This window comes from Somniosus microcephalus, chromosome 10 (genome assembly GCF_052327205.1).
Source record: "Somniosus microcephalus isolate GS21.2 chromosome 10, FLI_Smic_1.0, whole genome shotgun sequence".
Classification (NCBI taxonomy): Eukaryota; Metazoa; Chordata; class Chondrichthyes; order Squaliformes; family Somniosidae; genus Somniosus; species Somniosus microcephalus.
The window spans coordinates 183,832,205-183,904,293 of record NC_140996.1 but is presented as its reverse complement, the minus strand read 5'-3'; the positions used below and the strand labels follow the sequence as shown (position 1 = coordinate 183,904,293).

The window sequence follows — 72,089 nt, the reverse complement described above, 5'->3', positions numbered from 1 at the left end:
ATCATATCAACAACATCAATTTGCATTTGTGTCTTCAATGTAGAAAAATGTCCCAAGGCAGAGGCATAAGGGAAAAATTGGATGCAGAGCCAAAGAAGGAGGGTTTTAGGGTTTTAAGAAGGATCTTAAATGATGACAGGGAGGTCAAGAGTTTAGGGAGGGAATTCCAGAGTGTCCAGCTTAGGCACTTGAAGACCCAGCTACCTTATTATAGGGTGAAGGGATAGGGAGATGCACAAGAGGCTAAAATCAGAGAAACGGAGAGTTCAGGAGTGAACATAAGAAATAAGAGCAGGAGTAGGCCATACGGCCCTTCGAGCCTGCTCCGCCATTCAATAAGCTCATGGCTGATCTTCGACCTCAACTCCACTTTCCTGCCTGATCCCTATATCCCTTGATTCCCCTAGAGTTCAAAAACCTATCTATCTCAGCCTTGAATATACTTAATGACTCAGCATCCACAGCCCTTTGGGTTAGAGAATTCCAAAGATTCACAACTCTCTGAGTGAAGAAATTCCTCCTCATCTCAGTCTTAAATGGCCGACCCCTTATCCTGAGACTATGCCCCCTAGTTCTAGACTCTCCAACCAGGGGAAACAACCTCTCAGCATCTACCCTGTCAATCCTCCTCAGAGACTTATAGGTTTCAATGAGATCACTTCTCATCTAAACTCCAGAGAGTATAGGCCCAATCTACTCACTCTCTCCTCATAGGACAACCCTTTCATCCCAGGGATCAATCTAGTGAACCTTCGCTGCACCGCCTCTAAGGCATGTATGTCCTTTCTCAGATAAGGAGACCAAAACTGTGCACAGTACTCCAGGTGTGGTTTCACTAAAGCCCTGTACAATTGTAGTAAGACCTCCTTACTCTTGTATTCCAACCCCCTTGCAATAAAGGCCAACATGCCATTTGCCTTCCTAATTGCTTGTTGTACCTGCATGCTAACTTTCTGTGTTTCCTGTACGGGGACACCTAAATCCCACTGAACACCAACATTTAATAGTTTCTCAACATTTAAAAATTATTCTACTTTTCTATTCTTCCTACCAAAGTGAATAACCTCACATTTCTTCACATTATATCCATCTGCCAGCTTATTGCCACTCACTTAACCTGTCTATATCCCTTTGCAGGCTCTTTGCGTCCTCCTCACAGCTTACTTTCCCACCTAGTTTTGTATCATCAGCAAACTTGGATACATTCCACTCGGTTCCTTCATCTAAGATGTTAATGTAGTGTATGTGCCTTTAAGAGCCCCCTGTGTACTGTAATGCCGGCAATGGCCACTCGGGCTATATAAGCCTGTATATTGTGTTGTATCAGTTAGTTCACCTCCAGACGTTGTCCAGTGAACACCTGTGAAACCAACTCCTGCCTTCAGTGTCTCTATTAACACACGGATACAACAGTGGCGACGAATTGGAAACTGACTTACCTGCAATTCAGCAGCACCTCAAGGACATCGATTCCTCAGACGTCCAAAGTCGAAGAAAAGCAAGAAAAAAAAACAAACTGTGGTTTCACCAGCTAGCCGAGCTGGTGGCAGGTACTGCAATAATCCTTCCTGGGCGGGCTGGGGCTCCATCAGCTGGCTCTGCGGCGAGGCCAAGCAGCGAAGGCGGAGGCAAGCAGAAACAGATGGTGGGGAGCACTCGGCAGACGGCTGGCGCTGCAAAGCAGGTCGGCGTTCGGACCTAGCAGAGGGGGGGAAAAGTCCCAGAGAGTCCGGCGGGAATGAGTCTCCACCTGTAAATAAAAAAAAAAAATTAAAAAAAAAAAAACTGCGGAAAACAGCGTTGTCAGCAGCAGCAGCGGCGGGAAAGTACGGGAAGCGCCATATCTTTTCTGCAGGAAAGAAAGAAAAGCGCGGGAAGCGCCATTTTTTTTCCAGGATGCCTAAGGCTGGCAATATTGATGCTTTTGATAGTGATATAGAGGATTGGACCACATATGTGGAAAGAGTGGAGGTATATTGCACAGCAAATGGAATAGAAAATGATAAAAAGGCGTCAGTACTTCTAAATCTAATGGGCGCAAAGACATACGGGCTGTTATGAAACTTAATCACTCCAGCCAAACCAAAGGACAAGAATTTTAAGGAAATTGTTGATACCCTACAGGAGCACTTAAACCCAACACCACTGCTGATAGTGGAACGATTCAAATTCTTCAAGAGGAATCAGCACAAGAATGAAAGTAACGCTGATTACCTCACCGAATTAAGAAAGCTATCAAAGCACTGCCAATTCGGGGCAGGACTGGCAGATTCTCTTCGAGACAAATTCGTCTGCGGTCTCCTAAGTGAAGGAACACAGAAAAGGCTGCTTTCTGAGAAAGATTTGACACTGGACAAGGCTTTCAGTATGGCTGTATCATACGAAGCAGATGCAAGAGGAGCTGCAGAGATACAGCAAAAGACACAGGACTTCGGCACCCATGAAATGACACAGGGTTTCGAGAGATGTTATCGCTGCGGCAGATCCACCCATGACCAGAGGGACTGCTGGTTCAAGGACAAAGCATGCAGGCAATGCGGAAAGATTGGACACATTGCACGTGTATGCCGATCTGGACAAAAAAATCCACAGACAGGAAAAAAAAAATCAATAAAGAAAAGTACAGAAAGGTACAAATGATGACGGACAGTAGCTCCGAAGACCGGAAGAGCGATAGCGACTCCGGAAACAAGAGACCAAGCTGTCTCAAATTACATAATGTAATTGCCAAAGAAGATTACCAGACCATTTGGGTTACCCTCACAATAGCAGGGTCCCCAGTTAAAATGGAGCTAGATACAGGATCAGCTCTGACCGTCATAAATCGACGGGATTACAAGCGGCTATTTCCGCATATACATTTAAAAGACACATCCATTATCTTGAAAACATATACGGGGCAGAAAGTATACCCCAAAGGAAAAATAAGGGTGCCTGTTGTATACAACGGCAAGGAAATACAGAAGTTGTATTTATACGTTCTACAAGATGGTGGTCCACCGCTGTTGGGACGTGAATGGATCAGGAAGATACGTTTAGACTGGCACTCCATTCAGGCACTGACGGTGACCAGTAAGAAAAAAAATGATGATGACGTCATACCTGAACGATTAAAAGACATCTTGGCCAACGCCAAGGAAGTGTTTCAAGAGAAACTAGGAACCTTGAAAGGCATCACCGCCTCAATAAAAGTGGAAGATGCGGCAATTCCCAAGTTTTTTAAGGCAAGGCCGGTGCCATACGCAATTTGTCCAGCAGTCGAGGCAGAGCTGGAGAATTTGGAAAAGGCAGGCATATTATCCAAGATAGATTGGAGCGAGTGGGCAACACCCATCGTCCCGGTCATGAAGAAAACGTTGAATAATGATAAATCTGAAGAACAGAGAAAAATTTGCATCTGTGGAGACTTCAAGGTGACTGTAAACCCGGTCCTTCACACGGTACAGTATCCTCTTCCGAGGATAGAAGATATTTTCGCCTCACTATCCGGAGGGAAACGTTTCACCAAAATTGACTTGGCACAGGCATATCTACAAATGGAGGTTGAAGAGGCCTCTAGAAAGTATCTCACGATAAATACACACAAAGGCCTGTACCAGTACAATCGACTGGTTTTCGGAGTAGCATCAGCTCCAGCTATCTGGCAAAGATCCATGGAGCAAGTCCTCCAAGGGATTCCGGGGACTCAATGCTACCTAGACGACATCCTTGTAACAGGAGAAAACGACAACGAGCACCTTGCCAATTTGGAGCAGGTGCTCACTAGGCTGAGAGAACAGGGCCTACGAGCAAATCGCCCCAAGTGCGAATTTTTCCAGAAACAAATATCATATTGTGGCCACATAATTAATAAGGAAGGGTTGCATAAGTCACCTGAAAAAATTGAAGCGGTCATAAAAGCCCCAGCACCTGAAAATGTTTCACAATTAAGGTCGTTCCTGGGATTGATAAATTACTATCATAAATTTTTACTGAACTTATCAACTCTTCTGCACCCTCTTAATGAACTGCTACAAACAGGAGTAATTTGGAAATGGAGCGAAGACTGTAAACGTGCATTCCATAAATGCAAAGACTTAATCACATCCAAGGAAGCTTTGGCTCATTACAACCCATCACTGCCAATCAGACTGGTGTGTGATGCATCCCCTTACGGCGTAGGAGCGGTATTATCGCATAGATTCCCTGATGGCTCGGAACGGCCGATAGCTTTTGCGTCACGCTCATTGAACTCAGCTGAGCGTAACTATGCCCAAATCGACAGGGAAGCACTCAGCCTGGTATGGGGAGTGAAGAAATTCAACCATTACCTACACGGACAAAAATTTACCTTGTTGACTGACCATCAACCCCTCATCTCCATATTCAACCCTAAAAAGGGTGTTCCCATTATGACAGCGCAAAGGCTACAGAGGTGGTCCCTTTTTCTAGGGGCACACCAATATGACATAGAATACAAAGGGTCAAAACAGCATGGGAATGCTGACGGTTTATCGCGCCTACCATTGCCAATGGTAGAAGAGGCACCTACAGTAGACCCAGTGGAGATGTTCCACTCTACCATAGTTGAATGTCTACCAGTAACAAATTCTGCCATTGAAAGGGAAACGAGAAATGACCCGACTCTCTCACGAGTCTACGATTTAACAGTGAAGGGATGGCCAGCACATGGCGAACCACTGTTGCCAGCATTCTCGCAAAGAAGAGAACAGCTGTCAGTGTGCCGAGGAACCTTGATGTGTGGATCCAGAGTGGTGATTCCACCTAAACTCCAGGATAAAGTGCTAAAGGAGCTTCACGAGGGGCATCTGGGTGGAGTGAAAATGAAGAACCTAGCCAGGGCGTTTGTATGGTGGCCAGGTATCGATGGAGACATCGAAGAAATGACCAAGAGCTGCCTAGGATGCCAGAAGGTCCAAAACGCTCCACCACAAGCCCCTCTACATCCATGGGAGTGGCCCTCATCTCCATGGCAGAGGGTACACATCGACTTTGCTGGTCCATTTATGGACTCAATGTTCTTAATCGCGGTTGATGCACACTCCAAGTGGCCGGAGGTAATAAAGATGTCCTCCACCACCACGGAAAAAACCATCACAGTATTAAGGACCATATTTGTCAGGAATGGGCTGCCTGAACAGATCTGTTCTGATAATGGACCGCAATTTGTGTCCGAAGAATTCAGGAAGTTCTTAAAAAACAATGGGGTTAAGCACTACACGTCCGCCCCATACCATCCCGCCACCAATGGATTGGCTGAAAGGTTTGTCCAGACCTTCAAGAAGGCCATAAAGGCCATGGGTAATGAAGACATAAAACTTCAGCATAAGGTAGATAACTTCTTGTTCGCATACAGGAATGCAACACATATGGTTACAAACCAAACTCCCGCCATGATGTTCTTCAATAGAAGCCTAAGATGCCGGCTGGATTTGATCAAGCCAAACATCAGAAGGGACGTGGAGAACCGACAATTTCAAGGCATGAATGAAAGGCCAACTAGAACCTTCCAGATAGGTCAACAAGTTTTGGCCCGGGACTACCGTACCGAGAAATGGCAGCCTGGAACTATTTGCACACGACTAGGACCGCTGATGTATACCGTGGACATTAGAGAGAGCATAATAAGGCGCCATGCTGACTAGATCATAGAGTCATCCGAAAAGGGACAACCTACACCACAACTCTATACGCCTAATGATGAAGTAGAGATACCCATAGTATCTACCTCCGATCCAGTGATACTGGAACCAGATGAACCCGACACTGGCATTCAAGCCGAATCAGCCTTGCCAAAAGAACCTACTACACCACCAGAAACTACTACACCACTGAGGCGTTATCCGGACTGAGTCAGGAAGCCTCCAGAGAGACTGACTTATAATTGATTAACTGCAGCAATGTGTAGATTATTGTTCTTGTAACATGTAATTAATGATTACTTAAAATATTATGTACTGGTTGGCTAAAAGGGGAGGAATTGTAGTGTATGTGCCATTAAGAGCCCCCTGTGTACTGTAATGCCGGTAATGGCCACTCGGGCTATATAAGCCTGTATATTGTGTTGTATCAGTTAGTTCACCTCCAGACTTTGTTCAGTAAACACCTGTGAAACTAACTCCTGCCTTCAGTGTCTCTATTAACACACGGATACAACAGTTAATATAGATTGTAAATAGCTGAGGCCCAAGCACTGATCCTTGCGGCACCCCACTAATTATAGCCTGCCAACCGGAAAATGACCCGTTTATCCCTACTCTGTTTTCTGTCCGTTAACCAATCCTCTAGTCATGCTTAATATATTACCCCAACCCCATCAGCCCTTATCTTGTGTAGCAACCTTTTATGTGGCACCTAATCGAATGCCTTTTGGAAATCCAAATATACTACATCCACTAGTTCCCCTTTATCTAGCCTGCTAGCTACATCCTCAAAAAAACTCTAATAAATTTGTTAAACATGATTCCCCTTTCATAAAACATGTTGGCCTAGAAATTCAGTTCGGACGCTCTTGCGGCGCTAAAGTCGGGCGCTCGGCAAATTTAGCGGCCGCCGGAAAGTGCAGGCGACCTCGCCGAAATTCAGTAGATTTGGCCAACTTTTTGGCCGAGCGCTGCAATAGGCGTTGGAACCCTGTGTTCAGGCGCTAATCCGGCGATGCGGCCTGATAACGCCGATTCCGGGCGCAGCGCAGGTGCGATCATGTGCTGAGTGTCAGCAGACACCCTGACGCCGGCCAGCTCTTAAAGGGGGAAGGGTCAACTTTGACTGCAGCCACGCCCTGCATGCTGTAGCCCTGCAACTAGGCCTCAGCACTGGTTGTGTCCCAAATCAACGCCTGGAGGTAATGGAGAGGGCCCGTGAAAGAGCCCAGCGGTTCTCTGACCATGCGCTGGGTGTGCTCCTTCATGGGGTACGCAAGAGAAGACGGGTCGTGTGCCCGGCTAGTGGCAGGAAGGCTTCCAGGAGCAAGTTCAGGGAGGCCTGGACCAAAATTGCCCGGAGGGTCTCCTCCAACTCCGATGTTCCCAGGAGTGCGGACCAGTGCCGCAAGAAATACAATGACCTATGTCGGCTGGTCAAGGTGAGTACCCTTTCCAGTGTCCCCCTCATCCTTGCATGTGCACCTCCCATTAGGGCCAAAGGGACATCAAAGGTCTAATGCCCAGCCCTCCTCCCGCTGCAATGGCACTTGCATGTTAATCAATAGCTCTTTCTGCACTTATCACACTGTCCAAGCTATTCCACCATGGGAGGCCTCACACACAGCAACAGGGCACCACACTGTCCAAGCTATTCCACCATGGGAGGCCTCACACACAGCAACAGGGCACCACACTGTCCAAGCTATTCCACCATGGGAGGACTCACACACACCAACGGGGCACCACACTGCACTTAGACGCCCTCCTTTCTCTTGCAGGCCAAGCTGGCGAGGAATGCCAGGAGCCTGCGTGTCACTGGTGGAGGCCCTCGCGATTACCAGGAGCTAACGGTTCTGGAAGAGAGGGTGGCCCGACTCCTGCGTCACCCGGTGACTGGGCCTGTGGCGCTCGGCGACGCAGACCCTATACTGGAACCCACTGGTAAGGACAGGACCGGGTGCACCTCTCTCCTTGCCCTCGCGCATCAGATCTACATCCTTCCCCACTGGCCGAAAAATGCGCATAATGCACCAGTGCGGCCTCCCTCGCTGTCGGCCTGTCCTCACTCTAAAGCTACACTTGTGCCTTCCTGCTTTCAGCTGGTGAGGAGGAGGTGCTCCCTGAAGCCCACACAGCCAGGCCCTCGGAGGAGGAGGACGTCGAGGAGCAGCAGGAAGGCACCACCTCGGGGGAACCCTCCTCCGCTCCAGGAGATGGCAATGAAGGGGAGACGTCTGGTGTGCCGGAGAGCCAGGGGGAGGCGGGGGAGGGGAGCCCCGAACCTGGTCCCAGTGGCATGGACGCACGCGGCAAGGCTCCGGCGGCACGCCAGCCTTCTGCCCAGAGGGGGGAGGCGGTGGAGGGGAGGGCAGAACCTGCTCCCAGTGGCGTGGCCGCACGCGGCAAGGCTCCGACGGCACGCCAGCCTTCTGCCCAGAGGGGGGAGGCGCCCTCCAGTCCGGACTCGGACATCGCCCAGGAGGTGCGCCTCCTGGACGAGATGTCGGCGGCATCGGAGCGGCGGCACGTCGAATTCATGGAGGTGGTGGCACAGATGCCTCACGCCATCGAAAGCCTCGCACAAAGTGTGGTGGCTTTCGGCCAATCCCAGGCCAGGGGGCTGGAGCAAATCGCAGCAGCGCACGCCAGGGGGGTGGACCTCCTTGTGGCAGCGCATGAGAGGGGGGTGCAACAACTCGAGGCAGCGCAGCACGCCAGTCGCCAGCTGAGAGGTGCTGGGCAGACAATGGCACTGCAGATGCGGGCACATGCCGGCGCAGTTGGGGCACTGACTTCTGCCACCCTCGCACTGGCGCGGAGGCGTCGCCAGGCCAGCCGCCGCCCTGCTGCCGCACACCGGTCTGGCGACCAACAGTTTGGCGCGCTTGCTCCCCGGCCAGGCCGCCCGAGTGCACGTGTGTCTGGCGAGCAGCGCGCGCCTGGCATCACCCACCTTGTCCCCATTGGTGCAGGTGAGCCTGCCACTCCCCCAGCCAGGGTGCAAGGAGCTGCTGCAGGCAGTGAAGAGGGCCACCCACAGCTGCAGCAGCCACCAGCCGGCCCCTCCCGGGCCCGCCCTCGTGTAGGCCGACCCCCAAGGGCATCTGGCGAGACGCCTTGTCGCCCTGAAGATCCTTCCCCCAGCCTCGCCACAGCCTCACGGCCCAGCTTGAGGCGCAGCAGTAGGACGGGCCGGGGCAAAAGACGGCTGTCGACGGACTCGCCCTCTCGCCACACCGAATAGAGTGTGGTGAGCGAGGGTTTGGGTGATGCGGGGGCTTCTGTTCTGGGGGGCATTATGTTGTTTGGTTTTATGGGGGTGTTTGTGTTGTGGGGGGGGCTTGTTTTTGTTAGGCCAGTGAGGAAGGCCATTTGGATGTTGATGTTTTGTTAGTCCTCCCCAGGTTTTGGGAGTGACAGAAGTTTGTGACTGTTTTTTGGGGGTCTTCTCTGTTTTGCTCTTCCATGTGGGAAGGGCCCTGAGTTTTTGAAATAAAGATGTTTATTTATTCACCATGTGCAGGTGTCATGTTTCAAGTGGTTGTTGGGTTAACCGGCTGAGGGCTTGCGGAGCGGCTGCCTTCAGCTGCGTTCAGTGGCCCAGGCCATTCCCTGACAGGGGGCCTAGAAGTGTCGAGCAATAAGCCCCCGGCGGACGGCCCTTGGACCTTGTCGCTCCCTCCTGGCCTGGTGCTCCTCCTCCTCAGGGTCCTCCTGCTCGTCCTCCTGAGGTGGTGGGGCAATGTCAGGTGGCAGTGCCTGAGTCCTGCGGATAGCCAGGTTGTGGAGCATGCAGCACACCACGACGAACTGGGAGACTCTATCCGGCGAATACTGAAGAGACCCGCCCGAACGATCCAGGCAACGGAACCGTTGCTTGAGGACACCTATCGTTTGCTCTATTAGGTTCCTTGTGGCTTGATGGCTTTCGTTGTATGCCAGCTCCGCTGGGGTCCTGGGCGCGCGGAGCGGGGTCATGAGCCATGTGCACAAAGGGTAGCCCTTGTCCCCGATAAGCCATCCCCTTGGTGGAGGCTGTGCCTGGAACATGTCAGCCACAGTAGTCTGGCACAGGATAAAGGCATCGTGGCTGCTTCCTGGGAAGCGGGCATTGACAGCTAGGATGCGCTGCCTGTGGTCACACACCAGCTGCACATTTAGGGAATGGTAGCCCTTCCGGTTGCGGTATTGCTCGGCATTGTGGATAGGTGCCCGCATAGCCACATGCGTGCAGTCAATGGCGCCCTGCACCATGGGGAAGACCGCGATCCTGGCAAATCCAACTGCACGCTGCTCCTGCTTGTGTTGGGTCATGGGGAAGGAGATGAATTGGTGCCTCCTCGCGAAAAGTGCTTCGGTGACCTGTCGGATGCAGCGATGCACGGCGAACTGGGAGATGTTCGCAATGTCCCCAGCAGCGGCTTGGAAGGAGCCGCTTGCATAAACGCTGAGAGCCACCGTGACCTTCACTTCCACCGAGAGAGACGTCCTGGACATGAGCTGTGGCTGCAAATCTGCGTGAAGCAGCTGGCAGATCTCTCCAACCACCTCCCTTCTGAAGCGCAGCCTCTTAACACAATGCGCCGCAGTCATGGTGAGATATGAGACCTGCTCCCGGTATTGCCTGACTGGGTAAGGCCTACGTTGGCGACGCCTAATGGCCCCTCTGCGTCTAGGCATGCCTGGCCCTCTCTCAAAGCGTCTGCGAGCCCTTCGCACAAAATGTAGCAACTGAGGGTTGGCCCCCCATGCAGCCCCCATTACAAAGTTCCAAACAGCAAAATCACAAGGATGCAAATATCAAAGCACTGGCTAGAAGCCAAAAATACCTCTCCTATGGTGTCCGAAATCAGTAATCTCTGTGCCTTGCTCTCAGTGCAGAAATCCAAAGCAGTAAAGTCATTGCAGCGAAATGGCTGGCTTTTATGGATGAGTGGATGTGCCCTTTAATTAGCGCTCCCCGAATCCCACAGGGCCTCTGTTGAGTTCCATTTCACAGTTCTTAGCAGCGCCACGCCCACATCGGCCGGGCGCCACTGAATTTCCGGTTTGGGGCGCACAAACGGCGTTGCACGACGAAATGACGTCATAAGATGCGCGCGCAGCTGAGCGGGCGCTAACACTTTGCGCCGGCGCTAAATCCCACCTGAATTTCGGCGTAGGCGCAGATCCGGCGGTGCCCGGGTGCTAAGTGGCTAGCGCCGGAAATCTGGCGCTAACGGCTGGCGCAAACAGCTGAATTTCTAGGCCGTTGACTCTACCTAATCATATTATGATTTTCTAAGTGCCCTGTTATCACTTCCTTAATAATGGATTCCAGTATTTTCCCGATGACTGATGTCAGGCAAACTGGCCTGTAGTTCCCCTTTTTCTCTCTTCCTCCTTTCTTGAATAGCGCTATTACCTTTGCTACCTTCCAATCCGCTGGGACCATTCTAGAATCTAGGGAATTTTGGAAGATCACAATCACTGCACCCACTATCTCTGCAACGCCTCTTTTAGAACCCTAGGGTGTTCTAAAAGAGGTGGCTGCAGAGAGTGGGGTTGTAATGCTGAAAATATTACAGAGATGGGGAGGGGTAAGGCTATGGAGGGCTTTAAATACAAAGATGAAAATTGTAAGTTTGAGGTGTTGGGGACCAGGGACCAATGTAGGTCAGCAAGGATAGGAATGATGGGTGAGCGGGACTTAGTATTGGATAGCAGTAAAGATTTGAATGAGCTGAAGTTTATGAAGGATAGCAGGCTGACCAGGATAGCATTCTGGAGTCAATTCTGGAGATGAATGAAAAGGTATGGATGAGGGTTCTAGCGCCAGAGGATTGAGATAGGTCGGAGGCAGGCAGGGGTCAGAAGCTTAACTCAGGTTAAATAGGATACCGAGTTTATGAACAGTCTGGTTCAACCTATGACAGTGCTCTGAGAAAGTGAAATTAGAAGTAAGGTCAGTTTTGTTCTGGTCCTAATTTCACCAGCAGCAGCAGACCAAGAAGTGGCCTAGTAAACCACTCAGACCTCTAGTGATTCAAGAAGAAGGCCCACCACCCTCTCAGGGAAACTAGGGATGAGCAATATATTCTGGCATTGCCCATGACGTCCATAACCTGAGAATGAATAGAATTTTAAAAAATTTAAATACAGAGGAAGCACGTCTTCACACAAACAATGGTCAATGCTTGGAATGGTCTTCCAGATAGGGTAGTGGAGGTAAAAACATTGGAATCATTCAAGAGGACAGTTAGATGCTGTGATGGGAGAGCCACAGGTTTCTATGGAAGGATGACCTAGATGTGTTGATAACCTCTCTTATCTGTAATTATCTTTGTGATATAACACAAGAGTGAAACTTAAACCGTTTAGTAGTCATCTGAACCCCAAAACTGAACTATTGCCTGTAATCCTCTGCCAGCCAGAATTTTTATATTGCTTATAGCAAACCTATCTGTGCAGAACTGTATTGATTGGTATATGTGATGTCCATCGTGACCAAAGAAATCAGGTGTAATGGATTGAACTCCCCTGATTGATATTGCCAGAGTGTTTCAGTTTGGTAGTTATGAGTTAGCAAGCAAATGACTAAGAAATATGCTTTCATGGAATTTCTACTTTGTATCATGTTAAATTAACATTCGAGCAGCCTGGAGAGCAGAAAGCAGAGAATTGCAGAGGGTTGGAGAGCAGAGAGTCAGGGAGGACTGAAAAGTGAATAGCTGGGGGCAGGACATTGAAAGAAAAAAAACTGGTTGACCCCAATTTTAACTCCATGTGGATTCCCCACTCAGGTCTGAGTTAAAATTACAGTTGGATCTCAATTATGTCATCGGGCTGGAACATGCATACGTAAAGAAGGACCCTGTTGGCTCCGGGCACGTTTCCTTGTTGCCTACTCAGGAGAGCAGGTTAAAGTTGCAGATGTTGCGATCATGGTGTTTTCAGACAGGTAAGAGCCAGGGCGATTTTAACTGCCCACCCGCCAGGTTTCTGCTGAGCGAGTAGGGTTAAAATTGCCCCAGTGTGTTCAGATAAGCCAGAAGAAATATCCATTAAAAACTGGAAAATCTAGCTCATGTGTTAGTAATGTTTTTGGTTTGGACAGATGCAGTTTGTCCGATTTACACAGTCGTCCATTGTACATGATTTTGTTAAGTTGTGCTGTTGCCATTACCACTGAGTGTTGATGCCAAATTATTCAAGAAATATCAGGTTCTTTTGAATGGTAAATGCCAATTGTATTACTTTGAAGTGTAGTGACAATTCTTATGCAGCTATACCAATTGTCTCACAAGCAACAATGATATGAATGAACAGTTAATCTGCTTTTTAGTGATATTGGTTGAGAAAGGATTGTTCACTTAGACATCAGGAGAACTCTTCTTCAAATAGTGTGATGGGAATTTTACTGCATACCTAACCAATGAAACAAGTAGACAAGGTCCTCTCATTAAAAGGATAGCGATTTCCACAATGCAGCACTCCATCTACTACATTGCAGTGTCAGTCTGGATTATATGAGCACAAACTCTGATGTGGGACTTGAACCCATAACTTTCTGATCAAGCGATGAGAGTACTAACACCTGAGCCAGTCAAAAAATGAAAGCTGTACAGCCACCACGGGAACTGAACGTTGAGTTCGTACTGTAGAACCACTTCTTCAATTCACTGGGCTAGATATTCCTCCTCCCACTGGAGGAGGGTTGGGCAGGACATCCACCCACTGGCCTAAGCCCAGCCATTCGTTCTGGGTTGGGGCTCTGTACACGCTGAGCTCTTGGTGGTATCCCTGCCACTGCCATGGAAGGAAAATGCAGGCAGTGCTGCAGGGAGATACCCGATACAGCACCAGAAGAGGAGGCTGAATTTAAGGGGGAAGAAGCACTACAAAGAAAGGAAGGGTGATATCGATTAACATTTGGGACCAGAGGGGGATCGATGCCTACTCCTGGGCTCTTGCCCTCCAAAATGGGCATCAGCAGGGCTTCTACCCCAAGGACTTCCTGGAAATTCATGGAAGCAATGGTAGAAGGCACGGAAATTGCTCCGGTTTCTGGGCCACAGCTCTCCGCAATCACTTACATGTGGTGGAGCAGCTAGCATTGCTCGGGAATGGAAGGAAATTTTAGGTTTAGCAGGGATGCGGCAGAAGGTTTCCCCGCCTGATTTCCCTGTATTTTTTTCTGCTATACCATCCAATTTGGGGAGGTATAGTGGGGGATATTCCAAACCATTCTGGTTGCATTAAAGAATAAATCTCAGAGCACCAGTGGCAACAGTGGAACAACTGCACGTGTGCACGAACTGCTGATCATAGGTCATGTTTGCAGTTTTTTTTTACTTTCTGTTCATAAACCTTCATGATGTTGGGGCGTGGGCGTAGTGACAATAAATGTGAAAACTGCATTGCTGTTAAACTCAGCCTGCCCGCAACCAAAACAAGTGGTGGGATTCAGCATGTAGCACCATTAGGGGCACCCATTTATGTTTGTCGGCAGAAGTGTTTTGCCTCTGGTCCTGCAATGAGAAACCATAAGAACATAAGAAATAGGAGCAGGAATAGGCCACTTGGCCCCTCGAGTCTGCTCCGCCATTCAGTAAGATCATGGTTGATCTTGGGCTCAAAGGCACTTCCCTGCCTGCTCCCCATAACCATTCACTCCCTTATCTTACAAAAATCTGTCTATTTCCACCTTAAATGTATTTAATGACCCAGCTTCCACGGCTCTCTGGGGCAGAGAATTCCACAGATTTACGACCCTCAGAGAGAAGAAATTTCTCCTCATCTCAGTTCTAAAAGGGCGACCCTTTATTCTGAAACTATGCCCCCGAGTTCCAGATTTCCCCATGAGGGGAAACATCCTCTCTGCATCTAAGTTGGCTGTCCATAGTATTGAAGGCACTAGTGCTTTTGTTTATACTATAGTCCTGTGGCTGTAATATAAATGCAGCATAACTCTGATTCTGTCCCATCTTGTGCCTCAGTGTATATACATGCGGCTGAAAATTCAGTAGCCTTAGCGCCTCATTTGAGGCGCTAGAGGGCCTTGCGCCGGAGTTATGGCCAGTAGTGAAATTCCCTGGGGCCCTAAATCGGCATTGCTCCGGTAGCGCTGCGCCGGCACCGATGACGTCATCGGTGTGCGCAGCGTCCCGGTTGCCGTGGTAACCCGCCCGAACTCCGAAATTGAGTTGCGGCCGCCTCGCCCGTGGCAGCCGCAACCAGCGTTTTGTCAGAGGTGCCTTACTGCAGTTAGCGCCGGCGCATTAAAGGCCCCGCGGCGGCCGGCCGCTTTCCCGCCGGCCGCCTGCCCGCAGCTCCCTCCCCGGACTTCTCTCCCCCCCCCCCCCGGAACAGATGCAAGCCCGGCACTTGTCCGAGGTGCCGGGCTCATTTTTAAGCAGATTTGCGCGGGCCGCGGCCGGGTGCAGGCAGCTCCTCCTTAACGGAAGGAGGAGGCCTGCACTTCCCCAGCCTGCCGCACCGCATCGGGTGCCACAGCGCCGGAATTGCGGCGCAAAACGGCAGTTAGCGCCCTTTTCCAGGCGCTAAGACCCTTCAGTAGCGCCGGCAGCCGTTTGGGCGCGGCGCCACTGAATTTTTGGCGCGCGCACGGGACTTAGCGCCGGCACTAATTTCCGGCGCTAAAGCCCTGGCTAAGCCAAAACCCAATTTCTAGGCCACGGTGTCCTATCCAGGATAGGCACACCAACGTCAGTGTTCTCGCTCAGGCCAACATCCCCAGTATCGAAGCCTTGACCATGCTTGATCAGTTCCGATGGACGGGTCACATCGCCCGCATGCCCGATACGAGACTCCCAAAACAAGCGCTCTACTCGGAGCTCCAACACGGCAAGAGAGCCCCAGGTGGGCAGAGCAAACGCTTCAAGGACACCCTCAAAACCTCCTTGAAAAAGTGCAACATCCCACCGACACCTGGGAATCCCTGGCCCAAGACCGCACAAAGTGGAGGAGAAGTGTAGTGTATGTACCCGTCTACCTTTAAGGAAACTATTGTATGTAACCGTTCACCTTTAAGAGAACTACTTTAGGTGTGGCACTACTTGTTTGGCTTCTGTATACTGTAATACCGACATTGACCACACCAGTATATAAGTGTTGTGGCAGGATTGCTGGGGCAGATTCGCCCTGACCTTCGAATAGTAAAGACCTGTTTGTTTGTTATTCCTGAAGTCTGTGTATTTATTAACTGTACAACCCACAGACTTTACAGTGGCGACGAGTCCGATCGTACCCTGTGGCAAGACTACCAAAGCAACTAAAGAGCGTCGAAGAGAGGCAACCGCCCTCGTCGTTATGCTGGGAGAAAACACGAGGCTGCAGCAATAGAAAGGAAGAAGACTTAGCAACAAAAGCTTCCAGCAGCAACAGGCACCGACTACCCTTCTACCACGGTGCGGAGTGAGCCGATCAGCAGGAAACAAGGCGGCCGCGGAGACTGTGAGTAGGGGAAAGTGTAACGAAATCCGGAGGATAAGGGCTGTGCACTCGACCACGGTCGAGGGGGAGCAGAGCTGGTCAGGAAGTCGGGTCCAACGGCGTCATGAGATAGCCGGACCGCGATCGGCGGGAAAAGCCGGGCAGCGACCGAAGCCACGAAGCGCTGAGACCGGGAGCAGGCGCGGGAAGAGAGAAACTCAGCCGCAGCTGGGGAGGGAAGCACCGGACTGCGTGAGGGCTGGGAGGCGAACGGGAGCCGAGCGTGTGGGAGAAGCAGAGCCGACCAAAGGAGGCTGCGCGAGAGCCAGTCCAGCGGCTGAACTGTTCTCCACCAACGGGGTACCCAGCGCCGGTAGAGCCGAACGTGTGGGAGAGAGACGGAGCCGAGCAAGGGGAGAGGGACTGCGTGAGAGCCAGTCCAGCGGCTGAACTGTTATCCATGAACGGGGTGTACCCAGCGCCGGTAGAGCCGTGCGAGCAGGAGAGAGAGACAGAGCCGAGCAAGGGGAGAGAGACTGCGCGAGAGCCAGTCCAGCGGCTGAACTGTTATCCGTGAACGGGGTGTACCCAGCGCCGGTAGAGCCGTGCGAGCGGGAGAGAAAGACAGAGCCGAGTAAGGGGAGCTGTGCGGAAGCCAGCCAGCGGCTGAACCTGTCCACTGTGGGGAAAGCGTACCCCTTCCACCAGGGAAGAAACGCGGGAAGCCGCCATTAGGCGGAGAAGACGACAGAAGCGGGAAACCGCCATTGAAGTGGGCGGGGAGAGAAGGAAAGAGCGGGAAACTGCCATTTTCGCGGGAAAACCGCCATCTTAACTGCCATTGAAGTGGGCGGAGAGAGAAGGAAAGAGCGGGAAACCGCCATTTTCGCGGGAAAAACCGCCATCTTAGAAATAAACAAATAAATAAGAATACTTAAAGAAATACTTGTGCTGCTCCCAAGGAAAGAAAGATGCCTAAGCGAGGGAATATTAACGATTTTAATTCTGAGATAGAAGACTGGGCCACGTACGTGGAACGCATAGAGATTTATTGTGAAGCCAACAAAATAGAGGAAGACGACAAGGCGATAACATTGCTAAACTCGATGGGGGCAAAAACATACGGGCCTAGAAATTCAGTGCCCTTAGCACCGATTTTGCGGCGCTAGAGGGCCTAGCGCTGCAATTGGCGCCGGTTCCTAAATTGCCTGGCGCCCTTCCACGGCGGTAGACCGGTAGTGCTGCGCCGGCACCGACGACGTCATCGGTGTGCGCAGCGTCCCGGTTGCCGTGGTAACCCGGCCCCAAGCCGAAATTCAGTTGCGGCCGCCTCGCCAGTGGCAGCCGCAACTAAGACTCCGGCAAACGAGTGTTGCCGGAGTCTGCGCCGGCGCTTTAAGGAGGCGCGGCAGCCGGCCGCTTTCCCGCCGGTCGCCTGCCCGCAGCTCCCTCCCCGGACTTCTCCCCCCCCCCCCCGGAACAGAGGCAAGCCCGGCACTTGTCCGAGGTGCCGGGCTCATTTTTGATGAGATTTGCGCGGGCCGCGGCCGGGTGCAGGCAGCTCCTCCTTAACGGAAGGAGGAGGCCTGCACTTCCCGAGCCTGCCGCACCGCAGCGGGCGCCGCAGCGCCGGAATAGCACCGCAATGCAGCGCGTTGCGCCAGTTTTCAGGCGCTAAAACCCTTCAGTAGCGCCGGCAGCCGTTTGGGCGCGGCGCTACTGAATTTTTGGCGCGCGCAAAGGGCTTTAGCGCCGGCGCTAACTTCCGGCGCTAAAGCCCTGGCGCAGCGCAAACTCAATTTCTAGGCCATGGGCTCTTGAAGCATCTAATAGCACCAGATAAACCGGCGGATCAGACTTTCGAAGAGATTGTGGCTGTGCCGAAGGACCACTTGAACCCCACACCGTTGATGCTGGCTGAACGTTTCAAATTCTATGCAAGAACGCAGAGGAAAGACGAAAGTAACGCGGAATACTTGGTCGAACTGCGTAGGCTGGCGAAATACTGCCAGTTCGGAGGGAATCTGACAGAGGCACTGCGAGACAAGTTCGTATGTGGATTGTCCAAAGAAGGGACGCAAAAGTGACTACTGGAAGAGAACGACCTCACACTAGACAGGGCTGTTCTTATAGCTGCATCGCACGAAGCCGCAGCGAAAGGAACGGCAGAAATGCAGCTGAAGGCGGCGGCACTCGGGGTGGACCAAATTACCTCGAATACAACAAAATGCTATCGTTGTGGGAAGACAACGCATGACCAGAATCAATGCTGGTTTAAGAACCAAGAATGTAGGAAATGTGGCAAACTGGGTCACATCGCAAAGGTATGCCGGTCAGGGAAGAAGACCAACAACCAAAGGAAGCCACCACAAGAAAAGTACAGCAAGGTACACAAGGTGGCTGAGAAGAGTTCAGACGAACAGAATTCAGACTCAGACCCAACCAGGAGCTGGGTAGTCTGAGAATTCACAATGTGGGGAGGGAAGCTGATCTACAAACTATCTGGGTCATGCTAAGAATAGCTGGAGTCCAAGTAAGAATGGAGTTGGACACTGGATCAGCTCTATCAGTCATCAATCGAAGGGACTACCACCGGCTATTCTCTCACATACCCTTAAGGAATACCAAGTTCGTCTTACAGACATACACGGGGCATAAAGTATACCCTGTGATAAAAATGATAACTTCCGGGAAGTTATGTCATCACTTCCTGTGAACTATGAACTATGAACTATGAACTGTGTACATACCTCACTTCCTGTCATATGTCACTTCCTGTTGGACTGGTATAAATACTGGTCTGTTCAGTATTGTAAGAGGCTTCTACCAGAGGCATGGTAAAGACCTCTCTTGTGTATATAGTGTGTTTATAAGTTACTTAAAGCTTACTTTAAAGTTACTTGATGGTAAGTCTCCTTTTTCTTACATCAATTTAAGTAACTTAAATATTTACACTGACAAATACTAGGCCTTCAGACAAACTCGGAAGTTAAGGATCCAGGGAACCACCCATCATGGAGAAAATCCTTAGACCTATTCGTCTGGACTTGGACCCGAATACACCAGCAGCTGGCAGGGTATGGAAGCATTGGTATCGTACTTTTGAGAATTTTCTGGATGAATGTAAAGCGGATGCTCCTGCTAAATTGAAGATACTTGTCAATTATGTGACCCCAAAAGTGTTCGAATATGTTGATGACTGGGATAATTACGAAGAGGTGATTCGGGCACTTAAGAAACTGTATGCGAAGACCCCAAATGAGGTCTATGCTAGACATCTACTGGCCACAGCCCGACAAGGGCCAGGGGAATCAATTGACGAATTCCTGCAAGAACTTCGCAGGCTCAGCGTAGATTGTAACTTTCAGGCAGCCTCAGCTGAGCTGTACCGCCAAGAAATGATTCGTCATGCTTTCATCTGCGGGATTGCCTCTCCATTTATACGCCAGCGTCTACTAGAAAGTAAAACACTTGAGCTACAAAAAGCTTTTGACCTAGCTTGTTCACTGGATTTGGCAAAGAGAAATGCAGACCTCTATCAGCTGCCCAGATCTCGATCTGCTGCTGTAGCTGCAACCAGACAATTCAAGCGGTCTCAGGTGAACCCTATCATGGGGGAATCTAATTCTGATAATTCTGATGAAGAAGAGGAGGACGACCCCACTTTAGCAGCCTCTTGGCAATCTAGGAAGGAATGCTTCTTTTGTGGAGATGCTTTTCACCCTAGGAAAACCTGCCCTGCTCGCAATGCAATCTGCAGTTATTGCGGGAAAAAAGGACACTTTGCTAAAGTTTGCCTATCAAGGGCCTCTACGAGGGCCAATCCAGCTAAGGCCTACCGAACTGCCCCAATTAGGGCCTATCAAGATGCTCCAGCTAGGACCTATCAAGCTTCCTCTCGAGCTCTCTCCCGAAGAAGCACACCGAGAGTTTTAGCCACTCTCTGTGCAACGACACCAATTACAGCTGCTTGCCCACAGAACCTGTCTCATGCAGCCACAAAAATTTCAATTAAAGGGCATACCTTAGATGCCTTAATTGACTCAGGAAGTACTGATAGTTTCATTAAGGAACAGATTGTTGCGAAATTGAAACTACATGTCTTCCCATCGGACCAGGCAATTGCGATGGCCCAGTCATCACTTAATACCAGAATCTCCGGCTTTTGTGTTGTTGATATGACACTTCATGGTCGTATGTATCCCTCCACCCGACTTTCGGTGCTCAAGGACTTATGTAGTGATCTCCTCTTAGGGCTGGACTTCCAAAAACAGCATAAGAAACTCACCATTGAGTTTGGTGGATCCAAACCCGGACTTACTATTTCTAATATACCGTCTAAATTACCATTTTGTGCATTATCAGCAGCTTCACTTGATGAACCCTCATTATTTGCCAGTATTCCGCCTCAATGCCAACCGATAATAACGAAATCGCGGCGCTTTAATCAGGAAGACCAATCTTTTATTGCGGCTGAAATCTCTCGACTTCTAGCAGAGGATATCATTGAACCATGTTCGTCGCCCTGGCGGGCTCAAGTCGTCATTGTCAAGAACCCTCTAAAACCTCACAAACAGCGACTATGCATCGATTATTCGCAAACCATCAATCAATATACCGACTTGGACGCCTACCCATTGCCACGCATTGATGATATGGTTAATAAACTGGCCGAATACAAAGTGTTCTCAACTTACGATTTAAAAAGTGCCTATCATCAGTTACCCTTGAAGGTCTCAGATAAGCAGTACACAGCCTTTGAGGCTAATGGACGGCTGTACCAATTTCGTCGCCTCCCATTCGGGGTTACTAATGGAGTGGCTGTCTTTCAACGGGCAATGGATGGCCTGGTTAAGCAGGAAAACCTAAGGGACACTTTTCCCTATCTTGATAACATTACCATTGCAGGTCACGATCAACAGGAACACGACTCCAACCTCCAAAAATTTCGGGATGCCCTCCATCGCCGTAATTTGACCCTGAATGAATCCAAATCTGTTGAGTCGCAACCGACCATCAACATCCTTGGCTACTGCGTAGACAATGGTATCATTAAGCCAGACCCAGAAAGACTTCGCCCGCTCCAAGAGCACCCGTCACCTAAGAATCCGGCTTCTTTACGTCGGGCTCTCGGTCTGTTTGCATACTACGCTAAATGGATTCCTCATTTTTCGGACAAAATCCAACCCTTGCTGCATGCTAGATCATTTCCACTGGGAACAGCGGCTGTTGCAGCTTTTAACCTTCTCAAAAAACAGTTGGAGAAAGCGGCTCTTCACTCCATCGATGAGAATCTCCCTTTCGTGGTTGAATGTGATGCCTCGGAGGTGGCGATCTCGGCTACTCTGAATCAGGAAGGTCGTCCTGTAGCATTTATGTCCAGGACCTTACAAGGTGCCGAGCTACATTATCCTCCGGTTGAGAAAGAAGCCACAGCCATCATAGAGGCAGTACGGAAGTGGAACCATTTTCTAGCTCGCCAGCACTTTACATTGATCACGGACCAACGATCAGTCGCCTTCATGCTCGATAATCGAAAACGAACCAAAATTAAGAATAATAAAATACAACTTTGGAGGATGGAACTGGCCTCTTTTGGTTATACCATTCTCTATCGGCCTGGCAAGGAGAATGTGGCCCCGGACACCCTCACACTGGCATTCTGCTCCACTATGTCATCCTCCACTCTCATGGATGTCCACAATGGTTTGTGTCATCCTGGCGTTACGCGCATGCTACATTTCGTACGATCACGGAATCTCCCTTTTTCCACTGGAGATGTAAAGAAAATATGCTCAGAATGCCGGCTTTGTGCGGAATTAAAACCTCAGTTCTTCCGCCCCTCAGATGGTATACTCATACATGCAACCCAACCGATGCAACGACTTAGCATCGATTTTAAGGGCCCAGTGCCCTCTTCAACTCGGAACACATATTTGCTCACCATGATCGACGAATATTCACGTTTTCCGTTTGCCTTCCCCTGCTCCAATATGCTGGCGTCCACAGTAATCTGCTGCCTTGAGCAGGTATTTTCTCTCTGTGGCATGCCGGCTTATATTCACTCAGATCGGGGTCCATCCTTTATGTCAAGGGAACTCAAGGACTACCTCTCAGAACGGGGAATTGCTACAAGCAAAACAACACCATACCATCCCATCGGAAATGGGCAGGTAGAGAGGTATAACGGTATCATCTGGAATTCCGTACATCTCGCTTTAAGATCTCGGGGCCTACCAGACCAGCAATGGGAAACAGTGCTTCCGGATGCATTGCACTCTATACGGTCCCTGCTTTCTACAGCCACAAATACTACACCTCATGAGCGGTTCTTTGGATTCCAGCATCGCTCATCTCATGGGACATCACTCCCATCATGGCTAACTACTCCTGGACCTGTATTACTCCGAAGATACGTTCGGACGTCTAAAAATGACCCTCTCGTAGACGAGGTCGAACTAACCGATGCCAACCCCACCTATGCAAACATACGATATTCCGACGGCCGAGAATCTACCGTATCATTACGGGATCTGGCTCCCTGCCCACCAGGACCTAGTGGGACATCGGGTGATGGCATTTCACCAGGAAACTCTTGGGACCTATCGGGTACCCCTCTCCAGGATCCTGATCGGACACCAACTAGCTTGGTGCCGGTAGAACCCCGTGCTCAAGGTTGCGACCCTCCCAGTACCGCGCATGAAAGTACTGATCCGCCACAGACTAGCTCTGCACCTCCCTCTGAGCAGAGGCAGTCCGACTTTGAACCTATTGGGGCTCGTACTCGAAGCCATGATCTCCCCGACCCTTCACAGGGCAATCCAGGCCACACAGACTCTGACCAATGGCCAACTGCATGTAAGCGGACCAGCGACCCTCTACGACGGGAATCCAAACGGGTGCGGCTCTTCCTTGTTCGGCGGCTGCGGACCAAAAGGTAGACCACAGCCTCCTAATCCTGCAGGAGGGAAGAATGTGATAAAAATGATAACTTCCGGGAAGTTATGTCATCACTTCCTGTGAACTATGAACTATGAACTGTGTACATACCTCACTTCCTGTCATATGTCACTTCCTGTTGGACTGGTATAAATACTGGTCTGTTCAGTATTGTAAGAGGCTTCTACCAGAGGCATGGTAAAGACCTCTCTTGTGTATATAGTGTGTTTATAAGTTACTTAAAGCTTACTTTAAAGTTACTTGATGGTAAGTCTCCTTTTTCTTACATCATACCCCATGGGGAAGATAAGAGTCAAGGTGAGAGAGAGGGGTAAAGAACACCCAAGAATGAACTTGTACGTATTACCTGAGGGAGGACCACCACTTCTAGGACGGGAGTGGATTAAGAAAATAGACATGGAATGGCACTATCTAAAAGCCATCACGAGTGAGGACTCGGTACGAGCAATCAGCTCAGATTCTGGAACGGATGACGATAAGACTAACTCAAATATGGAAGACAAGGCTGAAATGGACTTGCCGACTATGGTGGAGAAAACGAAGACAGGCATAAAGGCTTATGCTACCGAGAAGGATAAAGCTTCAGAGCAGAACTCCAGGTTGACAGAGAATTCTGAGCCTGTCCAAGTTAAGGACTTATCCACGACGGAAGAACACAGAGCCCGGACTCAAACGTATCGCAAAATACAACAACAATTAGAACAGTTGAGTTACCGTCTCGTACAAGAGATGAAAACAATGGAACAATTCTGGGACACCGAATGGGAGAACCTGGAAAGACAACAGAGGCAGCTAGCTCAAGCTGAGAGCGACCATAGGGCCATCATGGCTAAGTATCGATCACATCTCCCTGATGCTGTTCAAGAGTTAGAATATTTGCAGAATGAAACAAATGAAGAGGAATCTTCAGGCAGCCAGGATTTTATCCCAGTTCCTCTCTACGACTCCTTACAAGCAGAGTGTAAGAAGTTGAAAGAACAGTATGAACAGGCCCAGGCTACAATTCTGGAGGGGGTTAACTCGGCAACCTCCGAAAAGCTAGTTTTAGTGAAAGCATATGAGCAACTAAAGGTTGAACATGAGCAAGAAGTCCAAAGGATGCAGGAAATGTTTGAGGAGCTCCAGGCCAAGACAGACTCATCGGTAGAGATTCCATCCATCGATGAAAAATTGGAGGTGGAAGACATGGCAGAACATGGAATCCAAGAGGTTCAAGAACTCATAAAAGTACTGAAGGAAACCCAAGACAAATATGAGGCGGAAATGACCAGGGTTCAACAACTTGAAGAGCATAGTCAACTGGGAATCCGGGCAGTGGAAGGAAAGGCAACTGGAAGAGAAACAAAGACTGGAAGAATGGCCCCTGAACTGGAGCTAGAGAGCATCAAGGCGCAACTTCTTCGAGCGCTTAAAACCCAAGCACCAGAGGGAAAGGTGGATGAAATAGAGAAGAAGCTGATCCACAGTGTCCCCGGGGAAGAGTTAACGACCAGCCAACTCCTTCACAGGCGGAGTGACAAGACTCCACAAGGGGAACACGAGCTTCAGGCTTCAAAGGGAAGGAATTCGGAGCTTCCAAAAGGGATGGAGATAGCTGAGGTGGCAACACAGCTTTTACAAGGATGCCAAAAGGACGCTGAATTACGTCAAATTGAACAGAAGAATGGGGAAACAGCTACTCCAGTAGAAGGAGTAAATAGCCGGATAACGCAATCCCCGATGGAAGGGAAGGTATTGAACTCACAAATGAGGACAGTAGTGAAGGAATGGCAGACAACCCAGGAAGAGCGTGATGAATATGAATGTATGAGGAAGTCTTTTCAAGAAAGATGTCTAGGGAAGGAACCACAGTCGGCTAACGTCCAGATGGGTAAGGAGGAAGTAGAAGGCCCTCTCGCTGGCCTAACTCAGGACGACCCCGAATATTACCATGACCTGTTGAGTGACACTGAATATTACGAGGATCTGGTCTGCCCAGTTTGTGAGGAAAACTCCCAAAGTGCTGAAATCAGAATGAAACACTTAAGGTCTAAGGAACATAGAGAGTTGGTGGCGCTACAGCTGGCAGCCGAGAAAGGAGCCCCGAGAGTCTCAAAAAGGCAGAAAAGAAAAAGAAGAGGCAGAAGACAATAACTATCTAAAATATTATCACTTCTACCAGCTCAGGAGGGGACCTACGAAAGGAGCTAAATTAGTTGAAAAGTGGGAAATTATCAAGACAGCCAGTTGGTTATAAAAGTCGGCACTGCCGGTTCAACAGGACAAAAGTTCAAGCTGTTACGTCAAGGAAAAGGCTATGGAGGAGTCACACTATCCATGTGAACCGGCTACACCAAAGAGATGTTGTTCGGACCAAGTCAAGATCGGAGACTGAATCTGTGAACTGTTTCCGCAGAGACTGACTTTGTGAACTGTTTCCCACCGAGATTATATCTGTAAAGTGTTTTATATGAAGTTGAAGATATGTATGTTAATGGGACTCTGTAAGTAATAAGCTAAAAAGGGAGGATTGTAGTGTATGTACCCGTCTACCTTTAAGGAAACTATTGTATGTAACCGTTCACCTTTAAGAGAACTACTTTAGGTGTGGCACTACTTGTTTGGCTTCTGTATACTGTAATACCGACAGTGACCACACCAGTATATAAGTGTTGTGGCAGGATTGCTGGGGCAGATTCGCCCTGACCTTCGAATAGTAAAGACCTGTTTGTTTGTTATTCCTGAAGTCTGTGTCGTTATTAACTGTACAACCCACAGACTTTACAAGAAGCATCCGAGAAGGCGCCGAACACCTCGAGTCTCTTCGCCGGGAGCAAGCAGAAGCCAAGCGCAAACAGCAGAAGGAGCGCACGTCAACCCAAGCACCCCACCCGCCCGCCCCTTCAACCACCGTCTGCCCCACCTGTGACAGAGACTGTAGGTCCTGCATTGGACTCGTCAGTCACCTGAGAACTCATTGTTAATGTGGAAGCAAGTCATCCTCGGCTCCGAGGGACTGCCTAAGAAGAAGAAGATGGTGTCCTGAAAAATAATTAAGTTCTAGTTGAATTTTATTGGTACATCATAAAAGGAAATAATGTGGGCATTAAATTCTGTACTAACTTTTTAATCAAAAAGCCACAAATAGAACATGGTTAGACATGCTAGCAAATGAATGGAGCCATTAACGGTTAAATGATTACGTTAACAATGGCTCCTATTTGATTAGGGAATAAGAAGCAACGCAGCAGAGGCTTTTGTGGCTGTTTGAATGTAATACAGAAAGTTGATTCCACAGAAGTAGTTTGTTGCATAGTTGATAATTCCAGCGGTCGCCATGATGAACAGGAATGCCATTAAACGTTTTCCAAAAAAGAAACCAGGAAGGCTGTAAAAATAAGTGAAATGCAAAAGAATTTAAAATGCATCTTTAGAAAATCACTGAATATGTTTGCATAAATCACAATCCACAAATAAAAGTGCCTACAGGACCATCTGTATTAAGTAGCTCGTGAGCAAGCACACTCAGCAGCTGAGGTACTGACGTTACACCACTGTGACCTAAAGGTCATACCCCAAGAATGATTAATATTCGGCTCAGTTGAAGAACAGACATTTTTACAAATGCCCGCTTCATGGTGGTGAGCCTTGCCTGCAGGGACTGCATATTGGGAAATCCCAGGCGTGCTCCCACAATTTCCTGATACGCGCCCCCAAGGGAAAAAAGCTCACTGCTGCAAAGCACGCATTCATAAAACCAGCTCTCTTGAGCTTTATTAGTCCTCGGTCTCCTCACTCAGGTCAGTGTCACATCTTTGGAAGAACAATAATACAGATGCCTTGCCCTCACAAAAAGTACATCTCCAGCTGATCAATTGGATTAAAGAGTACTGGTATTAAAAACAATGATAATTTAGACTACAATGCACATGTTTCTCTCAGGTTGCCCAGTTACCCAAGGCTGTAGTGGAGGTATACTGGCCCCAAAATTGTGCGGCCGTTCTGTAGAACTCCCATCATCAATCCAGTGGGAATCTGCCAGAACAGCCTCAAATTCTGCCAGGATCTGGATACGTTGGGTCCTGGCCCTAAGATAGAGTTTCCTGTATGGTTTTGTGTGGGCAGAGGCTCTGCCTGCCCTACAAGGCCATCAATATAAGGGGGCTAGGCCAAGGGCAGGGACTCCCTAAATATGGTGGTCCTATGCCTAGTACCTCAGTCAGGATCTGGCATACAATCGGCTCAGGTTTGTCTGATCTCACCAGGCATTCCTGTCTGATTCAGGTGCAGGTGGGGACAAGTGGGGTCAGGTGCTGGTTCTTGACATCTCAGCAACTAGAAAAAGTTTGGTTCCAACTACCCTGTCCCATCCTTTCATAATTTTAAACACTTCTATCACAATGCTCTGTAATCTGAGTTGATCTAATGAAAAAAGCCTCAATTTTTCAAGTCTTTCTTCGTATTTGTATTTCTCAAAGCAGAAAGTATTCTAGTGAATCTGTGTTGTACCCTATTTAAATATCCTTCTTACAGTGGGTAACTTTAACCTAAACCCTCCCCCCAACAACAGATAGATGGGATCAGCTTAAATGCCCATTTTACACCCTGCCCCAAGTTTACTTTCCATTGACTTAGATTTGTGATTTAACTGTGGCAGATTTATCACTACACAGTGACCTGAATGAGGCAACATGATAAAGTTTTCAAAATCTAGCTACAAAATAGGACCATTGCCGACACTTGAACAAAGGGACTTGATTGCAGAAGATTTGGTATTTGTTAAAGGATGAGGAAATCACAATGTTCACCCTACTGATGTGGAAATAACACCAGACATTTAGACAGCTGGATGAAAGAGGAAATTGTTTCAAAATAAGATAGGAGTTAAAGGGCAATGTTGAGACACTACAGAGTTGACGGTAACTCCATGAGAAAGGTGGGCAGTGCGATTGCACCGCTTGCCTGATGTTCTCAGTATGAGGTCAGAGCCATTTTGAGAGCTGGACCTCATCTGATCGGCGAGCTGAACCAACGCTCACAGGCAGTTTGTCGATTGGGCTGGGTGGAAAAATGTTATCCTGTATAATGGCCTCTAGAAGCTTACTGGTGTGAGGCTGACTGGTGGTGCAGTGGGGGGCACTCTTCTGAGGTTGTGGTTGGGACAGAATAAAGAGAACTTTATTCTGGAACTGGCTATTCGATAAACCTGACCTGGTACAAAAGAAGAGTAACAAAACTGGAGAATATTTTCTGTTCCTCAGCATCAACATCTCAACCTTTACCCAATAAGCACAAAAATTCATCACATTTAAAAAAAAAGTAATTGAAACATTAAATACAAAAGACAAGAATTCTGGTGACTAATATCAATGATACCTTAAGTTACAGATCTACATTTAAAGTAGTGTTTGTGGAACAAAAAGTAACCATTACCTTTGACTGTTTTCTCCTAAATAGCCCACAAAGTATTTGTGCCTCACCACCAAATACAACAATCCAGCGAAGGCTGCAGGAGCTGACAAAAATTAAATCACAGAACAGGATTATTTATTGCAAAACAACAAGCCATCAACTCTTAACCACAGTAGCCTGAAAATATGAGCAAATTTAGACGATGCCCACTTCAAATGGTCTTTGCAGCAATTCCACTGAACTCTAAGAAAACAGAAAGAGTCAATTCTAAGAATTATGGGTTCTTCAGCAGTCGGAATACAAAGGATGTTTCACAGCCAGAGCTGGTAGACCTAGGCTGTCAAAGTCCCAAACCCAGAGATAACATTTAGGTTATGCAGTTTCAGCAAGAAAAGAGAGACAGAGAATGACTTAAAGGAATGCCAAGACAGAGAATGACTTAAAGGAATGCCACTTTTATCTGGTACTGTCTGGGTTTATCATTATTTAAGGCCAGGAAAGTAAAAGGTGTAATGAGCTACAAAAAGTCTTATAATTAAAATTGGCTCATTATAATTCCTTGACATGTATCACTTTAAGAAGGTTGACACCTAAAGTGAAATCTCACTCAGATTGGTCAGTTATCTGAATAGGGGTTACACCTTATGGAATTAAAGATTGTGGGGGTGATTTTCATGATGGTTCTCCTGATCATCTGCTATAATGTTGGCAGAAGAGCCACAGAAACCCTGGAAAAATGGCCTAAACACAGTTTTTTCAACCCAGCGGAGAGGCAAATGACCGAGGAGGGAATGGATGCCTCATCTACGAATGGAGATTCATCATGCTGGCATTCCCAGAGTTGAGCACAGGTGACCAGAGGGAGGCAAGATGGCCAACTCTGGAAGGATGAGTTTGTATGAGATCAGGCTATCTTATTGTTAAAGCTACAAGCTTAACAGTAAGATGCTGAGCTAGACTTTAAACATACCTTACGAGTTATTCAAAGCTGTTAACTTTTCAGACTACATATTATAAAAGATAAAAGGGTTGGATTTCCCTCTTGCCACCATAGGACAGTTGGGGTAGGTCTTCTGCCTGCCGCACCAACCCTCTCTGTGACTCCAATCTAGTTTCTTGGGTTGGGAATCATCAAGTATGGAGTTCAGGCTCCCAGTGGGATCTCTGTCACCAAGGGAAGCTTGCCACTGAGAAAGAGGAAGGTGCAGGTGCTGCTGCAATGTGACACCCATTGCACAAGTGGAGGCCACTTAAAGGGGCAGAAGAGCCTCGAAGATCTGAAGATTAATTTTTTTTAGGCCTCAGTCTGAGCTGAGGCCTAAAGAAGTAATATTGTAGGGACAGAGTAGAGGGTGAGGTGCCCAATACTGGGCTCTCTCCCTCCAAAATGGTCATCACTGGGACTTCTGCTGTTACTCCAGCGATTACTATCATCCCTGTCCTGGCAGCCTCTGGGGTCAGCGGTAATATGAGGGGAAGGCCTGAAAGCCGGGCAGATTGCTGGCCCACCTCTCCACCATGACTGATATGCAGCAGGTTGGTAAAGGGCAGCCAGAGGCCTTCCCTGCGGGGGTGGGAGGAGATAAATTTAAGTGGGGTGGGGGTATATCAGTAGCTTTCCCACACTATTTTCCTTGATTTTCCTCTGCTATACCACCTCATTTTGGAGGTAATTGTGGAGGTTTAATTGAGGAAAATCGAGCCTTAAATGTTGTGAATTTAGGATAGTAATTACATCTTGAGGTGTTGCTGAAATTTCATAAACTTCTTGCCCATCGTTCTCACATTGTAAAGCATTACAACCTTTTGATAAGAATTAGTACTTTGTAAGTTAATATCAGCCATTAATTCCCCTTTATTTATTGTAGAATAATCCATAATGATGCTTTATTTTTGATACAAAATACTACCGTAGTCTCAAAATGACCTGAATTATTTATAAAACATGTCAGAGGCATGAGAGGGAATATTAATAGAGATAAGTGAAGTAACAGAATAACAGAAATGCATGGTTTTCATTTCACAAACTACAGGTGGATTCTTCATATGTAAATTATATGAATTATACTTTACCCTGACTACAGAAAAGTCCAGCAGTCCACAGTAAAGCAAGAAACGTGGGATAAACCTCAATGCAGTTATGGCTAAAAACAAAACAGAAAATGTAATCAAAGGCAACATGAATTTGCTTGCAATGTTATAGGAACATAGGAACAGGAGTAGGCCATTCAGCCCCTTGAGCCTGTTCCACCATTCAATGAGATCATGGCTGATCTGTATCTTAACTCCATCCACCAACCTTGGCTCCATATCCTTTTATACACTTGTCTAGCAAAAATCTATTGATCTCATATTTAAAATTATCAATTGAGCTAGCATCTACTGCTTTTTGTGGGAGAGAGTTCCACACTTCTACCACCCTTTGCCTGAAGAAGTGTTTCCTAACGTCTCTCCTGAATGGTCTGACTTCGATTCTAAAGTCATGTCCCCTTGTCCTAGACTCCTCCACCAGAGGGAAAAGTTTCTCTCTGTCTACCCTATCAATTCCTTTCAAAATCCTAAAAACTTCAATCAAATCACCCCTTAGCCTTCTATATTCCAGGGAATACAAGCCTAGTTTATGGTAATCTCTCCTCATAATCTAATCCTTGAAGCCCTGGTAACATTCTGGTGAATCTGCACTGCGCTCCTTCCAAGGCCAATATATCCTTTCTAAGGTGCAGTGTCCAATTATAGCAATTATTTTATTGGAATTATCATTGGATAACAACATTCATTTAGGCAATTGGAATAAATACTGGTATTAGAAATTCCCCTGTTACTACACAAAGCTCCCCAGAAACTTGCAACATCTTAAAGAAAGACATGTTTCTTTTCACTGAGACTGAAAAAGATTCATCTATTTGTCTGCCTGGTCACCGTGGTTAAGTAGCTATATTATTTCAGTTATATAGGCCTCCTGATCACAAATGAAATGGTAGGAAATGCATCTACAATATTTGAGGATTATGAGGAAAATTGAGAGGAATGCAACTGTTTGAATTGAAAAGTTACATACATGAAGTTATGGAAGCAATCTTGATGTATAGAAATATAAAGAAAAGGACAACTGCAATGACAATTGAATGAAGTTATAGTGAAGCACTTGTTCAAAACCGAACTGATTTAGGGAAGGAAGCCTGCCGCCCTTACTCGGTCTAGCCTATGCCTGACTCCAGTCCCACACCAATGTGGTTGACTGTCCTCTGAAGTGGGCTAGCCAACCACTCAGTTGTATGAAACCACTATAAAGAATCACCACACAGACTGCAGTGGTTCAAGAAGGTAGCCCACCATCACCTTCTCAGGGCAGCTAGGAGTGGGCAATAAATGCTAGCCTTGCCAGCGACAGCCACGTCCCGAGAATGAATAATAAAAAAGTGCTCTACATCATTTAAAGGATTTATTTCAAATATACATTGCTCAGCCAAAGATAGGGAAGTGACAACAATGATTAATGGGGAAGTTAAAAATAAGGTCATGAAAATCTGAAGCCTTAATAAAAACCTTCCCACATGGTAATAGTGCTCCAACTTCAAAGGAACTTAAACTGGCAAACCATGACATTGAAGACTATGAAATGGAAAATTGGCCATATCGAGATATACGATTCTAGCAGTGTGAAGATGAGTCTAGCTTTATCATCAACAATAAATTTGACCTTTTTATTATCTTGATAATTTCTTCCCCCAGTTTTCCCCTCGCCTGTGCTGAATAAATGATTATTACAGACACCCAGACTCGAGCAAAGGATTCATGTTAACTATGAAGGAATGAATGAGCTCTAGGCATTAATATTTTGGAAAAGTATTTCTTTCCTGGAGTTTCCATTTTTCTCATTATTTTCATAGTACGGTCCCATGCCTGTCACAGTTTAACAACAACTTGCATTTATATAGGGCCTTTGCTATCATAAACACAAGAGAAGTGGATGTGAAGCAGTAGCAGAAGAGTTGGAAGAGATAAGAGAAAGCATTGTTGAATGATAGCTTTGATGAGACTTTTGAAGGTGGGGAGGGAAGTTGTTAGTGTGAGAGTTTCGGAATGCATGGCTATACGGAGGGAGGGGAGGATGCACAGCTGGCATATAGGGTTGAGGGAGGTTGCAGTGGGAGTGTGGAGCAAGGCCATGAAGGGATTTGTAAACAAGGATGAGAACTTTGATTAAAATGTGTTGCGGGACAGTTAACCAATGAAGGTCGGCAAGGACAGGGCGACAGACAAATGAGATCTAAGTGAGAAATAGGATGCACCTGGGAGAGTTTTGGATGAGTTGGAATTTGTATAGGAGGGATCTCTAGTGGCTGAGGATTAGAGTGCTAGAGAAGTAACAAAGGCATGGCTGAGAGCTTCAACAGCAATTGGAGTGGAGTAAAGGCTGAGGCAAGCAAATGTACAGAGGTGCAAATAGGGAGTCTTAGTGATGGATTGGATAGGGGGCTTGAAGCTCAATTGAGGCTGCACGTTGTTGGGATGTGGCCTGAACCTGAAATCCAGCCAAGTTCAGGTCATATCAGGAGGAACGCATTTCAGGTGTGCTCTGTCTGACTAGCGCCAGATGCATTGGGGGTGGGGGGGATGGAGGAAAATCAGACCTGAAGTATTAACTTGAGCTCTTGTTCTGTCAATATTGACCAGAATTCCACTTTCTTATTGCTAACTAGTTAGCCATGCTGGAAAGACAAAAAATGCAGTTGTCAACATTTGGTGAGAGCAGGATTAGCCATGGTTGTGACCACTGCTACAGTCAAATAACTCAACAAGTAGGTTATAAGAGCAATAGCTGTTTATGTGAGGTAATATGGTGTCTGTGAAACTATATCGTAACATTGTCATTAAAAAGAGGTAAGGCGGCAAAATTACAAGAGAGCAGAATAGTTCTGCGAAAATAGTTTGTGTATTTATGAACTTTAAAGCTGAAGAAGATTTGATATTTCAAGCAACCACTTAAAAAAAAGTGGTCTGCTATAACATGAAATAAACCAGATGTGGCATCACATAATTTGAGACTTTAAAAATATGAGTGCAACTTTATGCCATGCAGTGTATTGCTAAAGAGGAAATCCCTTTCTTGAAGTTTCCTGCTCATGTTCTGCTTCTGAGAAGTATCATCCAGATGCTTCCATGACTTATGACATGGGTTTCTTATTGTGCAAAATTCAGAATGTGAAAAATACAGTTCTGTGCTACCAGTCTCTGGCAGTATACTGGCATCATATAAACAATGGGATGCCAATCAATTGTGTGGTTAAATTATATCACATTGTCCAATACCATACCTGTGGTGTTTAGATGCCAAGAGGGTATTTGAAATACTGAATAGTAAAGTTAGTGATTGAGAAAATTGGGTGATTTTGGAGCTGATTGAATTGATATGAATGTATGCGCTGAGTGAGGTGTTAGGATCACTTTAAAAAGGAAAGTTGGAAGTTAGTCTGTGTCACAAAGTGTCAGGCTGAGAGTTCATTACCTGCCAAATTCACGATCTCTCCCAGATTATGAAGAGAATGTAGCAAATGAGGCCAGGCTCTTTCTTCAGAAATACTGGGTCAATCAGCATTTGACTTAACTTAACAGAAGTTTACAGAGCAGCATTGCTGGAACACAAGGAACAGGTAGTTTGCCTACTTTCTCAGCTAGAAAATGGTGCCTGATACAGAGGATGCTAAAAGGGTAAAACCTAAGAAAGTAAGGTTAAAAATTACCTGGTATCCTTTCATTCTGTGTTACATAGGCACAGCTAGTTACTGGCTATGCTAGTTACTCAAAAATCAGGTGGAAAAAGTGCACAACATGTTAATAAGAGTATAGAACCCGAACATTTTAGTCTCAAATTGAAAGTGTTGTGATAGAAACTTGCAATCTCAATCAGGATTACAGTGAAAGCACATCATCAGCAGCTACACATCAACAATTTAGCCATGTCTTTATGTCATCGATTGTGCGGAATCATTAGACCTCTGATCTTTAATTTCTTTTCTCAATCCCAACATCTTTTACATTTTATCACCTCATTAAGCACCAGATGTCAGCTGTGGCTTAGTGGGTAGCACTCTCTAGGTGGGAGGGGCTAGGAGTGAGCGGGTGCTGCTGGGTGCTTGATTGCTGCAGGAAGTTGGAGTGAGATTGTAAAAAGTTGGTGGTGAGTTTTTTTCAGGTTTTAGGGCCTTTTTGGTCCTGGGAGTGCCGGGCCCCTCAGAGGACAATGATCCCAGGATGAATTTAATCAGGGGAGAAAATGTTGGGGGAAGGGAGAAAAAAAGGCCCAAAGATTTGGGCCGAGACCCCAGGAGGTATGGAAAAGAAAACACGGTGGTTGTTCAGTGCGAGGATAAGGAGATACGAGCTTGGGATATTGGCCCAGAAATTCGTGTCTCCACGGGTGAGTATGCGATGGGTACTCACCCGTAGGCCCAACGGAAGTGCCGGTATCGTGCATGCACTGCACATGCGTGGGAAACCGGAACTTCTGTTCCCTTAAAGGAAGGGGTTCACAGGTCGAACGCGTGCGCTGGAGAGGCAGTGCGTGCGCCTGGAACATACGTTTTTTTGCAGGTTTCTCCGGGAGGGTAAGTCTCCAGGAGTTACACTTTTAAAAAGCAGGCGCAAGGCCTGCTTTTAACAAGGTAAGTGGTGAATTAATTAAAATTAAAACATTTTTTCCACAGGTTTATTATTTTTAAATACTTTAAAGAAAGGTAAGTTTATTTTTAGCCCCGTTAGAAAATGTAATTAATATTTTCAAAAATTTAAATTATTGTTTAAAATAGTTATTTTATGTAATTTATAGTTATTTTTAAAATGTGATTTTTAAAAAAATTTATTTGAAGTTTTAGTTATGTTTTGGGGCTCATAGTATTTATAGTTTTGACAGCTCTTCCTATCAATTTTATGAATGGGCATTCCCTGCTACCATTGGCTCTCCATGACCCACGTGATCCCAGGGGACGCTTCGAACTAACTGCGCCCCTGGGATACGCAAGCACTGTGCGCCGGCAGTTGGAGGAGGCCCAGGATTGGAATCCCACAGCACAACGGCCGGCGCGCAAGGTAAGTGCAGGTCGGAGGCTTGCACCTGTGGGAAGCCTCTGACCCGAATTTCTGGGCCATTATCCAGGCGGTACATGAGGCCTGTGGCGGGGGAAGTTGCTTTACCTGCCGACCAAAGCCGAACATTGGATTTGAGGTGACGGTCAGTGTCTGAGAGGAAGTGAAAAGACTTTTACTGAGCTTGAAGATTGGAGATAAGTTCTTGGAGGTATCTCTGCTATATTCTGAAGAGGTCGTGGTTTCATTCTTAAACCTGCCAGTTTATATTGAGGACGATATGTTAATAAAAATGTTGGAGTCTTGGGACATTAAAATTTGCTCGTCAATAAAGAGGTTATACTATCCAGGAATGCGGGTAGCAGATGAAACCCGTTATGTAAAGGTGCAGTTCCCAGAGTGGGTGAAGTCATTGCCGTATAGCATGAAATTCGAGACAATGGAAGGAGTGCAGTACTTCCGGTTACTGGATGATAACCAGGTGAAGGTTTGTGATTATTGTCTTGGACACGACCAACTTGTAAGAAGCTGTCCAGGCTTGTACTGTTATAACTGCGGCAAGTCTGGACACATCGCTCAGAGCTGCAAGGTGGAGAGCTGTGGGGTGTGTCACAAAGACCCCACCCACTGTGAGTGTGAGGCAGAAGGAAGCCCCTTGAGTGATGAGGAGATGGGAGAAGGAGCAGGAGGTGTGAGTGGAGGAGTGGATTAGGTGGAGGCCACAGCTGGTGAATGGAAGGAGAAGAGTGCAGGAAGAGGCCGAAAATTGCAGAGCAGAGAACAGGATGGAGATGGTGGAAAACACACCATAATATGGCTCGGCTTTCCCTACAGAATCTGGTATCCGCGGGGAGAGAGGAGACGGGAGCAGGGTGCAAGGTAAGTGTAAGTACTCCAAAGAAAGACGGGGAGTCGGACATCTCGGAGCAGGAGGGGGCAAGACAAGGAGAGGGTGCAAGAAGCAGGAGCCTTAAAGGGGCAGCAGGAAGGGAGCGGGGAGACAAAGACGCCAGAAGGGAGCAAGATAGGTGCAGATGCGCCATTGTCTCAAAGAGAGAAGAAATGGGGAGCAAGGGTCAGCAGTGGAGATGAGGCCGAAGGGAGTGGCACTGTTGGAGAAACAATGATAGCAGGAAGACTTTCTAAGGGAGATTATGGCCGCGATTTTCTCCTCGATGTCGGAATGGGTGTGGGTCAGCTGGTTTCTGGGTTCCGGTCCCGCCCCAGCTGCCTCCGCTCCACAGACGTGATTTTCCCTTGATTGGCCTTGTTAAGCCTGCGGGCATACCGGCCAATTAACAGGAAGCGGGTCTGATTACGTCATTTGATGAGGTGTCATCTGCCGGTTTCCTTAAAGGGACCATGCACAATTTTATTTTGACAGTTGATTTTTCAGTGTTTGACAGCATTGAGGTGCTGTAAACACTAACAATGACTCCCTCCATATGCTGGAATAGATGGCAGCTGCAGGTAAGATGACAGAAGCAATCTGTCACTGGTGAGAGAGGTTCTCCCAATGAGGTGGCACTGGACATACAGTTGGATTTAAAAACTTAAGCTAAAGAAATCTGTATATGTATTAAAAATGCAGTAACCAACATTTTCTTTGCACTGAAACTCACCATGTGCAACATGGCATCCTTGACACTTCTGCAGCTGTCATCTTTTCACAAACATCAGACCAAACTCTCAACACACCACACTTACCTGGCGTGTTGTCCGGACATCATGAAACCCGACCCAGAAGCGGGAAAATCGAAAAACAGCCTTAAAACTACCTGGTAATAGGCAGTTAATTGCCTTTAATCCGTTTCCCGCTGTTAGGTGTCGGGTCCATTTGCAAATCGGGGACCCGACACTTGGGAAGGTTGTTTGGAGGCAGATTGACGGTGGGTGCGAAACCCCCCGTCAATCAAAATGACTTTAACCTCTGACCCGCCTCCAAACCCACCCTCTGAGCGCTGGCAGAATCGCGGCCTCTGTATCTGATGAGGGATGAGAGGTTACAGAAGAGCTTGAGAGTGAGGAGTCAGAGGGGGACAGAAACATGGAAGTGGGGGGGGAGGGGGTGACATCGTGTGGAAAGGGAAAGGTTAGTGAGGGGCAGAAGGAGGGAGAAGAGGCAGCTCCTCGGCCCAAACCTAATGTAAGGAAGAGGCTGAAACTGCAGGGAAGGTTCAAACAGGAGGGGAAAAAGAGCCGGAGGCTGCAGGAAAAAGCAACAGCTGCTCAGAAAGTTGGGAAGGAGCATGAGAGGAGGGAAGGGCCGGAGCTTAAATAATGGGGGAATTATCAGGCACACTTCCCTTATTCGGAGCCATGATTACTAAAGAATTTTTAAAGTACAATAGATTAGTATATGTTATGGGAGCCAAATTAAAATTCAGGTTTTGATGTTAATATGTGGTGGAGGAATGGCTGTGCAGAGCAGCAGAATGGATTTGTATGATACAATGGAATGATCACGATGTTATAAATGTTTTTAATGTTCAATAAATAATATATTGGATAGCACACTCGCCTCTGGGTCAGTAGAGTTGTGGGTTCAAATCCCACTCCAGGGACTTGGGCACAACAATCTAGGCTGACACTCCAGTGCAGTGCTGAGGGAGTGCTGCACTGTTGGAGGGGCTGTCTTTCAGATGAGACATTAAACCGAGGCCCCGTCTGCTCTCTCAGGTCCCATGGCACTCTCTCAAAGATCCCATGGCACTCTTTCGAAGAAGAGCAGGGAAGTTATCCCTGGTGTCCTGGCCAATATTTATCCCTCAATTGCCAGATATTCTGTTTTTGTTATGTTGATTATCACATTGCTGTTTGAGGGAGCTTGCTGTGCGCAAACTGGCTGCTGCATTTCTCACATTACAACAGTGATTACACGCCAAAAAGTACTTCATTGGCTGTAAAGCGCTTTGAGATGTCCAGTGGTCGTGAAAGGCGCTATATAAATGCAAGTCTTTTTTGCTTTCTGATTAAAGGTCTCAGTGAAATTTTTAAAAAATTAAATTGCAAAGAAAATCAGTATCAAACTCCAGAAACTTCAATTACGCTAATATCAGGTGACCTCAAGCTGTGCTGCCTCTAAATTTTGGGGCTAAATCTACGGCAGTGTATTATTCATGTAAATTCAGGAAACTTGCAACAGCTGGTCTTTTGCATGGGGAAGGCGGAGTTATTGAGCAGCAGAGGCTTGAAATGGACATATTGTGGAACTCCAGCATATGATCGAGGACATTCCTGCATGTTGACGTTTCAGCATAAAACCAGAGTAAATCAATTATGCACAAATCTCCTTGGAATAAAATGGCACAACATCGCATTTACACCATAGTTACACCGAAACTTTCCTGGAAATTCCGAGCTCTTAGATTCCAAGCGTTCATTGCCCTTTTGAATAAAGAAATTCTAATATGTTTTAAACTTCAGTTTACTTTTTACAGGTTTAGAATTGTCTTGTGGCCCTACATCCTTAGCTACTTTGAAGTAATACTCCAGGTTTACTTTATCTGTGCCACATAATAAATGAAGTCTCATTTAATATTTTAGCTCCCTCCCCTACAATCAGTATGTCACCAGTAGGTGTTCTGCAATTATTATCGTGGTTACCCAATGGAACAGCTTCATGCCATGGAAATGAGAACGGCTCCTGTACCGAAATTAAAATTCTGCTTTATATTTAAGATATAAATTGGGATGTCTGGTGAGCAAACTATATTAACATGTAAGAAACCACGAGCACAATCTAGTGTAACCCACAAGAACCATTTATTACTGAAAGTATTTCCTTTCTAATAGAATCGATTGACTTTGGGCTAGAGATTCTGTCGGGGCGCTAACTTTTGAAAAGTAGAAAAAGCAGGCCAGGTGCTAATGATTCTCTCCTGCTAGGCAATTCAGCTTTAGAGCTCCAAGAGGGAAGTGGAGCGCTAAATCAAGCGCTAACCACTTCTCTTAGGGCACTAAAGTCCAAGGCCTAGAAATTCGGTATGGCCCCGCCAGGTCTTTTGCGCCCGAAATTTTGCGCCCGCCAGGATTCCCGTAGCGCCCGCCTAAAATTCAGTTGCGACGGGCCAAGACGGCGGCGGGCGCTATTGCAGGGTTTGGCCGCCTCGCTAGGGGCGATGAATGTCACTTTCAGGCGACCAGCTCCCGCTGCGGCACCCGATGCGGCAGGCTGGGGTACTGCAGGCCTCCTCCTTCTCTTAAGAAGGAGCTGCCTGCAGCCGTCAGATCACCGGTGGATTCCCCCGGCAAATGAGCCCGGCACCACGGAGAAGTGCCGGGCTCGCGGGACTCAGACATCAATGCCGCGGGGGGGGTGGTGCAGGAGTCCGGGGAGGGAGGTGCGGGCAGGCGGCCGCCGGGAAAGCGGCCGGCCGCCGCTCCACCTTTATGCGCCGGCCTTTCGGAGCTGCAAGACCCCGTTTCACAAACGCTGTTTGCGGCTGCCACGGGCGAGGCGGCCGCAACTGAATTTGGCCATCGGGCCGGAATAGCATTGCAACCGGGGCGCTGCGCACACCGATGACGTCATCGGTGCCGGCGCGGCGCTACCGGCTAACGCCGATGTTAGGGTCCATCTGAATTTCGGGCGATAAAAAACTTCAGGCGCAAACCACTTTATAGCCAATAAGTGGGCACAAACGCGACTGAATTTCTAGGCCCAAGAGCGGGGCCGGTAGCGTCAGAGCGCTGAACAATTTGGAGCGCATCGCTAATGGCATCAGAGGCTGCTTCCCTTGCTTCAAGGGAAGGGCCAGTGATGGTGCACAACCTACTTGTCGGCAGGTCTGCGTTGCAAGGCGACCTGCGCGACTGCCATTACAGCCCCAAACACCCTCTCAAAGTGGAGGGCTTGGACATCTAGCAGCAATGAAACATCAAAAACTTTGAGCAGGCACCAGACTGGTGCAAGCTGGTTGGTCTACCTGAAAACCATTCCCTTTAATTAGCGCTCCCCAAGCAGCCAGCCGAGTTGACAACGCCTCCTCTTCGTGCCATTGTTCACACCTGGCGATACAGCAGGCGGGGGGGGGGGCAATTTTCACATCCGGGGCGCACATTATGACGTCATGATCTGCGAGGCGCTAGAGGCCCAGGCGGTAAGAGTTAGCGCCAGTGATAAACTGCCACTGAAGTTCGCAGGCGTCGCTGCATTCGCCGTGCCCGGTCGCTAACCCCTTAGCGCCCTGTTAGCGCCCCCCAGGCACGAACTGGAGGTGCTAACCAATCGAATTTCTCCCCCTTTATTTCTGTTGGAACGTATTGAGGTATTTTGCAACCAGAATTAATTGAATTCTCATAGAGTCATAGAGTCATAGAGTTTTACAGCACAGAAAGAGGCCCTTCGGCCCATCGTGTCCGCGCCGCCCATCCATCCCTGTCCTGTCTAATCCCATTTTCCAGCATTTGGTCCATAGCCTTGTATGCAATGGCATTTCAAGTGCTCATCCAAATGCTTCTTGAATGTTGTGAGGGTTCCTGCCTCTACCACCCTTTCAGGCAGTGAGTTCCAGATTCCAACCACCCTCTGGGTGAAAAAGTTCCTCCTCAAATCCCCTCTAAATCTCCTGCCCCTTACCCTGAATCTATGCCCCCTTGTTATTGACCCCCCTACTAAGGGGAAAAGTTCCTCTTTATCTACCCTATCTATGCCCCTCATCATTTTGTACACCTCAATCAGGTCCCCCCTCAGCCTTCTTTGCTCCAAGGAAAACAACCCCAGCCTGTTTAGTCTTTCTTCATAGCTGAGGCGCTCCATCCCAGGTAACATCCTGGTGAATCTTCTCTGCACCCTCTCCAAAGCAATCACATCCTTCCTATAGTGAGGCGACCAGAACTGCACACATTACTCCAGCTGTGGCCTCACCAGCGTTTTGTACAGCTCCACCATAACCTCCCTGCTCTTATATTCTATGCCTCGGCTAATGAAGGCAAGTATCCCATATGCCTTTTTAACCACCTTATCTACCTGTTCCGCTGCCTTCAGAGATCTATGTACATGTACACCAAGGTCCCTCTGACCCTCTGTACTTCCTAGGGTCCTACCACTCATTGTGTATTCCCTTGCCTTATTTGTCCATCCAAAATGCATCACCTCGCACTTTTCAGGGTTAAATTCCATTTCCCACTTTTCCGCCCATCTGACCAACCCGTTTATATCGTCCTGTAGCCTGAGGCTTTCCTCCTCGCAATTTACCACCCCACCAATTTTCGTGTCATCTGCGAACTTACTGATCATACCTTTTACATTCTCATCCAAATCATTTATGTAGATCACAAACAACAAGGGACCCAGCACCGATCCCTGAGGTACCCCACTGGACACAGGCTTCCAGTCACAAAAGCATCCTTCGACCATCACCCTCTGCCTCCTGCCACTCAGCCAGTTTAGGATCCAACGCGCCAAGGCACCCTGGATCCCATGGGCTCTTACCTTCTTGACCAGTCTCCTATGCGGGACTTTGTCAAAAGCTTTACTGAAGTCCATGTAAACCACATCCACAGCATTTCCCTCATCCACCCCCCTAGTCACCCCCTCGAAAAATTCAATCAGATTTGTCAGACATGATTTACCCTTGACAAAGCCATGCTGACTATCCCCGATTAATCCTTGCCTCTCCAAGTGGAGACTAATTTTGTCCCTCAGAATTTTTTCCAATAATTTCCCTACCACAGATGTTAGGCTCACTGGCCTGTAATTCCCTGGTTTATCCCTGCTACCCTTCTTGTATAATGGTACTACATTAGCTGTTCTCCAGTCCTCTGGTACATCCCCTGTGGCCAGAGAGGTTCTGAAAATTTGTGTCAGAGCCCCTGCAATCTCCTCCTTTGCCTCCCACAGCAGCCTGGGATACATCTCGTCCGGGCCTGGGGATTTATCCACTTTTTGGCCTGCTAAAACCGCTAGCACCTCCACCCTCTCGATGCTAATATGTTCAAGTATGTCACAGTCCCCTTGCCCGATTTCTATGTCTGCATCGTCTCTCTCCATAGTGAACACAGATGCAAAAAATTCATTTAAAACCCTGCCTACATCATCTGGCTCTACACACAGATTGCCACTTTGGTCCCTAATGGGCCCTACCCTTTCCCTGGTTATCCTCTTGCCCTTAATATACTTATAAAACATCTTAGGATTTTCCTTTATTTTGCTCGCCAGTGTTATTTCATGGCCCTTCCTCGCCCTCCTAATTTCTTTTTTAAATATGCCCCTGCACTTTTTATACTCCTCTAGGGCTTCTTCCGTCTTTAGTCTTTTGTAACTGCCAAAAGCCCCCCTTTTATTTCTAATGCATTTTTGTATATCTCTTGTCATCCAAGGTTCCCTTTGCTTGTTGGTCCCACCCTTGACCTTTACAGGAACATGTTGGCGTTGTACTCTCTCTATTTCCCTTCTGAAAGTCTCCCACTGTCTTGATGTGGATTTTCCTGTAAGTAGCTGCTCCCAGTCCACTTTGGCCAGATCCTGCCTTATCATATTAAAATCGGCCTTCCCCCAATTTAGAACCCTTATTTCCGGGCCGTCTTTGTCTTTTTCCATGACCACCTTAAATCTCACCGAATTATGGTCACTGTCGCCAAAATGCTCTCCTACTGACACTTCCACCACTTGCCAGGCTACATTCCCCAGAATTAGGTCCAGTATCGCCCCCTCTCTTGTAGAATTTTCTACATGTTGGCTCAAAAAGCTCTCCTGGATGCACTTTAAGAATTCTGCACCCTCTAAGCCTTTCACACTCTGACTATCCCAATTTATATTGGGGAAGTTGAAATCCCCCACTATTATTACCCTATTATTTTCGCACTTCTGAGATTTGCCTACATATCTGTTCCTCTATCTCCCCCTGACTGTTTGGGGGCCTATAGTACACTCCCAGCAAAGTGCTTGCCCCCTTTTTGTTTTTAAGTTCTACCCATATGGCCTCATTAGAGGAACCCGCTAATATATCATCCCTCCTTACAGCAGTAATTGACTCCTTAATTAATATTGCAACACCCCCTCCCCTTTTACACCCCCCTCTGTCTCGCCTGAAGATTCTATACCCCGGAATATTGAGCTGCCAGTCCTGACCCTCCCTCAACCATGTCTCCGTGATAGCAACAATATCGTACTCCCATGTGTTCAACAACAACTTCAGTTCGTCCACCTTATTTGCAAGCCTCCTTGCATTAAAATAAATGCCTTCCAGCCCTGCCATATTCCCTTTTGCCTTCGCATATTTGCTCTGCCTTGTTTTTTTCTCTGTATTTGGCTGTAAATCACCCCCTGCTATAGCTCCACTCTGTACCCCATCCCCCTGCCGAGTTAGTTTAAACCCCCCCCAGCAGTGCTAGCAAACCTCCCCGCAAGGATATTGGTTCCCCTCTGGTTCAGGTGTAAACCGTCCGACTTGTACAAGTCCCACCTTTCCCAGAAGCAGACCCAGTGATCCAGGAAACTAAAGCCCTCCCTCCTGCACCATCCCTTTAGCCACACATTCATCTGTTCTATCTTCCTATTCCTATACTCACTAGCACGTGGCACCGGGAGTAATCCAGAGATTACAACCTTTGAGGTCCTGCTCTTTAATCCTTCACCTAGATCCCTAAATTCTTGCTGCAGGACCTCATCCCTCTTTTTACCTATGTCGTTGGTACCAATGTGGACCACGACCTCTGGCTGTTCACCCTCCCCCTCCAGAATGCCCTGCAGCCGCTCAGTGATATCCTTGACCCTGGCACCAGGGAGGCAACAAACCATCCTGGATTCACGTCTACGGCCACAGGAACGCCTATCTGTTCCCCTTACTATAGAATCCCCTACCACTATTGCTCTCCCACTCCTTTTCCCCCCTTCCTGGGCAGCAGGAGCATCCCCAGTGCCAGGAAGTTGGCTGCTGCTGCCTTCCCCTGGTGAGTCATCCCCCTCAACAGTATCCAAAGCGGCATACCTGTTTGAGAGGGGAATGGTCACAGGGGTCTCCTGCACTACCTGCCTGCTTCTATTGCTCCTCCTGGTGGTCACCCATTTCCTATCTTCCTGTGCAGCCCTTCCCTGGGTGTGACCAACTCACTAAATTCTATGGGAATTCGTTGATTTTAGTGCAATTGGCAACAGTGATTACTGTTGAGAATTATGTAGCTGATTTCTCTCAATCTAGCCTGAGTTCAAAGTGATTGAAGAGTCGATCTTATCTTAATGAAATATCACTGTTAATTTTAAAACAGTCTTATTATTGTAAATAAACGTTCTTAAACAGTGGTTATTGTTCTTGATTTTTTTTTCACTTTACACTAATACAAAGTTTGTAGAAACTTATCGTTTCCGTGACTTACTTTGCAACACTGACCCGGTCGAAAGCTGTATGTCTCGAGCGCTTCTGGGTGGATTCGTTCTGCACTGTGTACGCAAAGAATACTGGAACAGAAGAGTACAAACAGCTCTGAAAAGATTGGTCAACAGAAGCTCTTTTCCTAAAGGAAGTCCAGGCGCATTAACTTCAATGCAGGTGTGCACACTGGCTGCAAGTTCTTACCGTTCTGGAGAGCACTGAGCACAGTGATGGTGCCCAAAAAGATCACATTGTCCAGAACATCAACATCCATATTCACGGTCCCTGAGCACAGGAGGTATTAAGAATAAAAGGAAGTTGCCTCGCTTCTTATCTCTCGATCGCTCGCTCACACTTCCGATTTTTCTTTTTTGTTGCATACAGCGGAACAAGACTGGTCTGTTGAGGGGGGGAGGGGTGGGGGGCAGACAGCACAAGCCCATGATCTCCATAGTGTCAAAGGAGCTTCTTGGTCAACGAAGAACAGTGAGGTTGATGGGAGGGAACTAGTAAAGAATGCACCGCCTCACTGACAAATACACGGAGAATTATCGTTGTTATCATAGAATCCAGCACAGCAGGAGGCCATTCGGCCCATTGTGTCTGTGCCGGCTCTTTGAAAGTGTTATCCAATTAGTCCTACTCCCCTGTCCTTTCTCCATAGCCCTGCAAACTTTATCCCTCCAAGTATATATCCAATTCCCTTTTGAAAGTATTAAATCTGCTCCCATCACCCTTTCAGACAGTGCATTGCAGATCTTAACTCCCTGCATATATAAAAAAACATTCGCCTCACCTCGCCTCTGGTTCTTTTGCCAATCACCTTAAATCTGTGCCCTCTGGTTATTGATCTTTCTGCCCCTGGAAACAGTTTGTCCTTATTTACTCTATCACGCTTATGTCTGAGTTAATACAGAATGTGGGCAAACCCAGGTTAGCATATTCTGAAGCAGATGAGAGTTAGTGATAGGATCCAAGTATATAGTGATCAGAATCTAATGGTGAGCTGAAAACCAGCATCGGCAAGGAATATCAGGAGCTCCAATAGATTTCTTAGGCAGTTAAAATTATTTAACAAAGTGTGATTTCCCTCCCCCCGTATTTCTACAAGAAACAGTGCAGGGGACAAAACCTCTCTACTGACGAACTTCTAAATTAGGCCACCCCAAGACTTTGGAGATGTGTTTTCTGCAGAGCTAGCAATTGGTTTACCCCCAGAACAGTAAGCGATCTTTCAACGGGACCTGAATTCTCTTTATTATCATCACTAACATTACAGTTTATGTGATGTTATGAGCAAGATGAGCTCAAGAAGCAAGTAACAGCAACCAATGATCACGGAAGCGTGACCACACAAATCCTATTTGTAAAGAAAAAAAGATGGTTCTGTGAAATAGACAATTAAAATTTATTTGCCTCGTCACCTTGCTTGCTTGACGGCATGGTATTTGTGAAAAACAGTCTAAGGTTTGAATTTAAATAGATGTGATAAATTAAAGAAATTCATAAAACAGTACAATTCAGAGACATTTACAGGCTGCACAGGGTTTTAGTCCTATCTCTCGGCTTTGCTATTCAATGAAATTTTCCATCCAGGTACATTAATATCATGGTTTGGTTTGATGTCACTTTGCGTTACAGATAAAGGACTGAAAAGCACAAAATACAGCTGACGAACGCAAGAAACGCCCTTGGCAGTGCTGCAGGATTTAGGGGAAATAAGTCACATGCAAAACTAAACTGTGGCTTCTGTCAGGATCTAGTGCAGTTACCTAGGACCCGCCACTCGGTGTTCACCACTGTCTCAGGCTGTTTGTCGTTGAATAAGAAACAGAAATTGTTTGCAAAAGCTGGCTATGGTTTCAAGTCTAAAGTTAATATGTTTCTAAAGTTAGCCGGCTGCTGCAGGAATTTTGTGAATAGTTTTGCATGCACTGCTGAGTCATGTAAAGTGAAGTAGTCCACCTTAAGTGCAGTGCACACTTTGCAGATACTTGCCTCTTATCAGCTCCCTCAGTTAACAAAATAACCAACCACACAGTCAGTAATGTCAGCACTTTGGGAGATTCTGCTACTTTGCAGGTGCCATATAACAAGTTGTTTTTGTTTTCTTACATCCTGCCTGAATCTATCTCTTCTCAGGTCAAACTTTAGGGCCTAGAAATTCAGTTTGCACAGTTTTGGGGCGCTAAAGTCGGGCGTTCGGTAAATTTAGCGCCCGCCGGAAACTGCAGGCAACCGCGCCGAAATTCAGTGGTTTTGGCCAAGAGTTTTGGCGAGCGCTGAAACCGGCGTTGCAATGCTCGGTTCCGGCGCTAAACCGGCGCTGCGGCCTGATAACGCCGATGCCGGGCGCAGCGCAGGTGCGGTCATGTGTTGCTTGACAGCAGACACCCTGACGCCGGCCTGCTCTTAAAGGGGGAAGGGTCAACTTTGACTGCTGCCACGCCCTGCACACTGGAGCCCTGCTGCTAGGCCTCAACAGTGCTGGTGGGACAAAATAGCGCCAGAACAGATGGAGATGGCCCGTGAAAGAGCCCAGCGCTTCTCAGACCATGCACTGAGGGTGCTGATTGATGCTGTCCAGGAGAGAAGACCCATCTTGTGCCCGGACAATGGCAGAAAGGCTCCCAGGAGAGAGTTCAGGAAAGCCTGGAGGAGCATCGGACGCAGGGTCTCCTCAAACTCAGATGTGCCCAGGACTGCGGACCAGTGCCGCAAAAAGTTCAATGACCTCTGTCGGCTGGTGAAGGTGAGTACCCTTTCCACTGTCCTCCTCATCCTTGCATGTGAGCCTCACACTATGGGCAAAGTGACCTCAAAGGCATAATGGGCAGCCCTCCTCACGCAGCAGTGCCACTGGCATGATCATCAGCAGCACTTTCTGCACTGACCACACTGGCCAGGCTATTCCACCATGGGAGGCAGTACACACAGCAACAGGGCACCACACTGTACATAGAGTCCGTCCTTTCTCTTGCAGGCCAAGCTGGCAAGAAATGCGCACAGCCGGCTGGAGACCGGTGGTGGACGGCCCCACTACCAGGCTCTAAGTGCTCTGGAGGAGAGCGTCGCTGGACTCCTGCATCCCCGGGTGACTGGCCCTGTAGCCATCGGGGATGCCGAACCTGTGCTGGAAGCCACTGGTAAGGAGATGACCGCTTGCAGCTCTCTCGTTGCCCTAGTGTTTCCGATCTAAATCCTTTCCCACTGACGGACAAATGCGCATAATGCCACCGCTCAGGCGTCCCTCGCTGACGCCCTGTCCTCACTTTAAAGCTACTCTTGTGCCTTCCTGCTTTCAGCTGCTGAGGAGGAGGTGGTCCCTGAGGCGCCGGGTGCCAGGCCCTTGGAGGAGGAGGACGTCCAGGACGAGGAGGAAGCCGGGCCATCGGGCGAGCCCTCAGCCGTGCCAGGGGATGGCAATGAAGGGGGGACGTCTGGCATGCAGGAGAGCCAGGGGGAGGTGTTGCAGGGGAGGGCAGATCCTGCTTGCAGTGGGGTCCAGGCAGGCGGCAGGGGTCGGCCAGCTCGGCCGGCTTCTCCCCAGCTGCAGAGTCCTCTCTCCAGTCCGGAGAGTGGCCTCGGCCAGGAGGTGCGCCTCCTGCAAGAGATCTCGGTGGCGTCTGACCGCCGCCACCATGAGTTCATGGGGGTTGTGCAGCAGATGCCGCACGCCATCGAGTCCCTGGCTCAGAGTGTGGCAGCATTCGGCCAATCACAGGCCAGGGGGGTGGAGCAACTGGCCGCAGCGCACGCCAGGGGGGTCGAACTACTCGCGGCACTGCAGGAGGAGAGTCGCCAGAGAGGTGGTTCCCTCGAAACACTGTCACAGCAGCTGGAGGCACATACCCGGGCAGTGCGGTCACTGACTTCTGCCACACTCGCTTTGACGCAGAGGCGTCGCACCCGCACCCGCCGCCCTGCTGCAACACAGCGGCCTGGCCTCCAGCACATAGCTGCGCCAGCTGAACTGCCAGGCCGGACGACTGCCACTGTGTCTGCTGAGCCTCGCGCGCCTGGCAGCAGCCAGCTTGCCCCCCTTGGAGCATCCGACACTGCCACTCCCCCAGCCAGGGTGCGAGGAGCTGCTGCTGCCACTGATGCTGGCCAGCCACAGCCGAACCAGTCAGCAGCCGGCCCCTCCCGGGACGTGCATCGTGTTGGCCGACCCCCAAGGCCATCTGTCGCGACGCATGGGGGCCCTCATGAGCCTTCCCCCAGCCTTGAGGCCGCCACAGGGCCCACGTTGAGGCGGATCAGTAGGCCGGGCAGGGGCCGGGGAAGGCTCTCTAAGGACTCGCCCTCTCGGCACAGCCACTAGAGTGTGGTCTCTGCGGCATTGTATATATGGTGGGGATTGTGTTTTGGGGGCTGATTTTTGTGGATGGCCGAAATTGAAGGCATTTTGTGTTTTTATGGGGGTCTTTCTGTTGGCGAGGGGGGCCCTTTTTTTGTAACGGCCAATGTTGAAGGCCATGTGGATGGCCAACTTTTGTTAGTCCTCCCCAGGTTGGGGGAGTGACATATGTTTGTGACTGTTTTTTGGGTGTGTTCTGTGTTTTTGAGTTTCATGTGGGAAGGGGCCTCAGTTTGTTAAATAAAGGTTTTTATTTATTCAGCTTGTCCAGGTGTCATGTTTCAAGTGTTTGCTGCGTTAACCGGCTGACGGCTTCCGGAGCGGCTGCCTTCAGGTGCGCTCATTCCCACAGGCCATTCCCTCACAGCGGGCCTAGAAGTGTCGAACAATAAGCCCCCGGCGTACGGCCCTTGGGCCTTCTGGCCCCCTCCTGGCCTGCTCCTCCTCCTCCTCCCCCTCCTCCTCCTGATGGTCCTCCTGCTCGTCCTCCTCAGGTGGTGGTGCAATGTCAGGTGGCAGTGCCTGCGTCCGGCGGATAGCCAGGTTGTGCAGCATGCAGCACACGACGACGAACTGGGACACTCTATCCGGCGAATACTGTAGAGAGCCGCCGGAGCGATCCAGGCAGCGGAAGCGTTGCTTGAGGACGCCTATGGTTTGCTCTATGACGTTCCTTGTTGCTTGATGGCTTTCATTGTATGAGTCCTCCACTGGGGTCCTGGGCGCGCGGAGCGGGGTCATGAGCCATGTGCACAAAGGGTAGCCCTTGTCCCCGATAAGCCATCCCCTTGGTGGAGGCTGTGCCTGGAACATGTCAGCCACAGTAGTCTGGCGCAGGATAAAAGCATCGTGGCTGCTTCCTGGGAAGCGGGCATTTACAGCTAGGATGCGCTGCCTGTGGTCACACACCAGCTGCACATTGAGGGAATGGTAGCCCTTGCGGTTGCGGTAAACCTCGGGATTGTCTATAGGTGCCCGCATAGCCACATGCGTGCAGTCAATGGCGCCCTGCACCATGGGGAAGCCCGCGATCCTGCCAAATCCCACTGCACGCTGCTGCTGCCTCTGTTGGGTCATGGGGAAGGAGATGAACTGGTGTCTCCTCGCGAACAGTGCATCGGTGACCTGCCGGATGCAGCGATGTACGGCGAACTGGGAGATGTTCGCGATGTCCCCAGCAGCGGCTTGGAACGAGCCGCTTGCATAAAAGCTGAGAGCCACCGTGACCTTCACTTCCACCGAGAGGGACGTCCTGGACATGAGCTGTGGCTGCAAATCTGCGTGAAGCAGCTGGCAGATCTCTCCAACCACCTCCCTTCTGAAGCGCAGCCTCTTTACACAAAGTGCCGCAGACATGGTGACATAGGACACCTGCTGCCGGTATTGCCTGGGTGCGTAAGGCCTACGTTGGCGACGCCTGATGGCCCTTCTGTGTCCACGCATGGCTGCCCGTCTCTCACAGCGTCTGCGAGCCCTCCGCACATAATGCTGCAACTCAATGTTGGCCCCCCATGCAGCCCCCATAATCAAGGTCGCAACAGTGAAATCAGCAAGAGTCAAATGTCAAAGCACTGGCCAGAAGCCAGAAAGACCTCTCCTATCTTGTCCCAAATCTGGAATCTCTGTCCCTTGGTCTCTGTGTAGAAATCCAAAGCAGTGAAGTCATTGCAGCAAAATGGCTGGGCTTTATAGGTCAGTGGAGGTGCCCTTTAATTTGCGCTCCCCGAGGCCCACAGGGCCTCTGCAACGTTCCATTTTACAATTCCTAATAGCGCCACGCCCACATTGGGCGGGCGCCACTCAATTTCCGGGTTGGGGCGCTAAAACAGCGTTGCGCGAGGATATGACGTCATAAGCTGCGCGCGCACCCGAGCGGGCGCTAACACTTTGCGCCGGCGCTAAATCTCAAATGAATTTGGGCGTCGGCGCAGATCGGTCTGCATTCCGGCGCTAAGGCTTTATCGACGGAAATATAGCCCTTTTTTGGCGTTAGCGCCTGGCGCAGCCAACTGAATTTCTAGGCCTAGGTTCCCTCATTCTGCTGCACTCTGCCAACACAAATAAAAAGAAAGACTTGCATTTCTATAGCGCCTTTCACGACCACCAGACGTCCCAAAGCACTTTACAGCCAATGAAGTACTTTTTGAAGTGTGGTCACTATTGTAATGTAGGAAACATGGCAGCCAATTTGCACACAGCAAGGTTCCACAAACAGCAATGTGATAATGACCAGATAATGGGCCTGAATTTGCCTTCGACCGGCAAAAAATCTACGAACTTACCTTCTGCCTTGGGATCCACGGAGACTCGCGCTCCCGGGCCTCTATGCGTAGACATGAGTAGAGGCCCACGTATCCCAGGGGCACAGGCGGTTTGCAATCACTTCTGGGATCACATGGGCCAGCCCAACGACCGACAGAAGGGGGATCCCCATTCACGCACAGAAACCCCATAAGTATGAATGGGAATACCCCCAAAAATACCTCTACGCTTTAAATAAATAAATAAATAAAACACATATTTAAAATTAATTAAAATGGCATTTAATTAAAAATTTAAAACAAAAATTTAATTTTTTGAAAAATAAATTTACACATTTTTAAAGGGGCTAAAAATAAACATACCTTATTTCACAGGTTTTTAAATGTACAAATTATTGATAAAATTTTATTTTTCTGTTTTTTAAAACTCTTATGTTGGTAAAAGCAGGCCTTATGCCTACTTTTACCAGGTGTAAGAATTTCATGGGCATTCGCTGGGCAGAAGCTAGGCAAATAGCCCAAATCTCCACTCTTTTCCCAGGGATGCGGCGGATCTGTCAAGAAAATTCTTGACAGATCGCAAGTTCTGGGTTTTAGCGCATGCGCAGTGCACGAAAACCCGGAACTTGCGAGGCCCTTACGGGCACGTGCACACCTCATATACGGCCCAATCAGTTTTTGTTATGTTGATTGAGGGATAAATATTGGCCAGGACGCCGGGGGTAACTCCGCTGTTCTTCTTCGAAATAGTGCCATGGGATGTTTTACGTCCACCTGAGAGGGCAGAAGGGGCCTCGGTTTAATGTCTCATCCAAAAGACGGCACCTCTGACAGTGCAACATTCCCTCAGCACTGCTCAGTTCTGAAGAAGGGTTTCGACCCGAAACGTTGACTCTGTTTCTCTCTCCACGGATGTTGCCTGGCCTGCTGAGTTTTTCCAGCGTTTTCCGTTGTTATTTCACCTGTCTCCTATCTCACTGCCAACCTTTAATCCATCTCAGCACACTGCTGCCAATACCACGTCTGCTAACTTTGTGAACTAATTTTCACTGAGATACCTTGTCACAAGCCATGCTAAAATCAGGTATATCATAGTTACATTATCACCCTTATCTATATCTTTTGTTACTTTGTCAAAACAAAATTTATTAAATTGTCCCGGCATGACTTTCGTTTTGTAAATCCACAATGACTCTTTCCAATTATTCATGCCTCTCTACCTTGTCCTTGATAATTGATTCCAGAATTTTCACCAGTACGCATGTGAAGCTATCTCTCCTGGTTTCCTTTTTTAGAAAGGGCAATTTTGCCATGCACCAGCCTTCAAATACTACCCTTTTTCTAATGAATATGTAAACATTTATGCTCGTGGTATTGCTGGATCATCCTTGAGTACTTTAAGAACCCTTGGATGAGTCCCATCTATCCCAGGTGCTTTGTTTACTTGGAACTTAGTCAAATATCGAGATACCAACTCAACAATACTATTAATTTTATCGCACCCCTCAGTCTGATTCCCTTACAGGATCCAATTTGTTCCTGCCCTTATATTATTTTTTCCTCTCGTAAATATTAACCTCAAGGGCTCCTTGAACTTTTTGGTTATGTCCATAGTAATCTTGAAATCACGGAGAGGACATATAAATTGGCCAGAAAAAGCAGTAAAGCTGAGGATTGGGAGCAGTTTAGGATCCAACAAAGGAGGACAAAGGGATTAATTAAGAGGGGGAAAATAGAGTATGAGAGTAAGCTTTCAGGGAACATAAAAACTGACTGTAAAAGCTTTTATAGATATGTGAAGAGAAAAAGATTGGTGAAGTCAAGCGTAGGTCCCTTGCAGTCAGAATCAGGGGAATTTATAATGGGGAACAAAGAAATGGCAGACCAATTAAATACATACTTTGGTTCTGTCTTCACAAAGGAGGACACAAATAACCTCCCAAAGATGTCGGGGAACATAGGGTCTAATGAAAGGGAGGAACTGATAAAAATCAGTATTTGTAGGGAAATGGTGTTAGGGAAATTGATGGGATTGAGGGCCGATAAATCCCCAGGGCCTGATAATCTACATCCTAGGGTACTTAAGGAAGTGGCCCTAGAAATAGTAGATGCATTGCTGGTCATCTTCCAAAATTCGATAGACTCTGGAACAGTACCCATGGGTTGGAGGGTAGCTAATGTTACCCCACTGTTCAAAAAGGGTGGTAGAGAGAAAACGGGGAATTACAGACCGGTAAGCCTGACATCGGTAGTGGGGAAAATGCTAGAGTCCATTATAAAGGATGTAATAGCAGAGCACTTGGAAAAAAGTGACCGGATCGAACAAAGTCAACATGGCTTTACAAAAGGTAAATCGTGCTTGACTAATCTACTGGAATTTTTTGAGGATGTAACTGGTAAAATAGATAAGGGAGAACCAGTGGATGTGGTGTATTTGGATTTTCAAAAGGCTTTCGATAAGGTCCCGCATAAGAGATTAGCATGTAAAATTAAGGCACATGGGATTGGGGGCAAGGTATTGACTTGGATAGAGAACTGGTTGGCAGACAGAAAGCAAAGAGTTGGAATAAACGGCTCTTTTTCCAAGTGGCAGGCAGTGACTACTGGGGCACCGCAGGGATCGGTCCTTGGACCCCAGCTATTCACAATATATATTAATGATCTAGACGAGGGAACTAGATGTAATATCTCCAAGTTTGCAGACGACACAAAGCGGGGTGGGCGTGTGTGCTGTGAGGAGGATGCTGAGAAACTCCAGTATGATTTGGACAGGTTGGGTGATTGGGCAGAAGCATGGCAGATGCAATATAACATGAATAAATGCGAGTTTATCCACTTTGGTGTCAAAAACAGGAAGGCAGATTATTGTCTAAATGGCAATAGATTGGGAGAAGGGGAAGTGCAACGAGACCTGGGTGTCCTTGTGCACCACTCACTGAAAGTAAGCATGCAGGTGCAGCAGGCGGTTAAGAAGGCAAATGGTATGTTGGCCTTCATAGCGAGAGGGTTCGAGTACAGGAACAAGGATGTCTTGCTGCAGTTGTACAGGGCCTTGCTGAGGCCACATCTTGAGTATTGTGTGCAGTTTTAGTCGCCTTATCTGAGGAAGGATGTTCTTGCCATGGAAGGAGTGCAGTGAAGATTCACCAGGCTGATACCTGGGATGGCAGGAATGACGTATGAGGAGAGATTGGGTCGATTGGGCTTGTACTCGCTGGAGTTTAGAAGAATGAGAGGGGATCTCATCGAAACTTATAAAATTCTAACAGGACTAGACAGACTAGATGCTGGAAGGATGTTCCCGATGGTCGGGGAGTCCAGAACCAGGGGTCACAGTCTAAGGATAAGGGGTAAGCCATTTAGGACTGAGATGAGGAGGAATTTCTTCACCCAGAGAGTGGTGAACCTGTGGAATTCTCTGCCAACGAAGGCAGTAGAGGCCAATTCATTAAATATATTCAAGAAGGAGTTGGATATATTTCTTAAGGCTAAAGGGATCAAGGGATATGGAGAGAAGGCAGGAACAGGGTACTGAATTTGGATGATCAGCCATGATCTCATTGAGTGGCGGAGCAGGCTCGAGGGGCCGAATGGCGTACTCCTGCTCCTATCTTCTATGTTTCTATGTTTCTATGTAGCCAGTGGCCCTATCCTCTTGTGGGTTTTTTATTCTTTTCTCCTTGATTTACATTTTGTTATCATTTGTTTTAGTTTCTTTAACAATTCTAAATATGTAAGTGGCTGTTACGCATAAACAAAAGTAATAGATTTCAAAAAAGATTACTGCAGTGGTAATGGAAAGGTGGGAACAACTAACTGCAGGCTTTATTACAAAGAAATGTAGGGCTTTAAAGCACTATTGCGTCACTTGGCAAAACATGCTCATTTCTAGACAACAAGCTAAGGCACCAAAAATATCTGACGCTTTTTTTTTACCACTGTAAGGTACCATGACCTACTAAAAGATCTATATTTGACATTTAAGATATAATTATCAACATTTGCAACTTTTGATCTGGAACTGAAAGAGTGAACTAGAATTTCATCATTTTTAAATTATTTCAAATATTTATATACCATACACTGATTGGGATGATGTGCTGTTGTCATATAATAATTCAATGCAAACTTTAACTTGATTACAGTGATTTTCAAATAGGCAGGGATCCACAGATGCAATTCTTTTAACAAATACCCCTATGGATCTTGCCTAATAGAAGTTGATAACCTTGAGATTGTAGAATATATGGAATTAGTTGAAAGCAGCTAAAGATTCACTAATTGTTTGTAGAAAAATATAACTCAAGGGACTAAAAGTTTTCTTAGAAGATATTTGACAAGGTATCCCATGTAAGATGTGTTTAAAGGAGGAAGCAGGTAAACACATTAACCAAAGTATAAGGAACAACTGTGATGGTAATGTTAAATAGACAGCTGGGTTTAACACGCATAATGAACTTGATAAAACAGATGTTTATTTATAAAATGCCAAAGCTTTTAGATTATACCAAAGTGTTTAGAAAACTAGGAAATTTCAAAAAAACAGATTAAAGAGATCTAAGGGCTAGATTTTCAGTTGCTTGCGCCAGCAGTTAGCGCCTTAAGAGAAGTGATTTTCGGGCGCTATGCGTGTAGCGCCTGGGCGCAGCGCAGTTTGCGCCCCGCCCCAAATTAAGTTGCCCGTTAGCGCCGGCGCAAAGTTTAGCGGCCCGCCCGGATGCGCGCGCAGAAAATGACGTCACATCCTCGTGCAACGCCCTTTGGCCGCCCCGAATCCAAACTTCAGGTCGGACCGCCCCATTGTGCGCCTGGCGTCCAGAGCGTTTGTAAAATGGAACGCAAACACACCCTGGGGAGCGCAAATTAAAGGGCACTCGTACAAAAGGCACTCTGCATGTGTTGTGTGGAAGTACGCTGTGTGTTGTTCTGAACGGGCTATTTATGTTCCGGGTACCAATACACCAATTATTCCTCCTCCTCCTCCTCCTCCTCCTCCTCCTCCTCCTCCTCCTCCTCCTCCTCCTCCTCCTCCTCCTCCTCCTCCTCCCTCCTCCTCCTCTCTCCTCCTCCTCCTCCTCCTCCTCCTCCTCCTCCTCCTCCTCCTCCTCCTCCTCCTCCTCCTCCTCCTCCTCCTCCTCCTCCTCCTCCTCCTCCTCCTCCTCCTCCTCCTCCTCCTCCTCCTCCTCCCAGACTTTGCATTTGAAAAAAATACATGCACCCCCTTCCCCTTTAAGAGCTCACTGGCACCAGAGTGTCTGCCGTGCGCTGCGCCCGAGCTCGGGGTGTTGCGCTCTCCACCGCCGGCTTAGCGCCTAAAGATACTAGTGGAACGCCTCTTTTTAGCACTCCACCAACCTCTTAGGGCGAAGCCACTGAATTTCCGCACGGGGCGCTACTTTGGGGCGGGCGATAACTTCGGGCGGGCGCTAAGCTTAGCGCCCCAAAACTGTCTATACTGAAAATCTAGCCCCAGATATCTGACATGGGTCAAAGATGGAATTTAATTTCAAAATTTGCAGATGACCCGAAACTCAGAAATGTAGTAAAACAATGAGTAACAGACTTCAGAAGGACATGGATAGACTGATGAAATGAGCAGACACATGGCAGATGAAATGTAATGCAGAGAAGTGTGAAGTGATACATTTTGGTAGGAAGAATGAGGGGAGGATATATAAATCAAATGGTGCAATTTTAAAGGGGGTGCAGGAACAGAGAGACCTGGGGGCATATGTACACAAATCTTTGAAGGTTGGCAGGACAAAATGAGAAGGCTGTTTAAAAAAGCATACGGATCCTTGGCTTTATTAATAGAGGCATAGAGTACAAAAGCAAGGAAGTTATGCTAAACCTTTATAAAACACTGGTACGATAGCAAAATACTGCAGATGTTGGAAATCCGAAATAACAACAGAAAATGCTGGAAAAAACTCAGCAAGTCAGGCAACATCCGTGGAGAGAAATTTGAGTTGACGTTTCGGGTTTGACCCTTCTTCAAAACTGGAGAGAAAAGGAACTAGATCGAAGGCAGGGCTGCGATCGGACAAAAGAATAAAAGAACAAAAGAAGTAAAAGAGATTAGAAGCTAGACGAGATGGTAATAGGCTGTGATTAGGTGTAAAGTGTACTGGCAGGGCAAAAGATAGCTGCCAGGTGTGAGAGAGAAACAAAAGGAAAGGGGGGGGGGGTGGGGGGGAAAGGAAAGGAGTGGAAAAATATAAGTGAAAATGAAATAGGGGCCGAGGTTATGATCTGAAATTGTTGAACTCGATATTGAGACCGGAAGGCTGCAGACTGCCTAATCGGAAGATGAGGTGCTGTTCCTCGAGTTTACGTTGAGCTTCCGTGGAACAGTACAAGAGGCCAAGGACGGTGAGGTCCGAGTGGGAATGGAGCGGTGAATTGAAATGACAGGCGACCGGAAGCTCGGGGTCACCCTTACGGACTGAACGGAGGTGTTCCGCAAAGCGGTCACCCAATCTGCGTTTGGTCTCCCCAATGTAGAGGAGACCGCATCGTGAGCAGCGAATACAGTATACTAGATTGCGAGAAGTACACCCTAGTCCACTCCTCTATCACCCCAAACAGCCCTTCCCCTTCGCCTGGCACCTTCCCGTGCAAGCGGAGGAGATGTAACACCTGCTCCTATACATCCCCCCTCCCCACTGTCCAGGGCCCCAAACACCCCTTCCAGGTGAAACAGCGATTTACTTGTACTTCTCGCAATCTAGTATACTGTATTCGCTGCTCACCGATGCGGTCTCCTCTACATTGGGGAGACCAAACGCAGATTGGGTGACCGCTTTGCGGAACACCTCCGTTCAGTCCGTAAGGGTGACCCCGAGCTTCCGGTCGCCTGTCATTTCAATTCACCGCTCCATTCCCACTCGGACCTCACCGTCCTTGGCCTCTTGTACTGTTCCACGGAAGCTCAACGTAAACTCGAGGAACAGCACCTCATCTTCCGATTAGGCAGTCTGCAGCCTTCCGGTCTCAATATCGAGTTCAACAATTTCAGATCATAACCTCGGCCCCTATTTCATTTTCACTTATATTTTTCCACTCCTTTCCTTTCCCCCCCCCCCCCCCCCCTTTCCTTTTGTTTCTCTCTCACACCTGGCAGCTATCTTTTGCCCTGCCAGTACACTTTACACCTAATCACAGCCTATTACCATCTCGTCTAGCTTCTAATCTCTTTTACTTCTTTTGTTCTTTTATTCTTTTGTCCGATCGCAGCCCTGCCTTCGATCTAGTTCCTTTTCTCTCCAGTTTTGAAGAAGGGTCAAACCCGAAACGTCAACTCAAATTTCTCTCCACGGATGTTGCCTGACTTGCTGAGTTTTTCCAGCATTTTCTGTTGTTATTTATAAAACACTGGTTAGGCCTCAGCTAGAGTATTGTGGTCAATTCTGGGCATCACACTTTAGGAAGGATGTCAAGGCCTTAGAGAGAGTGCAAAAGAGATTTACTAGATTGGTACCAGGGATGAGGGACTTCAGTTATGTGGAGAGATTGGAGAAGCTGGGGTTGTTCTCCTAGGAGAAGAGGAGGTTAAGAGGAAATTTGATAGAGGCGTTTAAAATCATGAAAGGATTCAATAGAGTAAATAAGGAGAAACTGTTTCCAATGGCAGAAGGGTCGGTAACCAGATGACACAGATTTAAGGTGATTGGCAAAAGAACCAGAGGTGACATGAGGAAGCTTTTTATTATACATAGATACATAGAAGATAGGAGCAGGAGTAGGCCATTCGGCCCTTCGTGCCTGCTCCGCCATTCGATGAGATCATGGCTGATCCTTTAATTCAGTATCCCGTCCCCGCCTTCTCTCCGTAACCCTTAACCCCTTTTGCCCGTAGAAATATATCTAATTCCCTCTTAAATATATTTAATGAGCTGGCGTACACTGCCCTCTGTGGCAATGAGTTCCACAGGTTCACCACTCTCTGAGTGAAGAAATTCCCCCTCATCTCTGTCCTAAATGGTTTAGCCCTTATCCTTAAATTATGTCCTCTAGTTCTGTTCTCACCCGCCAAGGGAAACATTCCTTCTGCATCCAGTCTGTCTAGACCTGTCAGAATTTTATACACTTCTATGAGGTCCCCTCTCAATCTTCTAAACTCCAGTGTGTACATCCCTAAACTACATAGTCTCTCCTCATAGGTCATTCCCGCCATTCCTGGTATCAGCCTGGTGAATCGCCGCTGCACCCCCTCCATGGCAAGAACATCCTTCCTCAGATGAGGCGACCAAAACTGTACACAGTACTCGAGGTGTGGTCTCACCAGTGCCCTGTACAGCTGCAGCAAGGTATCCCTGTTCCTGTATTCTAACCCTTTTGCTATGAAGGCCAGCATACCGTTTGCCTTCTTGACCGCCTGTTGCACCTGCATGCTCGCCTTCAGTGACTGGTGTACAAGAACACCCAGGTCTCTCTGTACTTCCCCCTCTCCCAATCTATTGCCATTTAAATAATAATTTGCCCTCCCGTTCCTGCACCCAAGGTGGATAACTTCGCACTTGTCCACATTATAGTGCATCTGCCATTTATCCGCCCAATCGCCCAGTCTGTCCAAATCGCTCTGGAGCTTCCTGGTCTCTTCCTCTGAGCCCACCCCCCCTCCTAGTTTAGTGTCGTCTGCAAATTTGGAAATGCTGCATCCGACTCCCTGATCCAGGTCATTAATGTAAATTGTGAACAGCTGGGGGCCCAGGACAGATCCCTGTGGTACCCCACTTGTTACTGCCTGCCATTCAGAAAATGAGCCGTTTATTCCAACTCTCTGTTTTCTATCTGACAGCCAGTTCCCTATCCACGCCAAAACTTTCCCCTTTATCCCATGAGCCTCAATTTTCCATGCTAATCTTTTATGTGGGACCTTATCGAAGGCCTTTTGGAAGTCCAGGTACACCACATCTACTGGCTCTCCCCCATCTATTCTACCAGTTACTCCCTCAAAAAATTCCAATAGATTAGTCAAGCACGATTTACCCTTTGTAAATCCATGTTGACTCTGTCCTATCCTGTCCCCATTTGCTAAGTGCTCCGCTATTTCATCCTTAATGATGGACTCCAGCATTTTGCCCACAACTGATGTAAGGCTTACAGGTCTGTAATTACCTGCTTTTTCCCTACCCCCCTTTTTGAATAGTGGGGTAACGTTAGCTACCCTCCAATCCATCGGTACTGTTCCCGAGTCTAATGAATTCTGAAAAATCATCCTTAGTGCATCCGCTATCTCTAGGGCCACCTCCTTCAGTACCCTAGGATGCATGTTATCAGGCCCTGGGGATTTGTCCACCTTCAATCCCTTTAGCTTCCTTAACACCATATCCTTAGAGATATTGATTTGCGTCAGTTCCTCCTTTGCCAATGTCCCTATTTTTCCCGATATCCCAGGGAGGTTTTTTGTGTCTTCCTTCGTAAAGACTGACCCAAAGTATGCATTTAGTTGATCTGCCATTTCCTTATTTCCCATTATATATTCCCCCGTATCTGACTGCAATGGACCAACTTTGGTTTTCACCAGTCTTTTCCTTTTGATATACTTATAAAAGCTTTTGGAGTTAGTTTTTATATTTTCCGCCAGCTTGTTTTCGTAAGCTATTTTGCCCCTCTTGATTATGCCCTTTGCCCTCCTTTGCTCTATCTTAAACTGTTCCCAATCTTCCGCTCTGGCGCTTTTTTTGGCTATTTTATACGCCCTATCTTTGGATTTTATGCTGTCTCTAATTTCCCCTGTTATCCACGGTTGAGTCACCTTTTTAGATTTCCTTTTATGCCAGATTGGTATAAACAATTTTTGCAATTTTGTCATTCTATCTTTAAATGTTTGCCATTGTTTATCTACCTCCAGTCCTCCCAGGAACGTTGTCCACTCAGACCTACTCAGTTCCCGTCTCATGGCATCATAATTCCCCTTGTTTAAATTCAGGACCTTAGTCTCTGAGTCAATTTCTTCGCTCTCCATTTCGAGTGAGAAATCGATCATGTTATGATCGCTCTGACCCAAGGGTCCCCGTACAACAAGATTACTGATTAGTCCCTTCTCATTGCACAGTACCCAGTCCAATATAGCCTGTTCCCGAGTTGGTTCCTCGACATATTGATCCAGATAACCATCCCTCAAACACTCAAGGAATTCCTCCTCCTCATTATTTTTACTGATTAGGCTAGTCCAATCTATATGTAAGTTAAAGTCACCTATGATGACAGCTGTGCTCTTATTGTACGCTTCTCTAATTTCCCTCGTGATGCCCTCCCTAACCTCTATTTTACTATTTGGAGGCCTATATACCACTCCTATTAATGTTTTTCGCCCCTCGCTATTTCTTAGCTCCACCCATATAGATTCTGTATTAACTGAGTTAATATCCTTCCTTTCAATTGCATTTATCCCCTCTTTTACTAGCAATGCTACCCCTCCTCCCTTTCTTTTTTGTCGATCCTTCCTAAATACTGAATACCCCTGTATGTTAAGCTCCCAGCCCTGCTCACCCTGCAACCATGTTTCCGTAATCCCAATTAGATCATAATTATTAACCTCTATTTCCACAGCTAATTCATCTACCTTGTTCCTGATGCTTCTCGCATTAAGGTATAAAACCCTCAGGCTTTTTTTATGCTCACATTTTTTATGAATTAGTTTGGCCCTTTGTTTTTTGTTCCTCACCCTTTTATCATTTATTTCTGTCTGCCTTTCACTTTCCTCTATTTCACTACATAGGTTTCTAGCCCCCTGCCATACTAGTTTAAATGCTCGATTTGTTATGATCTGGATTGCACTGCCTAAAAGGGTGGTGGAAGCTGTAGTGTATGTACCCGTCTACCTTTAAGGGAACTATTGAATGTAACCGTTCACCTTTAAGAGGACTACTTTCGGTGTGGCACTATTTGTTTGGCTTCTGTATACTGTAATACCGATAGTGACCACACCAGTATATAAGTGTTGTGGCAGGATTGCTGGGGCAGATTCGCCCGGACCTTCGAATAGTAAAGACCTGTTTGTTTGTTACTTCTGAAGTCTGTGTATTTATTAACTGCACAACCCACAGACTTTACAGTGGCGACGAGTCCGATCGTACCCTGCGGCAAGATTACCAAAGCAAGAAGACCGCCCTCGTCGTGCTGCTGGAAGAAAACACGAGGCTGCAGCAGGAGAAAGGTGGAAGACTTTAGCAACAAAAGCTTCCGTCTGCAACAGGCACTGACTACCCTTCTACCACGGTACGGAGTGAGCCGATCAGCAGGGAACAAGGCGGCCGAAGAGACTGTGAGTAGGGGAAGGTGTAGAAGTATCCGGAGGATAAGGGCAGAGCACTCGACCTCGGTCGAGGGGGAGCTGAGCCGGTCAGAAGTCGGGTCCAACGGCGTCGGGTGACAGCTGGACCGCGATCGGCGGGAAAAGCCGGGCAGCGACCGCAGCCACGAAGCGCTGAGACTGGGAGTAGGCGCGGGAAGAGAAACCCAGCACAGCCGGGGAGGGAAACACCGGTCTGCGAGAGGGCTGGGAGGCGAACAGGAACCGTGCGGGTGAGAGAGAGAGACAGAGCCGAGCAAGGGGAGAGAGACTGCGCGAGAGCCAGTCCAACGGCTGAGCTGTTCTCCACCAACGGGGTACCCAGTGCCGGTAGAGCCGTGCGGGCAGGAGGAAAAGACAGAGCCGAGTAAGGGGAGCTGTGCGGAAGCCAGCCCAGCGGCTGAACCTGTCCGCTGTGGGGAAAGCGTACCCCTTCCACCAGGGAAGAAACGCGGGAAGCCGCCATTAGGCGGAGAAGACGATTGAAGTGGGCGGGGCAAGAAGGAAAGAGCGGGAAACCGCCATTTTCGCGGGAAAACCGCCATCTTAGAAATAAACAAATAAATAAGAATACTTGAAGAAATACTTGTGTTGTACCCAAGGAAAGAAAGATGCCTAAGCGGGCGGACATCAACGAGTTCAATTCGGAGATAGAAGACTGGGCCACGTACGTAGAACGTATTGAGATACATTGTAAGGCTAACAAAATAGCTAAGGAGGAAAAATCTTTAACCTTACTTAACATGATGGGTGCGAAAACATTCGGGTTGTTGAAGCATCTTCTCTCACCAGCTAAACCGGCAGATCAGACTTTCGATGATATTGTAGCAGTGCTGAAGGATCACTTGAACCCCACACCGTTGATGCTGGCTGAACGATTCAAATTCTACGCAAGAACGCAGAGGAAAGACGAAAGCAATGCGGAATACTTGGTCGAACTGCGTAGGATAGCGAAATACTGCCAGTTTGGAGGGAATCTGACAGAGGCACTGCGTGACAAGTTCGTATGCGGATTGTCCAAAGAAGGAACGCAGAAGCGACTACTGGAAGAAAATGACCTCACACTGGACAGGGCTGTCCTCATAGCTGCATCGCACGAAGCCGCAGCGAAAGGAACGGCGGAAATGCAGCTAAAGGCGGCGGCACTAGGGGTGGACCAAATTACTTCGAGCACAACAAAATGCTACTGTTGTGGGAAGACAACACACGACCAGAATCAATGCTGGGTTAAAAACCAAGAATGCAGGAAATGTGGCAAGATCGGGCACATAGCTAAGGTATGCCAGTCAGGAGCAACGTACAACAATAAGAAGTCACCATAAAAATGGTACGGAAAGTACAAGAGGTGACTAAGAAGAGTCTGAGGGAACAGAAGTCGGTCTCACACTCCAAATGCAAAGGACTGGACAGTCTGAGAATTCACAACGTGAGCAATGAAGCTGACCGACAAACTATCTGGATAACGCTACAGATTGCAAAGGTCCAAGTAAAAATGGAAGTGGACACCGGATCGGCGTTGACGGTCATGAATAAGCATGACTATAAAAAAAATTTCAAGCATATTCCACTACGGGATACGGAACTAGTACTACAGACATACACGGGGCACAAAGTATTCCCCATCGGAATGATAGAAGTCAAGGTGAGATACAAGGATAAAGATCATCACCGGTTGGACCTGTATGTATTGCCTGAGGGAGGACCACCACTTCTGGGACGGGAGTGGATCCGAAAAATAAAATTGGACTGGCAGTCACTAAACACCATGACGGTGGATTCCGAAAAAGAGGATGTCAAACCTGAACGGTTGTCCAGAATATTGGACGAAGCTAAGGAGGTATTCCAGCAAGGACTGGGAACACTGCGAGGTATTAAAGCAAAGGTTAAGATTGCAGAAAATGCAAGCCCAAAGTTTTTTAAGGCCAGATCGGTACCTTACGCAATACGACCAGCTGTGGAGGCAGAACTGGAAGAACTTGAACGATCAGGGGTTCTGTCAAAAGTGGACTGGAGTGAGTGGGCCACGCCCATTGTTCCCGTCATGAAGTCCTCACCGAGTAATAAGCCAGGGGGACCGGGGAAGGTCCGTATCTGCGGAGATTTCAAGATTACTGTGAATCCGGTGCTTCACACGGTACAATACCCGCTTCCGCGGATTGAAGATATCTTTGCTTCGTTGGCTGGAGGGAAGCATTTCACGAAAATAGATCTGACTCAAGCATATCTACAGATGGAGGTTGAGGAGGAGTCACGCCAGTACCTCACCATCAACACTCACAGAGGCTTGTATCGCTACAATAGACTGGTCTTTGGGGTAGCTTCGGCGCCAGCAATTTGGCAGAGGGCCATGGAACAGGTGTTACAAGGAATTCCAAGCACGCAGTGCTATTTAGATGACATTTTAATCACGGGAAAAGATGAGGAAGAACACCTCACGAATTTGAAACTGGTACTCACCAGGTTGAAGGAGTATGGCCTTCGGGTTAATCGCAAGAAGTGTGAGTTCTTCCAAAAACGGATCTCATACTGCGGTCATGTCATTGACCGAGAAGGACTGCATAAGTCACCTGAAAAGATAGAAGCGGTCGTGAAGGCCCCCGCTCCAGGAAACGTATCACAGTTAAGATCATTCTTGGGGTTGATTAATTACTATCACAAGTTTCTGCCAAATTTATCCACGGTGCTGCATCCGCTGAATGACCTGTTGCGGAAAGAAACACCATGGAAGTGGAGTGAAGAATGCAAAAAGGCTTTTCGCAGAAGCAAGGAGTTGATTACCTCTGAAGAAGTGTTGGCTCATTTCAACCCAGCATTACCCCTTCGTCTAGCTTGCGATGCTTCCCCGTACGGAATTGGGGCAGTACTCTCGCACAGGCTACCAAATGGCTCAGAAAGGCCAGTGGCTTTCGCGTCCCGATCATTGACACCCGCGGAGCGAAATTACGCCCAAATAGATAGGGAGGCCCTCAGTCTTGTGTGGGGCGTGAAGAAATTCAACCATTACCTACAATGTAAAAAGTTCACATTGCTGACAGACCACCAGCCGTTGGTGTCCATATTCAACCCAAATAAGGCCATTTCCACCATGACAGCACAAAGGTTACAAAGGTGGTCCGTGTTACTTGGGGCACACCAATACGAAATTGAGTACAAAAGGTCTAAACAGCATGGAAATGCTGATGGGTTGTCACGCTTGCCATTGCCGATGGTAGAAGAAGCGAGTATAGTGGACCCAGTAGAGTTGTTCCACTCATCCATAGTGGAGTGTCTACCGATAACAAACTCAATGATTGAGAATGAGACAAGGAATGACCCGACTCTTTCACGAGTCTATGATGTAACGGTGGAGGGATGGCCAGCACAGAGCGAACCAACACTGCAAGCATTTGCACAGAGGAAAGAACAACTGTCAGTGTGTCGAGGAACCCTGATGTGTGGATCTAGAGTGGTGATTCCACCCAAACTCCAAAAGAAGGTGCTAAAGGAGCTGCACGAAGGACATCTGGGGGGAGTAAAGATGAAGAATCTAGCAAGAGCGTTTGTGTGGTGGCCAGGCATTGATGGAGACATAGAGGAGATCACGAAGAACTGCCTAGGATGTCAGAGGGTTCAGAACGCGCCACCCCAGGCTCCTCTGCATCCATGGGAGTGGCCCTCATCGCCTTGGCAAAGAGTACACATCGACTTTGCTGGTCCATTTATGGACTCGATGTTTCTAATAGCGGTGGATGCCCACTCCAAGTGGCCGGAAGTAATTAAGATGACCACCACCACGACGGAAAAAACCATCACAGTGTTAAGGACTATGTTTGCTCGGAATGGCCTGCCGGAACAGATCTGTTCTGATAATGGACCACAATTTGTGTCCGAAGAATTCAAGAAATTCTTAAAGAGCAATGGGGTTAAACATTACACGTCAGCCCCATACCATCCCGCCTCCAATGGATTGGCTGAAAGGTTTGTCCAGACCTTCAAGAAGGCCGTAAAGGCCATGAGTAATGAAAATATAAGTCTGCAACATAAGGTGGATAGCTTTTTGTTGGCATACCGAAATGCGACACATGCGGTCACAAATCAAACTCCCGCAATGATGTTCTGTAATAGACGCCTAAGATGCCGGCTGGATTTACTAAAACCAAACGTCAGAAGAGACGTAGAGAACCGGCAATTCCAGGGCATGAACAACAGGGTCACTAGATCTTTCCAGATCGGTCAAAGAGTTTTGGCCCGGGACTACCGTACTGAGAAATGGCAGCCTGGAACTATTGGGAAAAGGCTGGGGCCATTGATGTACACCGTGGACATTGGAGACAATATAATAAGGCGCCATGTTGACCAAATCATAGGGTCCGCCACAAATGGGCAACCGACTTCACCACCTTATCCGGGTAATGTTGAAACTGAGATACCCAGAACACCTACTTCCGATCTAGTGATACTGGAGTCAGCTGAACCTGACACGGCTTTTCAAGCCGAATCGACCTTGCCAGAAGCACCTCCTAGCCCGCCTGAAATGACGACACCACTGCGGCGTTATCCGGACAGAATCCGGAAACCCCCGGAAAGACTGAATCTATGAACTGTCTTACATAAACCTGTATATATGTTAGAATGTATGTTCACTATGGACTTAGTAAGTAATAAGCTAAAAAGGGAGGATTGTAGTGTATGTACCCGTCTACCTTTAAGGGAACTATTGAATGTAACCGTTCACCTTTAAGAGGACTACTTTCGGTGTGGCACTATTTGTTTGGCTTCTGTATACTGTAATACCGATAGTGACCACACCAGTATATAAGTGTTGTGGCAGGATTGCTGGGGCAGATTCGCCCGGACCTTCGAATAGTAAAGACCTGTTTGTTTGTTACTTCTGAAGTCTGTGTATTTATTAACTGCACAACCCACAGACTTTACAGAAGCAGATTCAATAATAACTTTCAAAAGGGAATTGGATAAATACTTGAAGGAAATAAAATTGCAGGGCTATGGGAAAAGAGCGAGGGAGCAGGAGTAATTGGGCAGCTCTACCAGAGAGCCAGCACAGGGACGATGGGCCGAATGGTCTCCTCCTGTCCTGTATCATTCTATGATTAATATAAGGCAATACATGTTAGTATTAATAACCTGTGATTATGAGTGCAAGATTGAAGGATTTGCTGTTTAACAAGGTGTGATAGTTTACCAAATATTGAAAGTGTGTCTCAGTACAGAACAATATTGTAAAGGAAAGAGGTAGATGTGTAGATACATAGGGGGTGAATTTCACAGGGATTCTACTGCTCTTCTGCCATAACATGGTAGTGCGTCCCCACATACCAGTAGGAATCAATAATTGAGACAGGTGTATCTTCTATCTTCCAATCAATTACTTTGAGGTCCCTCTCCTGACCATGCAAGGCTATAATACTTTACTTCAAGGCATTCACAACCATTTTGGATTGAATGCATATAAGGCTGTGATTGAAGAAACACACCCAGTTGCAGGCTGGGGTCCAAACCCTATTATATATGGGTTATGCATGGTAAGCACTGAGAATACTGTAGGACAGAGTAACAGACACACATGCTTAGTGCGCTCTATCAATGGAAGCTACTGCTGCCTTGGCTGGCCTGGTATGGCCATCAAACTTCTTTGACACTGCTTCTATATGAACTGTATGGTGGAGGTAGCATTAACACCAGTTGCCACTCCTTCCCATTCTCCCTGTGCTATGCTTCTAGCGGTCCTGTGGCACTCATTGTCAAAGAGATCCCCTCCCTCAGTTCCTTTGAATGGCTCCTCGTGACAAATTGGATATTCTCTGGCCTCCTGCACTCCTTATAGACATTGTTTTTGAAAAGAAGCTTCTTGCTTGCCGAAGCTGCAAATCAATGTGCCTGCCCCTTTAAGCTGCTGCGCCATCAGATTTCCCACTCACCAATAGGCAAGCACAGGCATTTTTAATACTGGGAGCTCGCTTACAGTAGGTTAATAAGGATGATCTCATAAATACACAGGGGTTAATACACTAAAGGTTGGGCATGTCAGTCTTCCTGCACTGTCTGATTTCCAATCAAGCATATATCTAACTGGTAAATGTAGGCTTAAGTGTCAGCAGGCTATTTGATTGTCAGGACCATTGCAGCTGACTGTGATTCTGTTTTCTTTTGACAACCATATACTATCCAACAGCAGTGGTTACCCAAGATGATTACCACCCCTAGCCCTAGGCCAGCAGTGTGGACATTAATTTTCTGCACCATATGGGCAAAAATAAACAAGCAAGGGCTGGGGATGCACGGTTTACCCCAGCCATGAGTTCATAATTGACTGGCTATCTGGTCCATTTCTGCATTTTACATCCACTCCCTCCACCATTGGCGTACTGTGGCTGCAGTGTGTACTAGCCACAGGCTGCACTGCAGGAACTCACCAAGGCTTCTTCAGCAGCACTTTCCAAACCCACAACCTACATCACCTAGAAGGACAAGGGCAGCAGGCGCATGGGAACACCATCACCTCCAAGTTCCCCTCCAAGTCGCACACCATCCTAACTTGGACATTGTAAGGGGTTTTCTCTGATACTGGTCCCCCGTTACACACAGTTCTTGGACGTCAGGATTTATAAGAACAAAATACACACGGCACAGGGTTTTGGCTCAACCTTTGATTCGTTTGTTTATTGAACACACACACACACAATTATTTCCCCAGTATTAAATCCCTACATTTTATATTGGGCTAATAACCCCAAAATACAAACCCCTACGCAAGGATCATTTGCATCAACACAATATGACACAGTTAAACCCATCTGCGATTCGACTGTTACATATAAACTTACTCAGACTCAATCATAAAAGCCCCCTCTATGATTTGACTGAAACATACAATCACCACTCCCGATCGGCTGTCTCTTGGAGTTGATTGTAGGCCCAAATCGTTCTGTTCGCTGTTCTGCCGTCGGCTTCCCACACCACTGTCTTCGAAGTGCTCTTACTTTAAACCAAAACCAACTTGCAGTATTTCCTGGCCCCCCTCCTGAGCATATGATTCATTTCAAAATGTGTGAATTGTCCCTGGTATTGTCCATTGATTTGAGATATGTTTCTGACAATGCAAACTTCCCAAAGTGACTGCATATGCAAAGTTGTTGGTTTCTGTTAGCATTCGTATTCAAAAGGTTCAAGGCCCGGCCCATTGTCTAGGCCTGCACTGAAACTAGTTATTCGGGGGCCATGGTCTAAGGTGGACAATGTAACCCCTTAAGGTACATGAATATGCGGATGTTCTTGTTCAGATTTTAGATTTGTAGTTTCGGCTGCAATGTTTGAATTAACCCTTTATTGCCGAGCCCTTTTTGTGGGCTCTGCAGTTCTGGGTTTTTATATTTCATAGTCCAATATTTTTACCGTTGGGGGGGAGGAATTGATCCTACTGTGGCGGAGCCACCAAAGGACTCAGATCGTTTGTATATAATTCCTTTAACAACATGTTAGCTACAGCCTGAGTCTGTATCTTTATTTATGCTGTTTAACTGTACAGAGCGTGGTTACTTTAACAGCGCGGCTAAAACGTGATGACGTCACGCCGTTCATCACGTGATTCCCCACTGGCGGGAAAACGTGATGACGTCATGACGTCAGCCACGGGACTGCAGGGGCAGTCCTCGTGGAGCCTCCAGAGAGAGCAGACCTACATTCGATGTTATCCTGCAGTTTCTTGTTAAAACCTGTTTGTTTCATTAAAGTTCGTTTTGTTTGATCGCCTGAGTAGAACTCAGTCTTTTAGTTAGGAACCCGCGTTCCTACATTGGTGACCCCGACTTTCGTGAACGGTTTTCGCGGAAGATCTTCAGCATGGAAACGAACGCCGTGACTCTGAAACTGCCACAGTTCTGGGAGCAACAACCAGCCGCGTGGTTTATCCAGGCTGAAGCCCAGTTCGCCATCAGGAACATTGTCGTGGATCAGACCCGTTATTACTACATGGTCTCTGTCCTCGATAGCGCCACTGCCTCGCGGATCGTCAGCCTCCTCGGTAGTCCTCCTACTGACTGCAAGTATGATACGTTAAAGGCACGGTTGCTACAAGTCTCCGGCCTCTCGAAGTCAGAACGCGCTCGCCGGCTCCTCGCTATGCCCGGCCTCGGGGACTCCAAACCATCCGAGCTCATGAGCCAAATGCTCACGCTCTTAGGTGCCGAACCACACCTGGAATACTGCATACAGTTTTGGTGTCCATACTTAAGAAAAGACATACTTGCTCTCGAGGCAGTACAAAGAAGGTTCACGCGGTTAATCCCGGGGATGAGGGGGTGGACATATGAGGAGAGGTTGAGTAGATTGGGACTCTACTCATTGGAGTTCAGAAGAATGAGAGGCGATCTTATTGAAACATATAAGATTGTGAAGGGGCTTGATCGGGTGGATGCGGTGAGGATGTTCCCAATGATGGGTGAAATTAGAACTAGGGGGCATAATCTTAGAATAAGGGGCTGCTCTTTCAAAACTGAGATGAGGAGAAACTTCTTCACTCAGAGGGTAGTAGGTCTGTGGAATTTGCTGCCCCAGAAAGCTGTGGAAGCTACATCATTAAATAAATTTAAAACAGAAATAGACAGTTTCCTAGAAGTAAAGGGAATTAGGGGTTACGGGGAGCGGGCAGGAAATTGGACATGAGTCTAGGTTCGGATCGGTGATGGCCCTGTGGGTGGCGGAGCGGGCCCAGGGGCCGTGTAGCCTGGTCCTGCTCCTACTTCTTGTGTTCTAATTCTGTGTTAGATTTCAGGAGATGGTTCTATTCACAGGGATTAGTGGAGACCTCGGGAACAGGCTACCAGCTAGGAGTCCTTCAAGAGTAAATTGGGCCTGTTCCTGGCTGGGGTGGAGATCACCTTTTACAGAAGGTAAGTACTGCAGGAAATACAGGGACAGAGTGATCTCCTGGACGAGTTTCGATCGCCTAGATGGGTCGGAAAGGAATTTCCCAGATTTTTTCTCCCAAATTGGCCATTGGGTTTTTTATCTGGTTTTTCGCCTCTCCCGGGAGATCACATGGGTTCGGGTGGGATGGAGAGTGGAAGTAGATTTGAGGATAGGATCAGATCAGCCATGATCTTATTCAATGGCGGAGCAGGCTCGAGGGGCCGATTGGCCTACTCCTGCTCCTATTTTTTATGTTCTTATGAACCGGAATGCTTCCTCTTCCGGGAGCTATTCCTCTGCCAACTGCCAGAGCAGGTGTAGGCTGCCCTAGCCAGGTCCGAGGTCACAGACTGTGCCGAGCTTGCTGCCGAAGCAGATAAAATTTTCACAGTAACCCAGCAGTGCTGCGCGGCCACGAGGCGCCCATCCCCC

At 47.7% G+C, this 72,089-nt stretch overlaps 1 protein-coding gene across 1 annotated transcript; it reads right to left on the bottom strand.

Annotated features, from left to right (window-relative positions):
• Window positions 1-26,071: 26,071 nt before the first annotated feature.
• Window positions 26,072-45,187, bottom strand: alox5ap (arachidonate 5-lipoxygenase-activating protein). The gene is made up of 5 exons (XM_085999304.1): window positions 45,035-45,187; window positions 44,835-44,916; window positions 30,504-30,574; window positions 28,452-28,533; window positions 26,072-26,406 (listed from the first exon to the last, which is right to left on the bottom strand). The coding sequence occupies exons 1-5, from the start codon at window positions 45,102-45,104 to the stop codon at window positions 26,244-26,246; spliced, it is 468 nt and encodes a 155-aa protein (XP_085855430.1). The 5' UTR covers window positions 45,105-45,187; the 3' UTR covers window positions 26,072-26,243.
• Window positions 45,188-72,089: the final 26,902 nt, after the last annotated feature.

What these genes read in the sequence shown, in the direction of transcription:
- alox5ap (XM_085999304.1), bottom strand. Translation starts at nt 45,104, where the DNA reads ATGGATGTTGATGTTCTGGACAATGTGATCTTTTTGGGCACCATCACT. An exon ending in GACCGGGTCAGTGTTGCAAA is followed by an intron (nt 30,575 to 44,834) that starts GTAAGTCACGGA and finishes TTTTGTTTTTAG; the next exon opens with CCATAACTGCATTGAGGTTT. An exon ending in TGGACTTTTCTGTAGTCAGG is followed by an intron (nt 28,534 to 30,503) that starts GTAAAGTATAAT and finishes AATTTTTGTCAG; the next exon opens with CTCCTGCAGCCTTCGCTGGA.